Raw genomic sequence first — 64,755 nt, 5'->3', positions numbered from 1 at the left:
GAATCCCCCAGTCCTTGTGGGATGTCTGGAGTGCTTGGACATATATCCTGCATCTTACCTTATTGTACTGACCTGGGGACATGAGACTAACTGGAGGAGCGTCGAGAAAGTGCTCCTCGATCTTGAGATGGCTCTGGACCTACTGTTCCCACTTCTATTGGGCATTGATATCAGGATCTGGGTTTCTGCTTATCTAAAAGGGTGATAATCCCAGCTGTGAATGAGTGCTTACCCACAATGCACAACACCCTGGATTTGATTCCCAGCATTAAGCAAACCCAGTGTGGTAGTGCATGCCTGTAATAGCAGCTTGAGATATGGAGGCAGGAGGATCAGAAGTTCAAGGTCATCTTCAGCTACATAGTGGACTTGAGGACAGCCTGGGCTATACATGACCCTGTTTCAAAGAAAAAAAAATGATAATCTCTTCCCTCTAAGGGTAGTTCAATCTTTTTTGCATTTATCCACTTACACAGTAACTGTTTTAAGTCAATGTTCTATTGCTGTGGAGGGACACCATGATAGACAACTGCAACATTTAATCGAGGCTGGCTTAGTTTTCACCTTTTAGTCCATTGTCATGGTGGGAAGCATGGAGATACAGAGACAGATGTGGTGCTGGAGAAATAGTTGGGAATTCTACATCCAGATCCACAAGCAGCAGGGAGAGAGAGAGAGAGACACTGGGCCTGGCTTGAGCATTTGAAACCTCAAAGTCCACCCCCTAGTGACACACTTCCTCCTAATAGTGGCACTCCCTGGTGACCAAGCATTCAAATCTATGAGCCTGTGGGAGCCATTCTCATTCACAGCAGCCTTGGGATGTTGAATAATGATGGAAAGGGTTATTTGTAGGGAGCAGGTAATATTTCGAATGTTCTGAATCTCCTCTACTTCCCAAGTGCTGAGATTAAGGCCATCCTCAGGAGATGGTGTTAGGGATGAAGCCAGGACCTCATGCATGCTGAGTGAGCTCTCTCCCAACTCAACTACATCCTCACCTTGGGGTTGGCAATGCTTTGGTTTTTGTTTTTGTTTTTTCTCCCTCTCTGGCCTTCATGAGCACTGGGCACTCACATGGTGCTCATATATGCATACAAGCAAACAAAAAAGGTATGACATCAATCACCTACGATGTGGTTCCATTTGCATGTGTTGCGGCCCGCCCACAGTCCACAACACGAACGGTTCAACTGAGAATGGCAGTTCGAGCTGAAAAGAGAGGAATCTAGACGGTGCGGAAGAAAGAATGGGGCCAAGACGATTCCATGTTCAAGGCCCGCCTTTTTAATTCCAACATTCAGTTATAAAGGAAGGGGGAGGGAACCCAATTTCCCGCCAAGTAACTCGGGGTCCAGTAGCAGGACGAACACGTGTGTGCCTCCAAGCAGCAAAGCCGACAGGGTCCAGCAGTGGGCGTGGCAGCACGAATGAGCAGGAAACTCCACCCTTGAGCAAGCAGGTTCCATGGTGGGGGAAGGGAGACCACAGCATGAAATGTCCAGAACAGGCACAGAGACAGAAAATGACTATCTAGGACTCTGGGCATTGGGAGAATATGGGTCATGAAGGAAACGGAGTGAAATATTGTGGGTGTTTCCCAGAGAAGATTCCTCAGACATGGTTGTAAGCCAATGGAAAGACTTTATTAGCTGACCAGTGACTACACTGAGTGTCTGGGATTTCAGCGTAGCCCTGAGCCTTTCTCAGGGTAAGCTTTTAAGCACAAAAACCATGTACTGGGCTGACACACGTCAGTTAACAAGAACAGTTAGCCAGAAGCAGAGCTTCAGACGCCAAAAGCAAAGTCAGTGCATGTAGAGACATTCCCAGATCTATAGGGTTTGTTTTCACTTGTGGCAGAGGATGCTATGTCTACGTGCTGAGTGTCACCATTCTGGAATGGTACTTCCATCATGGAGTCAGTTGTGCTAAAGTCTGAGGGCCTACTAAATCTGGGGCCCTGATAATCCTATAAGCACAGAATGTATTTTTAGGGTGAAGGAAATATTATGAGCTGATTGTGGTTTCAGTTATGCAGTTCCACCCACATTAGTGGGACCCAATGAACTGTGCAGCTTAAATTGATGAATTGTATGGTGTGGGATATTAGATACATCTTAATAAAGTTTGTATGTAGGATCAGCAAGATGTCTCAGTAGATAAGGCCAATCTGACCTGAATTTGATCTCCAGGCTCAATGTGGTAGAAGAGGAGAACTGACTTCCCCGAGTGGTCCTCCACATGTACACTGCAGTGCTCCCACCAAAATAAATAAGTAAATGCAGCTTGTTTGTTTGTTTTTTGAGACAGGGTTTCTCTGTGTAGCCCTGGCTGTCCTGGAACTCACTTTGTAGACCAGGCTGGCCTTGAACTCAGAAATCCGCCTGTCTCTGCCTCCTAAGTGCTGGGATTAAAGGCGTGTGCCACCATGCCTGGCTTGTGAATAACAGTTTCAGCAATCTGTATGTACACCACCAGATGAACTACAGCGATATATAAGGTAGGAAGAAGAGAGACGGAGAACTGGGTCTGGGGAACTTTCAAGTAGGACAATGTTAGGGCTCACTGAGATGTTTTCTGAACAAAGACTCTGAAGGAGTGGAGTCAGGTGGACATCTCAGGGAAGAGCTTGTTGGTGAGCCTGGGTTTGTACCTGGGCTTCATCGTCTGTGTACACGACTTTGAAAGAGTTATATAACTGAAGGCCTCGTTCTACATTTTCTTTATTTGTAAAATAAGAAAAACGATTACTACCTATTTCAAAAGGCTAATGTGTAGATCAAATGACTTTTAAATTTTTTTTGAGACAGTCTTTTGACATACCTCTGGCTGTCCTGGAACTCACTACGTAGACCAGGCTGTCCTCAAACGCACAGAAACATGCCTTCCTCTACCTCCCCAGAGACAGGATTAAAGTTTTGTACCACCTTGCCCAGATCCCAGATGTTATACTTTTTTTAAAAATTTATTTATTCCGGGTGGTGGTGGTGCATGCCTTTAATCCCAGCACTTGAGAGGGAGAGGCAGGCAGATTTCTGAGTTCGAGGCCAGCCTGGTCTACAGAGTGAGTTCCAGGACAGCCAGGGCTATACAGAAAAACCCTGTCTCAAAAAAAAAAAAAAAAAAAAAACCAACAACAACAAAAAGAGATTTATTGTATGTATGTATGTATGTGAGTACACTGTTGATATCTTCAGACACACCAGAAGAGGACATCTGATCCCATTACAGATGGTTGTGAGCCACCATGTGGTTGCTGGGAATTGAACTCAGGACCTCTGGGAGAACAGTCAGTGTTCTTAACTCTTGAGCCATCTCTCCAGCCCTGCCCCCAGGTGATATTTTAAAATGTATTTTTATTACATTTCCTCATTTATTTGGGAATGTGTGTGTGTGCCCTCATGAGTGCTAGCATGGGCCACCATGTGCATCTGGAAGTCTGGAACTTTTGGGAGTCAGTTCTCTTCTTCTCTCTATGGTCCCAGGGATCAAACTCAGACTGGCAGACTTGGCACTAAGTGTCTTTATGTGCTAACTTATCCACCTAGATCAAATAATTTTTAAAAGTAAGGGTTGGAGAGATGGCTTAGTGGTTAAGAGCACTGGCTATTCTTCCAGAAGACGTTGGTGTCTAGCACCCACATGGCACCTGACAACTATCAGTTCCATGGGATTCGATGCCTTCTTCTGACTTCCAAAAGCACATGCTGCACATACATACACACAGGAAAAACACTCATACATATGAAAGAAAATGTCGAAAAACCTACTTTCATAATTAAAAGGAAAAAAATCAGCACAGTATATCAAGGAAAATTGTTGGTTTTCTTGAGACAGTGTCTCACTCTCTAGCCCTTGCTGTCCTGAATCTCCTTCTAGAATCCAGGATCATTCTTGAACTCACAGACGATCCTCCTGCTTCAGTCTGCTGAATCCTGGGATTGCATGTACGAGCCATCGTGCCCAGCTAAAGTTCTTTATAGTTGTGTTGCTTGGTTCCTATCTGCAAGCACACAAGCCTTGCCTGCTGAGATGAAATCATATCTGGGATGTTGAATGAAATGGGGAGGCCATCTGGGGCTGACTTGGATAAACCCAGAGGGAGAACAGAGAGGCAGAGGGATGGTTGTGGCTTTTTCTGAGAGGTGGAAAATAGAAAGAGTTTAGGGCAGGAAAAAGATCCACTCCATGTTTTAACACCATTCCCATAGGTCCTGTGCTGAAAATACAGTCCTTTCTCCACACGTATGGGAGACTGGATCCAGTGTCCTCCCCAGCCCAAGTCTGTACCTGCTGAGTCTCTCCCCTTGTAGGCTGAGCTTTTACAAAACCTACTTTAATAAGGGTTCTTAAATGCTTTAACCTCCCTTCCAGCCCACCATCCACCAGAGGTAGTGGAAAGGAAAGGATAACAGGACAAAGGGGGATGTGGACCTGTTTAGAAGTAGTTCTTTGGGGGGTAATTCTAATCTTCATTGTGAGGATATTAGCAGTTCAGTTCACATGAATCAGCAGCAGTAGCTTAACCCATTTCCAAACACCATTCATGAATCAGCAACAGCAGTTTGAGCCAGAAGAAAATGGCGAGGAGGCTATGCCTGAGTTTGCAAAAGCCACAAGATGCCACCAGAATATCACCAGAAGTTCTTTAGTGAGTTTCTCTCTATGAAGTCACGACAAGCAATGATCAGTGAAGAAGGCGAGGCAAACCAATGCCAGAATGTCTTCAGTGAAGACCGGCATCATCAAAGACCAACGAAGACCAGCAAAGAGTAGCAAGGCAAATCAATACCAGAGCATCATCCACTGTCTGTTGGGTTATACATATACCCTTTCCAAACATCACGTGTCTGCTCCAGCAAAATATCACATGTCAGCCTGGTAGTGGTGGCACATGCCTTTAATCCCAGCACTTGGGAGGCAGAGGCAGGCGAATTTCTGAGTTTGAGGCCAGCCTGGTCGACAGAGTGAGTTCCAGGACAGCCAGGGCTACACAGAGAAACCCTGTCTTGAAAAGTCAAAAAAAAATCACATGTCCTTTCACCAGGCAGCTTCCAGAAAAACACCACATGTCTGCTTCAGCAAAACATCCTCTCATGTGTCTGCTTCAGCAAAACATCCTCCCAGAAGACAGCTTCCAAAAACCATTGCATGACACAGCTGAGTCTCTAAAGAAACCAGAAATTTCCTTTTCATCCCTTGCTCCACTTTTTCTCCTGCTTCTCTTCCTCTTTGTTTTTTAAACCATTATTATTATTTCATATGTATAAGGGTTTTGTCTGCATGTGTATCATGGAATGCCTGGTGCCCAAGGAAGCCAGAAGAGAGCATTGGATCCCTTAGAACTGGAGTTACAGTGTGAGTCACCATGTGGGAATGAGGATTGAAGCAAGGAACTCTGGGAGAGCAGTCCATGCTATTACCCACTGTATTGTCTCTCCAGACCCTCATTACTTTTGTTTTGTTTTGGTTTGTTTTTGTTTTTGTTTTTGTTTTTGTTTTTGTTTGAGACAGATCTTACTGTGCAGCTCTGACCTGGGACTCACTATACATACACACCTAGGCTTGAAGTCACAGGTATCTATCTACCTGTCTCTGCCTCTCCCAAGTTCTGGGTTTACCACACCTGGATCTCAGGTTGTCTCAGACATAGCATGGAGCTGAGGATGACCTTGAATTTCCGATTCTCCTGCCTCTGCCCATTTGTGCCAACTTTGTGTGGTGGTGCTTAGAATGGAACCCAGGGATTTGGGCTAACTAGACAAGGACTCAACCAAGGCACAGCTGTTGCCCCTCGAGGATGTTGTTATGGAAACCGACTCTGAGTATAGTAAGGCATGGGAGAGTGTACCACAGTGGTAAGAATCAAGCTCTGGTTTTACTCTAAGGCAGATTTTTTTTTTTTTTTTTTTTTTTTTTTTTTTTTTTTTTTTGGAGACAGGGTTTCTCTGTGTAGCCCTGGCTGTCCTGGAACTCACTCTGTAGACCAGGCTGGCCTCGAACTCAGAAATCTGCCTGCCTCTGCCTCCCAAGTGCTGGGATTAAAGGCGTGGGCCACCACTGCTGGGCTAAGGCAGATTCTTAAATGGGCTGTGTTGAAGGATTGGGATTGGGGTGGAAGAGAGACACTGGGGTTTGAGCAGAGCAATTGTTAGAATTCTGTTTCTATTTGAAGAGAGGAGGAAGCCAAGATGGAGCCTTTCTGTGTATATGTGACAGGGATAGTGTGGAGGAAGGGAGGCCAAGAGGACTGGGGAACAGGACTTAAACTTTGACAGAATAAACTTAAAATATCGGTTATGCATCCTAGTGGACTGATGCTCAGGGGAGAGGTTGGGTGGAAGGAGGGTGGATCATTGGTTCTTCTGGGCCAGGTTCTGCACTAGGCTGTGGTGAGCCAGGTGAGACTCTGGGCTTACTCCACAGTAGCTCTGGTTTTGCTGGTGGTACAGGAAATAAACTCACAAGCGCAGTCATTCTGGGAGTCCTGCTCCCCATGCTTCTGGACCTGATGTATGATGGCCATTTTTCTTTTATGTTAACTTTTGTATAGTATTAATAATTTGATTTTTTACACAACTAAAAACCTTTACATCAGTAGAAGGTATTTGAAAGTAAAGCAATATACTCAAAACGGATTCATTTCAGTCTCTCAGCAAACACTCAAATACTATTTCAGAGAAGTAACACAAAGAGGAAAAACCATCTAAAGTGTCTAGCCTCAAGAGGCTCGTGATGGCCTATATAGCTCTGTGTAGTATAGTATGATGTAATGTAACATACATTCAAATGCAGGATCTTACAAGGTAAAATAGGCATAACTGGGAACATGAATTTTGTAGCATTTTTTGCAACCTACTTTTTTTTAAAAAAAAGATTTATTATTATATCTAAGTACACTGTAGCTGTCTTCAGATGCACCAGAAGAGGGTGTCAGATCTCATTACGGATGGTTGTGAGCCACCATGTGGTTGCTGGGATTTGAACTCAGGACCTTCGGAAGAGCAGTCAGTGCTCTTAACCACTGAGCCATCTCTCTCCGCAACCTACTTTTAAGAAGGGTTCAACCTCTCCTCTAGTCCACCACCCAGCAGAGGTAGTGGAAGAGACAAGTTATTAGGATGGGGGAAGTGGACCTGTTCAACCATAGTTCTTTGGGGTGAGCTTGATCTTCTTGGTCAGCAGATCAGTCCTGTAGCAAACACCAAATACAACTCAGCAGCTGCAGACCAGTCTAGGCAGGCAGACACCAACCATGAACCAACAACTACATTCCAGTCCTCTTGGCAGGCAGACACCAATCACGAACCAGCAACTGTAGTTCAATCCTGGAGAAGTTGCCAGGCTTGTCACCCGGCCTGAGGAGAGAGGCCTTAGAAGCAGCAAGCTACCATAGGAACCTTATGAGCAGTTCTTTGTTGAGTTTCTCTCAGTATCAGAGTTGAGTTCAATGTAAGGCGAACCAATACATGAGTGTTGTTATAGAAGAATATTGAGGTGGAGCGAATCAAACCAGTGCTCTGTACTCGTCTCCCACTGTCAGCGGGGTCATATTTCTACTCCTTCATCACAGGTCCTTTCACGAGTTTGCTCTATGCAAACACCCTTTCACCTGTGTCTGCTTCAGGAAAACAGTCTTTCACGTGTCTGCTTTAGCGAGACATCCTTTCACCTTTGTGCCCCAGCAAAACATTGTTTGTCATAACTTTCCAAGGAAACCAGAACTTTCCACTTCAAGACTCATTTAGAATAGAGACATCTTAAAAAACAACAAAAAGCAAACAAACAAACAAACAAACAAAAAAACACTTTAGTGGCCAGCAAGATTGCTCAGGGGGTAGATGTGCTTGCCACTAAGTCTGACTCAGCTCCATCAGTGAGGTCACACAGGGAAAGAAGAAGAGACCAACTCCTGAAAGGTGTTCTCTGACCTCCACACATATGAGCTGTGGCATATGCGTATTGGACCATACACTTACATAAATAAGTATAAAACCGTAATGAAAGGATAGGGGGTTGTCATTTATTAGCAACAGCTGTGCAATGGTGGTCTACATGACCATAAGAAATGGGTATTTTACCTTCTCCTACTCAGCATCTTTGAGAAGTAATACAAAACATTTTTCTAGTATTCAAGACCAACTGTGTGATGTATTGAAGAGGAAGTTTTGAAAGAAGACTTTTTTTTTTTTTTTTTTGAGACAGGGTTTCTCTGTGTAGCCCTGGCTGTCCTGGAACTCACTCTGTAGACCATGCTGGCCTCGAACTCAGAAATCTGCCTGCCTCTGCCTCCCAAGTGCTGGGATTAAAGGCGTGCGCCACCACTGCCCGGCAAAAGAAGACTTTTTTACAATTAAGTATATGTGTGTCTCTATGAGTGGGTATATGCATGTGAGTACAGTTCCCACAGAGACCAAAAGAGGGCATGGGATTCCCCTATGGCTGCAGTTGTGAATGCCTGACCTGGGTGCTGGGACCCTAACTCCAGCCCTTTGCAAGATCAGTATGCACTCTTAACTGCTGAGCCAGTTCTTCAGACCCAAGATGAACATTTTGAATGTTAACACAGAACACACTTTATAATTACTTGCAACTTAAACTCTCCTATTACTTCCGGGTGTGATGAAGATGCCTTTAATGCCAGCACTCGTGAGTCAAAATATCTCTGTGAGTTCAAGGTCAGCCTGGATTATCCAGTGAGACCCCCCCACAAGACAAACCAAAAACAAAACAAACTCCCATAACTGAGAAACCCTAAGCAGTTCTGTTGAGCAAATGGCTATTTAGACGGACCTTCTCCTTTGAGTTAGGTCTCAAACTCCCAACAAATGGTTGAGGTGCCTTTTTCACAGATTAAAGCAGACCTGGCTGCCCTGTTCCCCCAGCATCCCTCAGTCCCTCCCTGTTACAGGGTTGGCTGGCATAATCCACCCCCTGAACCTTCCAGCCCAGGTGCTGAGCTGCCCTTCTGGGGTCCTTCCTTATATAATCCATCCATTTTGACTCTGCTGGTCATTTTCACTTTTTTTCCCCCCTTTACCTTCCTGGCCTGTTGGTTTTCTTGGTCTCCTCTCTCTCCTCATATGGCTGGCTCAGGGTCCTGTTCATTCAAACTGTTGGTGCAGGCAGATTGTAGAGATAAACAGAACCCTGATATTCCTCATAAAATAAGGAGTCATCAGAACCTGGTACGCTATTGTCCACTGTTGTTTTTAATATTTGGGACACTGCCAGCGCCGGAAGCTCCTGGGAGTCTGAGCGGGTCAGATGTCTTGGTGGCCTCAACATGAAACAGCTTTACAGAGCAGAGCAATGGCAGCACCCCGCAGGCGTTGCCCCAGTCTAGCGTCCATGGAGATGGACGCGGAAAGCCCTTGCGCATGCGTACTTCAAGAGCCCAGGACACCCGAGATTGGGCGGGGCGAGCTCAGAGTGCGCCTGCGCACTGCCCTCTGTCGCTGTGTGAGCCGCAGTCTCTGGATCGCTAAGGTGTTGCGGTAGTCTGTGGCCAGCCTCGCCCCCAAACCCGGTGTTGTTGGGCTGCATCCGGAGCAGGGACGTTGGCGGAGCACCGGACGCGGCCACCATGCCGGTGAGGAAAGACAGTCGGCCACGGGGGCTTCGGCTCATCGCGTCGGCCCTGCTCGGGGGCGCGGCCGTTGCCATAGAAGCGCGCGGCGGGCGGGGCAGGGTGGCCGGCCGTAAGGCCTCGGAGGAAAAGGGCGGTGGGGCGGCGGGGCTGGGGTCCGAGCGCATCGGGGGCCGCCCGGGACCCGCCCAGTCGCCCCGGAACGCGTTGCATCTCGCCAGGCCTGCGCTGCCAGACAGAAAAGCACCGCGCGGACAGTGGAGGCTTGGTGGCTGCGCGTGGCCACCATGGTCTTGCGGATGCTCGGAACCCCAGGGTCTACGCTCTGGCCCCCTACTTCCCTGGGTATAAGCTGTCATTCCGAGCGGGCACCTTAGCTTATGGTGCAGAATGTAACCTGTAGGTGTCTTTGTGCGAGTATGCGGTGGCGATTTGGTTCCCTACTAGGATTTCACGGATTGTTATCGTGCCATAATAAGGGGGTGGTTGTAAGTCCCATTGGAGAAGACTTGAGCCATGGTAGATTATATATTGGTTATGGGGCCTTCGATGGTTATTTACAGTGTCTGGGCCCTTAGTTCCTACACATTTAAACTTTCCTTCTTGGGGTTTTTATCAAGGCAAAATAAATTAATGCACAGGACACTTGAAGGACAGGGCTTGCCATTTAGCACAAAATGCTCAGTGTTTGTTTATATTTATTGCTTTCAGGGTATCCATTCAATATAGATTGCGCACTAGCCGTATATATGTTAACTATGCTGGCGGTAAGGTTGTGCTAGGTGTTTTTAATTCAATTTTTATTTTATGTGTATGAGTGTTTGCATGTATGTATGTATGTGTACCACGTGCCAGGGGAAGGTAGAAGAGGGCATGGAACTATTTGGAACTGGAGTTAAAAGCAGTAGTAAGCTGCCATGTGGGTGCTGGAAACTCAGCCCAGGTCCTCTTTAAGGTCCTCTGTAAGCGCTCTTAACCACTGACCCATCTCTCCAGCCTCACGTACCAACGTTTTGACTTTGGAGAAGAGGTGAAAACCATATACATTAACAGAGAAAAGACAGCCTTAATAAATGAAGTGGGTAATCTGCATATGGCAGAAATTGGATCTGATGAATTGGAAAAGGTTTCCATAAAGGAATGCTGGCCTACAGATAACAGATCTACTTTTGTTTTCAAAAGACTTAAATTGCTATATTTGTGAAGTTTCTCAGTTTTAGCAGCTGACTAAAATACTTAAGAATGCTTTGAGCCAGCTGGCCAACACTTTGAAAGGTTGAGGGAGGAGGATTTAGAGTTTAAGGTTGGTCGAGCAGTGGTGGCACCTTTAAACCCAGCACTTGGGAGGCAGAGGCTGACGGATGTCTGTGAGTTCAAGGCTAGCCTGGTCTATGGAGTAAGTTCCAGGAGAGCCAAGGCTACACATAGAAATCCTGTCTCAAGTTCAAAGCTATCCTTGGCTTCATAAAGAATTCTAGGCTGCCCTGTGCTTCATGGAACCCAGTATCAGAGCAAAACAAAAATACTTTGAGGCAAATAAAAGGATTCTATGGGTTGAATTCAGACCCTTGATTCCTTGTTTGGATCTCAGATGAATATACCATGACAGACATCAGTCAAGGAGCAGCCCAGAGTCAAAATGTATTCTTTAAAAGCTCTCTCTCAGAGTCTAAATAAAAAAATAGCATCTGACCTAGTCAGAGAAGCGTTCCCATGGGAAGTGGCTGCTGAGCTGAAAACTGAAGGATAGATAGATGTCACCTAAGTGAAGAAGGGCATGAGGAATGTTGTAGGCAGAAGGACTCGAGGGAAGTCCGCAGGGAAGACAAGATGACGAAACTCGATGAGAGGAGGAAGAGTATTTGGTAAGGCCTAGAGGCTTTTCTGTACCTCCTAAACATGTTTGGCTTGTCATCTGGGGAAATTTTTACATTGGGGAATAATGTGATTTGATTTGTGTTTATACCATCATGTAAGAGGGCAGACGGAAGGGCGGTTTCATTAGATTCAGGAGCGAACGGAGGTAGGCGACGAACGCAGGCCCAGGTGATGTTACCTAGCCTAGGGTGATGAAGGCCAAACTGGAGAGAAACATATTGATGACAATCCTAGGTTCTTTGTCATGTAAAATTTTGACAATCAAAACTTTATATAAACGTTCATAAGACATTTTTCTCTGTATGTCATTGGCCTTCTCTGTCCTTAACTTGTCTTGGGTGGAGAGGAAAGCTGTATATGGAGGTATCACATGGTAAAAATCTTACAGATGCATTCTAGGAAATGAAATTAGATGTCATGGGAGAGCAAGAGACAAGGTGTCACTATATTATATAAGCTGGTCACAAACTCACAGAGATCCATCTGCCTCTGCCTCCAAGAGTTCAGGAGTTCTAGTATCAAAGGTATGTACCGCAGTACTGGGCTTCACCTCATAGATTTTTTTTAAAAAGATTTATTTATTTTATTTATATGAGTACACTGTAGCTATCTTCAGAGTGCATCCGATCCCATTACAGACAGTTGTAAACCACCATGTGGTTGCTGGGAATTGAATTCAGGACCTCTGGAAGAACAGCCAGTGCTCTTAACCACTGAGCCATCGCTCCAGTCCGACCTCATAAATTCTTAGTAAAGCTTGTCAAGCACTTCACGTGTGGGTTTTTTTTTTGTTTGTGTGTGTGTTTGTTTGTTTGTTTTTCCAGGCAGGAGCTTCAGGTGTTGTGGATGTTGAGCTAATGCCTTGTATACTCGCTCATTTTCTCCACTTAAAGCATTTGCTTCCGATGTAAATTAGTTTTGTCTTCCCTCTTTTGTACTGCAAAAGAAACAGTCTCCGTCTGTATACCTATAAACCCTTCCTGCATATGTAGAGACCTTGAATCGCATCTATCCGAGGCTTGTCAAGTCTTAGCACATCCAGGATGCTGGGGTGGAGAAGTAGACTTTTCTTACTATATTTAGAGCAAAAGGAATGTTCTTTTCACTCTTTGTAAACACTGTCTCCACCAGATCAATAAGTCGGAGAAGCCGGAAAGCTGCGATAACGTGAAGGTGGTGGTTAGGTGCCGGCCTCTCAATGAAAGAGAGAAGTCAATGTGCTATAGACAGGCCGTCAGCGTGGATGAAATGAGGGGAACTATCACCGTCCATAAGACCGATTCCTCCAACGAACCTCCAAAGACGTTTACTTTCGATACTGTTTTTGGACCAGAAAGTAAACAACTTGATGTGTATAACTTAACTGCAAGACCAATTATTGATTCTGTTCTGGAAGGCTACAATGGTGAGTGACTGTGCAGCTTGCTTTTATTGTTGCATAAGTAATGCCCGGTAAAATCGGTAATTTCCATATCGCAACTACAGCTTGATGAGCTATGGTAACATAGATGGTTGTGAGGCCTCACCCAGGTCCTGTTCTAGAACACTGATGTCATCCTCCAGCGTTCCTTTCCACCCTCTTGCAGCCCCCACCTGCATCCATTGACCTGCCATCGCATCACTGTAGTTTTGTCCTTTTAAAAATGCATTTAAATGACATCACAAAATGCCATCTTATGTGTAGGAGTATATTGCCTTCATGTAGGTCTGTGCTTGTTCCACATGCTTACAGTGGAAGTCAGAGAGGGTGGGCAGTCCTGGGACTGGAGTTCCAGGGTTCTGAGCGACCATGTAGGGTTGGTGCTGAGAATCCAACCTGGGGCCTCAAGAGAGCAGCCACTGCTCTTAACTCCTGAGCCGCCTCTCCAGCCCATAAAATGCTACCTTTTAAAAAGCGGGTTTATTTCTCTTTGTGTAATGTTTTGAACTTACCTGACTTCATCAGTAACTTTGTGACTTGAGAAAAAAAAAGGTGTATTCTTATATATGTGTATGAGTGAGTGTTTGCCTGTAAGTAATGTGGACCATGTGCGTGCCTGGTGCCCTCCGAGGCCATAAGAAGGCTTTGGATTTGTGAGCCACCATGTGGGTTCTAGGAACTGTATCTAGGTCCTGTGGAAGAGTGTAAAGGCTTTTAATTGCCAAGCCATCTCTCCAGCCCCTATCTTATTTTATTTTATTTTGGATGGTTGGTTTTGTTTTGTTTTTTTTAAAGATGATTTCTCTCTGTAGCTCTGGCTGTCTTTTGTAAATCAGGCTGACCTCAAGAGGTCTCCCTATCTTCCTGCCTTTGCCTCCAGGTGCTGAGAGAGAGAGAGAGAGAGAGAGAGAGAGAGAGAGAGAGAGAGAGAGAGAGAGAGAGTGTGAGAGTGTGTGTGTGTGTGTTTTAACTGCTGAATTGTGTTGCTTGCCACTGCACCTAGTTTATTGTGTATGTATGTGTGTTTTAACTGCTAAATTGTGTTGCTTTATTGAGTCAGGGTCTCATATAATCCAGGTTAAATAACCTTAAATTTGTTAGTAGTTAAGGCTATCCTTAAACTCTTGAACTCCTTCCTGTTTCTCTAGCCTCCACTTCTGAACTGTATTCCATTGTATGTGTGTAACACGCTGCTCGTTTACCAGTGGATTGAAGTCTAGATTTTTGTTTGATAAATAATGCTGATGTATGCCTTTGTAAAGATGTAAAGTTTGTCTTGGATAGCTACCTAGAAACTGGATTGTCATATGGTAAATGCCTTTGTAAAGATGTAAATTTTGTCTTGGATACCTACCTAGAAACTGGATTGTCAAATGGTAAGAGTGTGTGTGTGTGTGTGTGTGTGTGTGTGTGTATGTGTGTGTGTGTATCTCCAGTTGTTCCAGCATTGTGCCTTTGATTTCAGCACTTGGGAGCAGAGGCAGGCAGATCTCTGAGTATAAAATAGTGTTTAAATCCTCGATTGACAGAGAGTATTGAGTCTTCCATTTCATTACCATGACTATGTCTTGCTCGCTTAAACTCTTTCACTTCTTTTAATAGTTTTACATTATTCTTATGAACTTAAGAAATTCCTTATGGGGGAACATGTGAGCCCCAGCATGGTATTCACGTAGCAATCAGAAGACACTTGTGGGAGTCATTCCTGCCTTCCTGAAATCAAACTCAATGTCTTACCTACTCAGCCATCTCTCTTGCCAACTTCTTGGCATTTTGTCATGAATAGAATTCTCTGCATAATTTTATATTGGAATTAAGTATTGTTATTAATACACAGAAATACATTTGATATTTAAATAATTTTTATTAAGTTAAAAATTTAAGTGACATCAATCCAGTCATTGTTTACAGTGTAGGATTAATATGTTCCAGTGGATCTCGGGGTACAGACTGCCACCACCTCCTGCTGTTAGACTGTTTCCAGCAACTCAAGAGGGAATCTAGGTTTCAGTCACTTCAGTCCACTCAACACCACTGCTCTGATGGAGTTTCCTGCTCTGGCATTTCATAAAAGTGGCTCACATTCTGCAGTCTTTTATCTGACTTCTTTCATTAAGCACAGTGTTTCCTGTGCTCATTCTTATGTAGAGTGTATCAGTATTCAATTCACTCACTCATTCATTCATTCATTCATTCATTTATTCATTCATGTCATCACCCAGTAGTATTCCCGTGTATAGATACTTTTTGTTTGTACATTCCTCTGTTGAACATTTGGGCTGTGGTTACTTTCTAGCTAACCATTAGGAGTAATGTTTAGCATATTCTTGTACAAGCTTTTAGCTTTTCTGAACATACACACCTAGGAGTAGAGTTGCTGAGTCATGGGGTTACTTTCTTTGACCTTTTGAAGAACTGCCAACGTGTATTTCACAGTGACATCACCATTTCACATTCCTACCAGCAATGTGAGCGGTCCAGTTTCTCCGTTCCCTTGCCAGCATCTGTTACCATCATTTTGGTATTAGCATCCCAAAGACACAAAGTGCTGTCTCATATCGACCTCATTTCTGCAACCTTGCTAAACTTAACAATTCTTGTCACATTTTAGTGTTTGCCCCGGGTTAGGGGGTGGAAATCAAAATCTAGACCTTTATGCTTTAAAAAAAAAAATTCTCCAGGATTTTCTACATGCATAATTACATTGTCTGCCAGTAAAGACAGTTTTTACTTTTCTTTGCAGTCTTTTGCCTTTAATCTACTTTTGTTGCCTGAAACCCTCGCCAGAAAATTCAATAAATGTAGAGCATAATTGGAGAGAGCAAGTGTCCTGCTCCTGCTTTGACTGTGAATCTCATGTTAGCTGTAGGTTCCCACACACATTCTCAGCCAGACTGAAGAAGCACCTCTCTTCTAGTTCAGTTTGCTCACAGGTGTTTGTTTTGCTTATCTGTCTGTCTGTCCTTTCTTGCAGGAATGTAATATTACATATTTTCAAATGCAGTTTTGTTCTTTTGAAGTTTGTCACTAGGTTTTTATACATGACGCCAGCTTTGTCACTTTATTGTTCTATCAAATATTGTTACGTTTGATTTGCCAAATTATTATTTAAAATTTTGTGTTCACGAGAGAGATAAAACAGAGTTTTCTGGAAATGTCTTTTTCTAGTTTACGTATCAGGATGATGCTAGCTTGTTTTCTTTCTTTCTCTTTTGGTTTTTTGAGACAGGGTTCCTCTGTGTCATTTCTCTTTGGCTTTGTCTCTGTTTTATTTTCTGCTTGTTTGTTTGAAACAGGGACTCTCCCTCCATTTCCTGGCTGTCCTGGAACTCACTCTGTAGACCAGGCTGTCGTGGGACTCACAGAGATTCACCTGCCTTGCCTCTGCATGCCGGAATTAAAGGCAACAGTTGTCATTTTAATCAAGAAGGGTTTCTCTGTTCTGGAAGCTCCAATAACCTTTCTCACCCCTTCGTGATGACCCGAGCCTTCCCTTCCCTGGCTGGGCTGACTAGAAGTTTATACTTTGGCTATTTTTCACTTTTCTTGTGTTGTCTCATATTTTCTGTCCTTTTTGTTGTTGTTGCTATGATTTTATTTGCTTCTTTTTTCTGACTTTGGATTTGCTCTTTCTGCTTTATTTTCTGTTTGTTTATTTGAAATGGACTTTATATAGCCCAGGCTGTCCTAGAACTTGCTATGTAGACCAACCTGGCCTAGAACTGAGACTCTTCTGCCTTCCAAGTACTGGGATTAAAGGCATGCCGCCCTGCTATGCCTCACCTCTGTTTTTTTAAGGTGGGAACTGGGGTCAGGGTTTGGAGACTTTTCACCCTTCCCATAGAGAAGTTTAGTGACATGCCCCGCCCCCACTGCTTCAGTGTCATCTAAAAGACTTCCATATACAGACCATGATTTCACTTACACCCATTTCAGAGTGCTTTCTGTTTTACTCTGTGTGTGTGTGTGTGTGTGTGTGTGTGTTCGTGCACATTTATGTATTTGCACCTTCATGTGTGTGTCCGTGTGCCTGGGACCCTCTGCCCACACCTGCCCAGTGCTTGATCCAAGCATTGCCATCACCTCTGGCTTTTTATGTTGCGATTGAATTCAGGTCCTGTGTGGCAAGCATTTTACCAGTTGACCGGTCCGTCCTCAGCGCCTTGGTGGCCTCTGACCCTCTCCCTGTGTGTGTTATTAGATGTCTTGAGGTTGTCCCAGAGGTTCTTCTTTAGATTCTTGCCAAATTTTCACTTTAGCAAACCTACTTCATGGGATTAGAGTCTTATGAGGTTTATGGAGACTTGTTTCTTTCCTGGAATGTAATTTATCATTAAATGCTTTATGTATATTTGAAAAGGTTGTGTGTTCTGCTGTTGGAGCAGAGGTGTTAACCTCTTTTAGTCAGTTGGTTTGCTGGTGTGTTCAGCTCTTCTATCAATTATTGAGAAATCTCTGAGTACATTTTCAGAATTTGCCTTTTTAAAAAACATTAAAAAAAAAAGTTTATGTATGTTTCAGACACACCAGAAGATGGTTGTGAGCCACCATGTGGTTGCTGGGAATTGAAGGACCTCTGGAAGAGCAGTCAGTGTTCCTAACCGCAGAGCCATCTCTCCAGCCCTACCCCCACCCCTTTCTTTTAGACAGGGTTTAACTCTGCACCCTGGTTGGCCTTGAACTCAGTGCTGGGGTTAGTAAACATGTGGACTACCTTGCTGTGCTTCCCATTTCTTCCTTACATTTTGGAGCTCTGTGAGAAGTAGAGATGGTTAGGATTTTTTGTTATCTTGGTGACTTTTTTATTGTGAAGTTATTCTTTCTGGTTTGGGATTATCTGCATTTGAGTAATGTAAGCATAATCTTTGCACAGTGCACATAAATTTCACTCCAACAACTCAGCTAGACAATTAAGGAGGCTCCGCCACCAAAGGACCATGCTCTCTCTGCAGCCCTCTCCTCAGACTCTGGTGTCGTTCTGGGGATCCCATAGGAAGTCAGCTGTTCTCTATCTGTGTCCCTCTCTGGTTCTATGACTTGGGTTTGTTCTTTGCCAAGCTCTGTGTTTGACCCCATGCAGGAGGCATTAGCCTGGCTGCTGTAGGCGGAGGAATCCGGGTGAGTGAGGCCCAGCCTCAGTCCTCAGGCGAGACTGAAGAGCCTGCAGAAGCCTCCCACTCGTACACCCACCAAGGCCCCGGCCAGTTCCTGGCTTTCAGCAGAAGAGAGTTTCCTCAGGGTGTCAGGAACATGGACACCTGAATTTCATTTGTTTTTTTGTTTTTCTCTCTACATAGCCCTAGCTATCCTAGAACTCACTGTGTAGACTAGGCTGGCCTTGAAAATCACGGAGAGCCACCTGCCTCTGCCTCCTGTCTGCTGGTGCTACAGGTGTATGCTACCACACCTGAATTAGATTGTTTTTTTAACTAATTGTTTTGAAAACTGTTGCTTTCAGGGGTTTTTTTTTTCTACTTTCAATTCTAACCAGGATGGCTAATACAGTCCTTGATAATCAATCTTGCTTGGAATCAAAAGTGTTCCTGCTGTAATTTTGAGTTAACAGAATAAATACTGTGAAGAATGGTATATTAGTCAGGGTTCTCTAGAGTCACAGAACTTATAGGTAGTCTTTATATAGTAAAGGAATTTATTGATGACTTACAGCCTGCAGTCCAACTCCCAACAATGGTCAGTAGCGGCTGTGAATGGAAGTCCAAGGATCTAGCAATTGCTCAGACCCACAGGGCAAGCAGGTGAAGAAGAGAGAGAAAGAGAGCATTCCTTCTTCCAATGTCCTTATGTAGTCTCCAGCAGAAGGTGTAGCTCAGATTAAAGGTGTGTACCACCACAACTTTAATCCCAGATGACCTTGAACTCGGAAATCTCCCTGTCTTAATCTTCTGGAATTTATAACCACTATGCCTCAAGATCTCCATGCCGAGATCCAGGTCAGAAACTTGTATCTCCCAGCCTCCAGATTAGGGTCACTGGGGAACCTTCCAAATCTGGATTGTAGTTCATTCCAAATATAGTCAAGTTGACAACCAGGAATAGCCACTACAAGTGGTGTTTGACTATTAGGAGTTTGTACCTATTTTCCATTGTCTTGTGCTGACTCTAGAAATTGTGGTAAGTGTAGGACAATTTGGAAGAGATAATACTTAGGAATGATGGAATACAGTGCAATTCATTCTCCAATACTAATGTAATCTTGGTGTAATGTTTAGGGTTTGCAAGGGTAGTTACTAATCTTTACCTGTTTTAAAATAGTGTTGGTTAGATTCAGTGATGCATGCCTATACCAGCTACTTGGAAGGCCAAGATAGGAAGATCCCCTAAGCCAGGAGTTCAAGATTGGCCTGGGAAACATAGCAAGACCCTACGTCAAGAAATAATAATAGACTGTATTTTTAGTTCAGTTTAGGTTCACAGCAAAATCAACAGCAAAGTATAGACCTCTCTGATGGAATCCAGTGTAGTGTGTGCAGAGCATTCTCAGTGCAGCTGTCCCCGTCAGAGCCCAATGCATTGAAACCGGGGTGCTGGGATGCCATACTGTCGTCTCTCAGAACCTGTCATCCATATTCAGGGCCACTCTGCAGAGTCCTGGCCAGCCACTCCAGCTCTGTAACTGGCCACGTCTCCACAGTGTCCTGGCACTTGGCGCCACAGTGATCTGGAGGCCGCAGCTCTGACAGGATGGTCACACTGGCTTCACCGTGAGCTAGTGTGATCAGGGTCCTTTGAGTCTCTGCTCTCTGTGGGTCCATCCTCAGTTTCCATCTCTTTCTCCCGTCCTGGGTCTTCAGTTCCTAGGAGTCTCCCTCCGTCCTCCTCGCCACCTTCTGGTTCTTGGACCTTTTGCATCTTAGTGTAAGCTCTCCTCTTGTGGAGAGAATTTCTTGACCTCTCTTCTTCCTTCTCTGCCACCCCCTGCCTGGTTTATGTTCGTACTTCTGTCTCGATTTGTTTCTCCACCATAAGACCAGGGTTTGTATTTTTGTCCTTGGTGCCTGGTCCCATGTCATGCTTAGGTATGTGTGGGGAGTACTTGTTAAATGGGTAGGTACATTTAAGAAATATGAGTCATAACCAGTTGCCTATAGTAATGATCACTTTTCTAGTTAATAGTATTTTACAACTGCTACTTTAGACAGTTTCTTTTAAAATAGTGAGTTATTTTAGGATTAAAAAGAAGAAAATACCATTTTATCAATATTCTCAACCAGCTATGTGTTGATTACTTGATGTTAGTAGCTTCGTTTGATTCTTACTGTTGATGTGTGGAACAAGTCATCTCTCTCTTGTGTTATCTCTGGGAAGTTAACCTAAGGTCAAATGGCTAAAGAGTTCCAGGTGTGATGGGCTCAGACCACTGCTCCTGCTCTGAGGTCTGCGCTGCAGTCTTTTGCAGAATTAATTACAACATGAATTTTCTTTTCTTTTCTTTTCTCTTCTGTTCTTTTCTTTTTCTTTCTCTTCTCTTCTGTCCTGTCCTGTCTTTTCTTTTCTATTTTTTTGAGACAGGATTTCACTGTGTAGCCCTGGCCAGCCTGTAACTCACTATGTAGACCAGTCTGGCCTCAAAATCTCAGAAACCCCTTTGCCTCTCACCATGCCCAGACATGTAAGCATTTGGCATTAGGGCTGAGGATGCTTTCTAAAGATTATCAGGAGTGTTTTGTTGGTCGTGCTGCTTTAACAGTACTTGGCTTATTTGCATAACACCTGTTGTACATGCTGAGACTATACTAGAATGTTTTTAATTTTTTAAAGATAGAGTCTTACTATGTAGCCCAGGCTGCCCTAGAATGTCCCATATAGCCCAGGCTACCCTCAAACTTGCAGTGACCTCCCACCTCTTCCTGTCTACTGCTGGGATTATAGATCTGTGCCATTGTGCCCGGGTGTGGAATGCAGTTTTAATTCAGGGAATATGTTACATAACAGTGTCAGAAGCCTAATCAGACTCCAGAAGTAACCAACGGTCTGCACCATTTTCAGGGACCATCTTTGCATATGGACAGACTGGGACAGGCAAGACTTTCACCATGGAAGGCGTTCGAGCAGTACCAGGGCTCAGAGGGGTCATCCCGAACTCATTTGCTCACATATTTGGTCACATCGCAAAAGCAGAGGGCGACACAAGGTAAGAGTGCTTCGTTTCCTAATAGTGAGAGGTTCCAACTGGAAAGACCTAGAGGCATGGAAATTATAACCACCTTTCAGACATTGAGTGTTCCACCATTGTCCTTACAGGTTTTTGGTTCGAGTGTCATACTTGGAGATATATAATGAAGAAGTTCGAGACCTTTTGGGTAAAGATCAGACCCAGAGGTTAGAGGTAAGGATGGAATTAGAGTTAAAATAAAAATCGGAATAGAATGTCTGCCAAATTAAGGTTCTTTTTCTACAAAAGGTGCTTTTAAAACCCACTGCATATGTCAGTGCAGTCCCGTTTGAGCATAAGTCACCAAAGCGTGGCTGCTGAGTCAGGTGAGAACTGTGATGGATACCCTGTTCCTTCCACCAGCTTGTCCCTGAATCCATTCCCAAGTGCTCAGCAGGTAAAGGGGCTAGCCGCTGGGGCTGGCCGCTGAGCCTTGCCGCTGAGCCTTGCTGCTGAGCCTGAGCACCTGAGTTTGATCCCTGAGACCACAGGGTAGAAGGAGAGAACCATGAATTCTTTTCTTGGACTGTCCTATATTTTCTTCATGGCCCCATTACAAATAATTTTGTGTGCGGGATTCCCTTGTATGTTCTTAGGCTTTATCACCTCTGTGAGTGGAGGTGTGGTTCATAACTATACCCTACCATATATCCCGTGTGTAACAGTGGATACTCTGAGTATCTGGAACGCTTACTGTTATAAAAGTCTTAGGCATGACTTTTGTATTTTAGGTTAAAGAAAGGCCTGATGTGGGAGTATATATCAAAGATTTATCAGCATATGTAGTCAACAACGCTGATGACATGGATAGAATCATGACTCTAGGCCACAAGAACCGTAAGTGTGCTGTGTTACCGTGATGGGACGCCTGTCTGAGTGCTGGTGAAGAAGCAGATAAAATGGCTTTTGCCCTATAGAGGTTGAAGTTTAGTCTTTTATTTTATTATTACTAGTTATTGGTTTTGTTTTGTTTTTTGGAGACAGTGTTTCTCTGGGTAGCCTTGTTTATCTTGGAACTTGCTCTGTAGACCAGACTGGTCTTGAACTCACCTAGATCCACCTACCTCTGCTTCCTGAGTGCTGGGATTAAAGGCATATGCCACCACTGCCTGGCAAATTTTTTTGTTTTAAGTCCACTCATTTTATTACTATCTGGGGAATATATCTGAATGAACAGTAGCACAGATTGTTTTTCATACTGATTAAGTTTCTTTTCATTAGTACCAATCTTTTAAAAATTTTTTTTTATTTTATGTGTATTTTTTAAAAGATTTATTTATTTATTTTTATGTATGTTAGTACACCGTAGCTGTACAGATGGTTGTAAACTTTCATGTTGTTGTTGGGAATTGAATTTTTAGGACTTCTGCTCATTCCGGTCAACTCCGATCAGCCCTACTTGCTCAGTCAACCCTGCTCACTCCAGTCAATTGGCTTGCTCAGTCCCTGTTTGCTCCGGCCCAAAGATTTATTTATTATTATACATAGTACACTGTAACTGTCTTCTGACACACCAGAAGAGGGCATCAGACCTCATTACGGGTGTTTGTGAGCCACCATGTGGTTGCTGAGATTTGAACTCAGGACCTTCAGAAGAGTAGTCAGTGCTCTTACAGGCTGAGCCATCTCGCCAGCCCTTCCTTTATGTGTATGAATGTTTTGCCTGCATGTATGTAAGTGCACCACATGTATGCAGTGCCCACAAAGGACAGAAGAGGGCATCAGATCTCCTGGAATTGGAGTTACAGACAGTTGTGATGAGTTATGTGGGTTCTGGGAACCAAACCCAAGTCTGCTGGAAGAACAGTCAACACTCTGTAACTGCAGAGGCATCTCTCCAGCCTGTTTGTTTGTTTGTGACAGGCTTTCTCTATCCTCTTGCCTTTACCTCCCAAATGCTGGTATTAAATACATGTACCACCAAGCTCTCCAGTCTCTAAGGGCCAGTCTTTGAAGTAGTTTTGCTAGTTAATTTTTTGTTTTGTTTTGTTTTGTTTTCAAGACAGGTATCTCTGTGTAGCCCTGGTTGCCCTAGAACTCACTGTGTAGACCAGGCTGGCCTCAAACTCAGAAATCTGCCTGCCTCTGCCTGTGAGTGCTGGGATTAAAGGCGTGTGCCACCATCACCACTACTGGGCAAGTTAAAAGTTTGGTAGCACTTTGACTGAACACTCAGGGAGTAGGAGGTGCTTTTGATGTGTGCTTTATGGGAATGATTGCTTATTGCTTAGTCTTCCCTGGAGTCCATGGTGATTTGGGAGAGTGAGACATAGTTTAAATGCCATCTCTAGCCGGACGTGGTGGTGCACGCCTTTAATCCCAGCACTCGGGAGGCAGAAGCAGGCGGATTTCTGAGTTCGAGGCCAGCCTGGTCTACAAAGTGAGTTCCAGGACAGACAGGGCTACACAGAGAAACCCTGTCTCGAAAAACCAAAAAAAAAAAAAAAAAAAAAAAAATGCCATCTTTAAGGTCATAGAATTGCCACGTGGTGATAGGATGAGGGAGTGAACCTAGGCTCTCAGTCTGAATTAGCCGGAATCTATACTGTTTCACTCCTGTTGAAAAGAAAAGCAAAATTAAATAACATTTTCACTTTCTAGTAATTGTTTTAGATTTTTCTTCTAGAAAAGAAACATTTTACCAGGTATAATGGCTTATACCTTTAATATAAGTATTTAGGAGGTAGAGGCAGGTGGACCTCTGAATTTGAAACCAATGTTGTCCACATAGGAGTTTTAGGCCAGACAGAGCTATCTTGCCCAGGATAGCCTCAAACTTGTAATCCTCCTGCCTCAGTCTCCTATATACTAGAATTACAAAAGTGAACCTCTATCCTGTTTTAGCATGTGTTAAAATGTTTGTTTTTGTTTTTAGACACAGTCTCACACATAGCTCTGGCTGGCCTAGAACTTGATAGTAGATGAAGCAGGTTCACAGAGATGCACCTGCTTCTGCCTCCTGAGCGCAGGGATTCAAGGCATGCATGTGCCATCAGGCCCAGATCTTAGTGTCGTGAAAAGTTCCTGTGGTGTTGGCCTCTTTTGATGTTAATGGATGTAGATCTGCCTCATGTCTTCAGTGGCTGCTTAGTAACTTAGCTCTCCCAGAGTAGAGTGACAGCCTTGTACCGGGTCTTCCTGCTTCTCACCCTTTTAAACGGTATTGCACTGATTTTCCCTGCAACACCTGATGCGTGTGTGCATGTCACTCTGTAGTTTGGAGTCCCAAACATAATTCTCTAAGGAGGGTTGAGTCATCAGCAGGGTGTTGTTGTTGTTGGTTTTTTTTTGTTTTTTTTTTTTGTATCTAAATACCTTTTTTTTCTTTTATTAGATAGTTTCTTTATTTACATTTCAAATGTTATCCCCTTTCCTAGTTTCCCCTCCAAAAATCCCCTATCCCCTCCCCTGCTCTCCAGTCCACCCACTCCTGCTTCCTGGCCCAGGCATTCCCCTACACTGGGGCATAGAACCTTCACAGGACCAAGGGCCTCTCCTCCCATTGCTGACCGAGTAGGCCATCCTCTGCTACATATGCAGCTAGAGTCATGAGTCCCACCATGTGTTTTCTTTGATTGGTGGTTTAGTCCCCGGGAGCTCTCGGGTACTGGTTAGGTCATATTGTTGTTCCTCCTATAGGGCTGCAAACCCCTTCAGCTCCTTGGGTCCTTTCTCTAGCTGGCTGTGAGCATCCACTTCTGTATTTGTCTGGCACTGGCAGAGCGTGGTTTTTTTGTTTTTTTGTGATGTAATCTTTTTTTTCCCCAATAGAGAAGGTCTTGCTATGTTGCTGAGGTGGCCTGGGTCACCTGAGTTGACATGCCCTCCTGCTTTAGGCTCTTAAGTAGACACTACTATGTTCAGTTTCATAGATAGTTACAATCTTTAAATTGTAGTATTTTGGAGTGAAGTACAGAATTTTATGCTGTGATTATGTTATAATGTTAGTACTTTACAGATTCTTTGGTTATGGTGTGAATTATAAAAGAAGTATACAATGGCCAAACACAACCTGTGGTTAATAGATATAATCAGTGGCCTTGACTGTGATGAAACGACGCATTTTAAATGTTCTGGGTATTTAATTAGTTAAGCTACTCTCTGGGCTGAGGATAGCTCAGGTGGTACCGTGCTGACTTAGCACGCATAAAGCCCTTGCTCAGCTCCCAGCACTGCATAAGATAGGCATGGTGGTAGTCAACAGGTAGAGGTAGGAGACCAAAGTTTAAGGGTTGCCTGAGCTATAGCACACCCTGTCCTAACAAACAAAGTAACATAAAGGCATTGCATTAACATTGTTAAGGTTTCTTTTCTTTGTTAAAGGTTCTGTTGGTGCGACGAATATGAACGAGCACAGCTCCCGATCCCACGCCATCTTTACAATCACTATAGAGTGCAGCGAGAAAGGCGTGGACGGGAACATGCACGTCAGGATGGGCAAGCTCCACCTTGTGGATCTGGCTGTAAGTACCAGATGCTACTTAAGTTCTTCTCTGGGGTCCATTTGCCTGTTAATAAAAATTAACTCAGAGGTATGGTTACATGAAATTTCAAAGTGCTTATTATTATGGGATATCTAAAAGTATCATTATGTCACACACCATCAACATCTGTCAATCCCTCGCCAGGCTTTTTTTGTCTATTCTTACTCACTTCTTCCCTCTTTATTTTGAAGTGAATTTCAGATGTCATATGAGATATTTTAAATTACTTTAAAAAAAAAACAGAGCCATGCGGTGGTGGCACACACCTTTAATCCCAGCACTTGGGAGGCAGAGGCAGGTGGATTTCTGAGTTCCAGGCCAGCCTGGTCTTCAAAGTGAGTTCCAGGACAGCCAGGGCTATACAGAGAAACCCTGTCTCGACAAAAACAAAAAACAAAAAAACAGACTAGAAAAAGCACAATTATAAAAAAATAATTTAAAAAAATTAGGCCCTTTTTTTGGTCTGTTTATTGTTAGGGGTCAGAAAGACAAGCAAAAACTGGAGCCACAGGACAGCGCCTCAAGGAAGCTACCAAAATCAACCTTTCATTGTCTACCCTGGGCAACGTTATTTCTGCCTTGGTGGATGGAAAAAGCACTCACGTGCCATATCGGAACTCCAAACTGACACGTCTCCTGCAGGATTCCTTAGGAGGGAACTCAAAAACCATGATGGTAAGATGGCAGGGCGGTTAGTTCACAGAAGGCAGACTTAAGATCCTAACTAATGCCCATCATTGGCGTGAGTAGCACCTCACAGATCAGTCCCTCTTCCTGTGTCATACACTGTGTAAGTAATTGCCATGCTTGTATCATTTCCACACCTCTATGACTGATGCCAATTTCAAGAAGGCCAATTCATATGTGTGCTTCAAGTGTGTTTGGTAACGGCGGTGTTAGAACTGTAGAATGATTTACATTTCTAATTCAACAGTGTGCAAATATTGGGCCAGCAGATTATAATTATGATGAAACTATTAGCACCTTGCGGTATGCCAACCGTGCCAAGAACATTAAAAACAAAGCGAGAATCAATGAAGACCCAAAGGATGCTCTGCTCCGCCAGTTTCAGAAAGAAATAGAAGAGCTGAAGAAAAAGCTTGAGGAAGGTAACTTCTCACAAAGATTACTGTCAGCTGAGGCGGGCTGGGGACCACAGCATTTGCTTCCTGTCAAGCAATAGCCTCTGACATTGATATTTAAAGTATCGCTCTGTGTGTTGGACATGTGTGAGTGCAAGCACCCACAGGCCACAGTGCATTTGGGTCAGAGGATACCTGTGGGAGCCAGTTCTCTCTTGGCACTCTGATTCTAGGTCCCAAGTTGATGTCAGGCTTGCATGGCAAATATACTGCCTGCTGAGCCATTTGTTGGCCCCTAACATTGATATTTGAAAGTAATATTTCCGAGGAATATGTATTTTCTAAGAAAATGTTTTCCAGGTTGATGTCCCAAGTGAATGTGGTAAGGAACTTCCTGGTCACTTCCAGACACTCCCACACCATCCACAAGAGCTGTGGCTGGTATTAGCTCCCTGTGTGAAGGGCCTGTAGACCCAGCCTTTAGAGTCTTGGGGAAACCCAGAGAGGCCAACCTGCTGCCAATGTGTCTGGGGAAAAGCCAGATGCCGAGAAAAAGCAGAGAGAACTGCCTCGCAGATAATGGAACTGGCCATCTGTAAATGGCCACTAGGTGGCATTTATAGCCAGTTTGTTTCTGAGATACTTCACGCCCCAGTTAGTGCTGAGCACATGCCTTTATTTTGATGATTCACTTATTTTTCATATCTTTATAGATAAAATGTACATGATAAAAGTTGACATTTGACTCTGCTAGGCACCCCACATAAGGAAAAAAAATTGTGCATTGTTTGTGCTTCTGTGTTGGGCTTGTTCACAGTGTAAGGACTCAGGGCTCTTCTGTGCAGGGCCTTGTTAGAATTTCTCTCTAGCTTAGATCACTAGGATTCATCCTGCCTCCACACTCTTTTGTGTATCTATTCCTCTTTTCCGGTGTGAGTTGCTGCACCTCTTGGTTCGTGTGAATGGTGTGACTGCACATTGGATACACACATGGTCAAGTCCTTGTGCAGATGGGGCTGGGCATGTATGTGCCCAAAGGCAGTCATGCCGACCGGCAGTCATGTTGTTTGTGACAGACTTCACTTTATTGTGTCCTTCTGACCCTGTGCTCTTGATTTTATGATCTAGTTAATAGAATGATCATAAACAATAAAATGTAGGCAAAAGCATTAAAATAATAATTTTATAAATTATTTTAAAATTATTTGAGGCATGTCAAAATTTGTATAGTACAGAGGGTTTCCATCTGCCCATGTGTGGCATCACTCACATCAGAGTCTTGTTATTGAGCCCAGAAAATGCCGAGTCAGAACCACTCACCAACCTGCAGGCTACTCAGACTCTGCCTGTTTCCCTCCAGTGAGACCCTGTGTGAAATTACAGTTTATGACTGTTTGTTCTCTTTATCTTTTTGATATAGAGTCTCACTCAGTAGCTTCCAAAGACTTGTGACTTTTTAAAAACATAAATGTCAGGGCTAGAGCGATGGCTCAGTAGCTGCTTTCCTACAGGACCAGCTTTCATATTTTTAGTCCCTACACAGTGGCTTACAGCCATGTAAGCACCCATGTACATAAAATTCAAAACAAAGGTAGAAATCTTTGGCAGAAAACAGGAGAAAATGCTCCCCAAAATGATCAGAATTTTTTATAAAAGATTTATTTATTTATTTATTATATGTAAGTACACTGTAGCTGTCTTCAGACACCCCAGAAGAGATTCAGTTATCATTACAGATGGTTGTGAGCCACCATGTGGTTGCTGGGATTTGAACTCAGGGCCTTTGGAAGAGCAGTCGGTGCTCTTAACCACTGAGCCATCTCTCCAGCCCCCACAATTTTATTTTTTAAATTTTTAAAAAAGTTTTTTTTAAAGTGTATTTACTTATTTTATATGTATGTGATTACACAGTTGCTGTCTTCAGACAGAAGAGGGCATCAGATCTCATTACAGATGGTTGTGAGCCACCATGTGGTTGCAGGGAATTAAACTCAGGACCTCTGGAAGAGCAGCCAGTGCTCTTACCCACTGGGCCATCTCTCTAGCTCTTCAGATCACAATTGTAAAAAGCAAATGCTAGTTCATGATCCTTGTGTGTGCTTAAAGCTATGCTCACAGTGGATCAGATTTAACTTCTCTTTCAGTTCTGTAAAAATAAAATTTTTAGGTAGGCATGAAGGTGCGCACCTTTAATCCCAGCACTCAGGAGACAGATACAGGCAAAGTGCTGTGAGTCCCAGGCCAGACAGGACATAGTGAGATCCTGTCTCAAAATAAAATGTCTGTGTGCATAGTGTGTGTGGTTGCGTGTGCACAGGCTTAGAGACGAGAGGACAGTGCAGGTGGTGTTCCTTTTGGGACCAGGGGAAGACAGGATCTCTCACTGGCCTGGACTTCACCAAGTGAATTGCTAGCTTGTTAGCAAACTCCAGGAATCCTGCAGTCTCCACCTGCCCTTCCCTATCTCTAAGTTTAAACAGCAGATACACTATCCAGAACATTTAAATGGATTTTCAGTTTGCATTTGGTGCAACAAAAACTTAATGAAGAGAACAGATATAGGTGTTTTCTAAATAGCCAATAATGGCGTGGTAACAGACTAAAAGTCATTGTTAAATTTCTCTCCAAGGGGAAGAAGTGTCAGGCTCTGACATCAGTGGGTCAGAGGAGGATGACGAGGAGGGTGAACTTGGAGAAGATGGAGAAAAAAGGAAAAAGAGAAGGGGTAAGTTTTGCTCACGCTCTATCTAACCAGTTGGAACTGGCTAGAGCTGCCCCCTGATGATGCAGTGGCCACTTTTGATTTGCTGTTTTTAATGAAGGTAGTGGTTCCAGCAGGGAGTGCATGCTACATGCGGTTAACCTTGTAAACTTGTTGTTTATCTTGCCACTAGGATGCCATATCATCGCTTGTAAATTTTTAAGTTGTAAAACTCCGTGGTGGTAGATACAGCATTGGGTAGTTTTCCATCTTTGTTAGTTACCTATTTGCTTTTGAGATTAGGACAATGTGGGATTTCTTTTCAAGGGACGTGTTCGTTGTTAAAAGCCATATGCCCCAGAGCTAAATTTGAATGAGCATTACAGGTTTTCCTTGAATTCCTTTCTTTGTGAACTATGCATGGGTCATTCTTACCCTTTAAGCCTGTGGTGCTGAGGAGGCTGCAGTCAGGGCGTAGAAAAGGATGTCCCTGCCTCATTTCACACTCAGACCTCTCCTCAGCTACTGAGCCTGTGCACATTCATAGTTAACCAAATAGTTTCTTGTTGAAAACAGACCCCTTACTGCTTGATGGGGAACCCTAAGTCAAAACTGACGATTCTGTACAATCAGAACCTTCACGGAAAAAGCACCATTGTAGGGCAGGAGTTGGCAGACTGCAGCATGCTGGGCAGATACATGTGGAACCTGCATTTGTAAATAAAGTGTTTGAAAGCAGCCATGCTCATTTGTTTACTTGTGGTCTCTGGCTCTTTCACACTAAAGCATGTGGCCTGGCTGTTGGGCCTTTTGCAAAAACTGTCAGCTGTCTCTGACTTTCATAGCTAGTTAGTTTTCTGACCTGAAAGCAGATAATAGACTTATTAAAAGTGAGTTTTATGTAGAAAAAAAGTGCCACTGTTTAATACGTTAGGATATTTTAAAGTAGGGGCTGATGAGATGGCTCAGCAGTTAAGAGCTTAGCAACTCTTAGCAACCCACGCGGCAGCTCCCAACTGTCTGAATAAACTCCAGTTCCAGGGGGTTTGACCTCCTCAAACCAGTGCACATTAGATAGATAGATAGATAGATAGATAGATAGATAGATAGATAGATAGATAGATAAAAATTTTTTTAAAAAAAGCTATCTTGCTGAGTGTGGTAGCGCACACCTTTAGTCCCAGCACTTGGGAGGCAGAGGCAGGCGGATTTCTGAGTTTGAGGCCAGCCTGGTCTACAAAGTGAGTTCCAGGACAGCCAGGGCTACACAGAGAAACCCTGTCTCGAAAAACAAAAAAACAAACAAACAAACAAAAAGCTATCTTAAAGTACCATGTCCTGAGAAGCTTCACATTTTCCAGTGAGCCTCGTCAGTTATACTCCGAAGCTTTAAACCTCAGGAAGTAAAGCTGATGTCTTGAGGGGAGGTGGGGAATTGGAGACAATGTTGTCTATGATGAAGAACAGCTTATTTTTATAGTGTGAATTGTGTGACTCTGTGGTTTAAAGCAGTTTCTCCTTCTTAGCAGCTTAGATAGATTTGCCTGTCACCGAGTGACTTTCCTGTCATTTCAACCCTCTGAATAATTATGTTTTAGATGAGTAGTGGGGTTTGCCACTGCTGCAGATCTTTAAAGAAATGCATGGCTTTGTGGCGAGAGTTCAGTGGCGGAACTACCTAGTTTCAAGCTGGAGTGAGTCGCGCTTGAATGCAAAGCTTCAGTGTCCTCTGAGTTCCTCCTGCAGAACTCAGGTTTTCTCTGTGTACTTGTTCAACCTTGTTCCTCCCTCTGGTTGCCGTGGGCTCGTTTCTTTGTCTTCCAGGCAGTAGCAGCAGCAGTAGCTCAGACTCCACATGTTCTGTCATAGAGAAGCCCCTGGATGAGTTCTTGCCTCGTGAGTGGCGGCCCTCACCTTCTCTAACAGAGCTCTGGCTTCTCCATCACTCATGGGCTTCATTTGGGAGATGCTGCCCCACTCCCTGTCATGACTGGTCCATGTTGGGCTCCCAGTAGAACAAGCATGTGATCCCCACCCTGCCATGGCATCAGTGAACTGTGAAACATAGGCCAGAGCCTATGTTTGAGACAGTGGGAGAGAGAGTCATGCTTTTGCCACTTAGATAATGTAAGAGAGCTAGTAAGCTGTGTGAAAGAATAATTCACAGGATTCTTTCTTATGCCTCATACATTTTAAATTCTGGTCGGTGTAAGAAACACAAACAACAAATCTTGAATCTCTACAAGCACAAATTAAAGTTTGTTGGTGCAGCAGCACACACTGTAACAAGCCATACGTGCTCCAGATAAAGCAATGTGTGAAGCCCAAGGCAGAGAGAGAAGACTGAGTGGTGCTTCATCCCAACCAGATGCTTCCCCTGCTACGGTACCAGGTCTCCTTTTTAAGACTCTGTGAGATGTGATTAGAAACTCAGTCACTCAGAGTTCATAAACTCGGTCCAGACTTACTTCAGACTGAGATTTTATTATAAACCATTAAGTTGAAAAGCGCTATTTACCTTTGTCTATTTCTACTTTCAGAAGGAAATGGAAGCCATGCTTGCTTCCCCAGCTGGCTCGCAGCTTGCTGTCTCTTAAAGCATTATCTGTATCCTTACTGCTCCAGACATGGCAGAAACCGTTGCTTTCAGCTTTACTAGGGAATAGATCAAGAATCTGAAGACACTGTCTGTGACACTGTAGAAACAAGTCACCAGAACAGCTGACCTCCCCGATAACTCACAGAATGCACGGCATTGTTCAGACAGCACATAGAGGCACAGTTTTGTATCTAAACTGTGAAGTGAGAGAAAAGTATCTGAGCAGGAAGCATTGTTCTCCAATTTTCTGTTCTAAAACTTAGCATTCTTAGAGAGTAGCTACATGAAAGTGGGTTGTGAAATGAGCTGTACCTTATTCAATTCAAGACCTTTTCTTTCCAATTCAAGAAGCTTTCATTGCTGTTTGCATACTGAACACTTACTTTCTGTTGTTGTAACATGGATGTGTTGGGGAGTGGAGAGATGATTGTCCCAGCATGTGGGTGCTGTGTTAACTGTGTGTGCGTCCCCTCCCATTAAAAAATGCAAATGGCCGCTCAATGTCCCTTGCTTGAATCATCAGTTGTCATTTTCTTCTCTAGTCATTATTTAAGTACCCAGAACAATCTACCATAGGCAGAATGGGAGGTTGCTACTATACAGGTGCACTTCATTTTACGTAACTAGAGCTGCTTACAAATCAAGTTGGAAAATAAAATATTATGAACTGAATGCCTTTAAAATTCATTAATCCTTTTGTTAGTCACATGATCAGTATAAACTACTGTAAATTATTTTTTTGCTTCAGGTCTACCTGGTAGATTTTCTTTAAATGGGGGACACCTGTAATGGGTTTTTATATAGGAAAAAAAAACATTGAATTGGGAAATTTTGGAAATGGACAATGAGAGCTTTGCTACTTTTAATTTACTAATTTTAAAAATTGACTTCATTTGCCCTTCTAGCTATTTTCCAGGTCTTAGCAGGTTCCCAATTCCATGTCTGTTACCCATCAGCATAAGCACATGCTCTGAGTGGTACCACCTGCAGGGGGCGCTGTGGGCACCTGAGATTGCGCGGGAACCACAGGGTGAACTGAGTCTAGCATTGGTGCTTGCCTTACCGAACATGCTTTCTTTTTTCTGTCGGCTCTGTTTCAGTTTTGATTATTTGATTCATGTCTGTGCTCGTGCTAAATGAGTGCTGTTACACGTTTTCTCTGTTTTACAAAGGAAATAATGTTTTCCTCTCTTCCCTCCCCATCTCTGTGCACGCGCTTCCTGTCTGCGGCTCGCTTACCTTACCGCTGCTTTGCAAGACCAAGCAGGTTGGTGTGATTGGCTGGCACTTCACCTGGTGCGCTCACTCATTTTCTCAAGACCTTTTATTTAAGTACTTGACTTTTTTTATTTTAATAATTTTTACAAGGTAAGTATCTGTCTTTTTAAAACAATTCCATTTTAGCTATTTTAAAAGCCTTCTCCCCTAAATCCTTAAAGATCTATTAAGTCAATTTTTGAAAATGCGCTTGTACCTGATTTGACAACCAGGCATTTTCCTCCTCTTTTGAAGGCCAAGAGTCAGTTTTTATTGCCTACACCATGGGTGCTTGTGACACATGTGACATTAGTCGAGTTGTCACTTCCTGCAGCTCTACCCATGCCCACCCCATCAGGTCACCTTCACTTTGGTGGCCCCTGGCAGACAGGGCACTGGAAGGTTCACTACTTTTCTTTGACTTAGCTAAATACTTTTTATACTCACTCACAACGTGCCTTTTTAGATTTATTTACTTAAACTTTTTGTGCTAGATTTTATTAGTGAAAACTAGAAAAGTTTCTGAGGTTGGGTTTTTCCAAACCCTCTGGAGGTTTTGTGGTTGCTGTTTTGTTTTGTTTCTTTATTAATTTGGTTGGTGAAACTGTGCGTGTGGTCCCGGGAAAGAGCCCAGGGCTTTGCACATGGTGACCAAGCACTGAGCTACGCCCCCATCTCCTTTTAAAAAAAAAATCTCTTCAGAAGCATATGTAGACTCTTATGCCATTGGAGGGGTCAAAGAACCCATTGAGGGCACAGAAGGCAGACCACTTCAGGGTCCTCACAGCATCCCCCAGTGAAGAGCAGGCTATTGGAAGCTAAGGCTTATATCTAGGGGAGCACAGGATACAAATTTATTCCTTAAAGATCTATGTAAAAGTTACTCTTGGTCACCAAATTTTTACACAGTCACATTTAGCTTAAAGTATTACTTGAAAAAAATAATGTGACTTGTCACAGTGATTCTGGCTAGAGCCACATGGGACTTGAATGTGTGGACCTTTGAACTGATCCTAGCTGTGTGCTCAGTGTCTTCATGAAACCCTCTTGAGCACGGTGAGACGCTTGCATCTAAAGCATGGGTTTGGAGGGATCACTGTGTAAGACAATCACCTCAGCAACAGACAGCATTTATACATCTTCCTATGCAACCCTGTTTTGTATTACTGCCTCCTAATGGGTTTTTTGGAGCTGTTTATAACTATTAGCAAAACAAAACACTATGAGTCCAAAATTACATTTCCATATTGACCTGCACACCTCATCTCTGCTCTTAGTACCCAGGCCTTCCACACACACTGTTTTTGTTTTAACGCATTTACCATTTTTCTCTAAATGTTTGTAACCCTGAGATGGAAGTTACATGTTCTAAGGTGTATGTACTTCCTGTAAACCCGAGCTTAGACTTTTCTTCTCAAAGTTTTAATAAATTATTGCTGATAGGAAGTCTTTTCACGGAGTTCATTGGGAGTAAGAATTCAATTGTTTGTGAAAACTATTCTGTACAGCATAATTCTGAAGGTTCAAAGTAGATGGCTGTGCCATTAGGCCCAGGCCACCTCGGGCCCAGAGTGCAGTGAATCACACCACGCCAGCCGCCTGGGTCCCAGCTCTGAGCTCCTCTTTGGTTTTGTGCTTAGATTTTGCTTTAGTCTTTGGTTCTGAAGAAGGAACGATGCCGCTCAACTCTTGAATTCCTAATGTGATTTTGTTGTAAGAGTTGAAAAAGCCTATGCATGATCCCGCCTTTCACGACTCCTGCAAGAGTCTGCTTAGATCTGTAGTCTCCTCGCCATTGGTTTTGGGTTCCTTTTCCTTCTCAGCAGGAGGGGCTGGATTTGGGGTAGAGGTATTAGTTTATAATCCTCTGTCCTTGTCCCTTGGGAAGGAAGTAGAGAATGACAAGCTTTCAGGAGAGCCTCAGGCCTGACAGTTCTCTGAAATGCTTGTTGTTCTGAAGGAACACAATTCTAAGAACTTGCATCAACCACAGATGAATTGTCATTTGCTCAGTTTCAGAACCACTGAGGTAGCGCTTGTTTTCTCTTTGTTATTTTTTTTTTTCATATAACTTCATGACTTTGAGGTTCACTGGTGAACTTCGTGTGAGCAAGCTGCATCTGTCTGCACACATTAGGCCGTTGCTGTCAGTTGGAAGCTGCTTTTTAGCCTTATTAGCTCGTAGCACTTCTGCTGACGTTATACTTGGCATGGTTAATATGAGTTAGGGACTTTGAGGATCTAGTTTGACATAGTAAGTTACTTTGGTGGCCCATTTATGAGTTATCAGGGCAGCTTTCCAGTGTGACACGTCTGCCTTAAATAAGTAGCTTACAGATCGAGCGTGACAGTGACTGAAGAGTCATTTCCCTGTTTAGCTTCTGTGTGCTATTTGGGGGCTCACAGGCTTTGCTTTTTATTTGGCTTTCCTGTTAATTTTCTTTCCCTGTTTTCTGCTCATCTGTTTTGTACCTCTTTGTTTTCTCCTTTACATATCACTACACAGTTGGGTAACAGTTTGGGTTTATTAGTGAATTAAAAATCCTAGGAACTACTAAGTAGAAGTGGAAGTTTAACATTCTCTGTTGATGACTGGGCGTAGGCATGGCTATACTAAGCTGAGTCTTATGTCTGAAGCACCGACTGCTTTTAGTGACTGCTGCAATTACATGACTCAAATAGGTAAAAAGAAAGTTTCCCCAGATAAGATGGTGGAAATGCAAGCGAAAATTGATGAGGAGAGAAAAGCACTGGAAACCAAACTTGACATGGAAGAAGAAGAAAGAAACAAGGCTAGAGCTGAACTAGAGAGACGGGAGAAGGACCTTCTGAAAGCCCAGTGAGTGTGGTGGCGGGGGGTTGGGGGGGTGGCCTCATGACTGCGGGCTCAAGTGTTCTTCATAGGATTGTGTATCAGGAAGATCGACCAATTAAAAAGCAACCAAGAGCTTGATTTTCATCTCCAGCATAGCTATTTTGGGGTGGATGGGTCCACTGAGTATGATCTATTTCTAAGACTTGGATCTTTCTGATCATTTATTCTCTGTGTAGGAGAAAATATTGGCCAATGAGAATCATGCCTTAGGCGATGAGTTAATGCCATGTAGTGGCATGGTTTGGAGAGAGATTCTATGACTGAGTTTCTCTACACATGCACCTTCAGTCCCACTTAAGTTGGGGCAGTGAGATTAGAACAGCAGATGACAAGACTTTGGGATGCTCTTTTCCTTACAGACAAGAGCATCAGTCTTTGCTGGAAAAGCTGTCTGCTTTGGAAAAGAAGGTCATTGTCGGCGGCGTGGACCTGCTGGCCAAAGCCGAGGAGCAAGAGAAGCTTCTGGAGGAGTCCAACATGGAGCTGGAGGAGCGGAGGAGACGAGCTGAGCAGCTTCGGAAAGAGCTGGAGGAAAAGGAGGTAGCCATGTCCAGTGTGGTGTGTGCAGCATGCTCTCCTTGCCCAAAATCCCAAACGAAGCGGAAAGCAGACTACGGATCATTTCGAAGTCAATAGTTGCCAAATGTCTAGATCGCTTGTTACATTGAGTTTGTGACTTAAGGAAATTATTCTGAAGTTAGCCTGTTTTTATCATAGCAAGAACGCTTGGACATCGAGGAAAAATATACCAGTCTGCAAGAGGAGGCACAAGGAAAGACCAAGAAATTAAAGAAAGTCTGGACCATGCTGATGGCTGCAAAGTCAGAGGTTGATGTCTTAAAAATTGCTCATAATGCAGTTTAGAGTCTTAATGTGTGCCTGCAGTTTTGTATGGGTTTTGTTGTTTTTCTGTGTAGCTTTGGCTGTTCTGGAACTCATTTTGTAGACTAAGCTGGCCTTGAACTCAGAGTTCCATCTGCCTCTGTTGGGACTAAAGGCATGTGCCACCCCACCCTGGCTTTGTGTGCTTACAGTTTTAAAGCACTAAAAACACTTCTTCCTGTGTATTTTAAATTTTACTTATTAAGCTTCCCTACATCCCCCCTCCCCCAGATAAGTGACCTGAAATAGCCAGTGATGGTGTCAATGATGGTGTCAGTCTGTCTGAACTGGGCCAGTTTTTATTGGGCGTCATAGACTAGTGTCCTGGGCTAGGTGCGTTGTGCTTCAAGTCTGTTTACTTTACACTGTCGTGGGTTCTCTGCTAGATGGCTGATCTCCAGCAGGAGCATCAAAGGGAGATCGAAGGCCTCCTGGAGAACATTCGGCAGCTCAGCCGGGAGCTCCGTCTTCAGATGCTCATCATTGATAACTTCATACCTCAGGATTACCAGGTGAGGGACGACTCTGATCCAGACATGAGGTCACTGGTGAAGGCTAGAGAGAAAGCCATTGTCACTAAGATGTTAAGTGTTTACATTCCAACTCTCCTCTGTACAGTTTGCCTGAACTAATGCCGCCGCCATATAAAAGTGTCTTGTTAGGGTTACTGTTGCTATGATCGAACACCACGACCAAAGCAACTCGGGGAGAAAAGCATTGATTAGGCTTACTCTTCCATATTACTGTTTATCATTAAAGGGAGTCGGGGCAGGAACTCAAGCAAGGCAGGAACCTGGACACAGGACCTGATGCAGAGGTCATGGAGGGGTGCTGCTTACTAGCTTGCTCCTCATGCCTTGATCAGCCTGATTTCTTACAGAACCCAGGACCCCCTGTCCAGGTAGGGCACTGCCCACATGGGCCGAACCCTCCCCCATCAATCACTAATTAAGAAAATGCCCTGCAGCTGGTTCTTATGGAGGCATTTTTTTCAACTGAGATTCCTTTCTTACAGATAACTCTAGTGTGTGTCAAGTTGGTAAAACTAGCCAACATAAAAGATGTTAATTTTCTGTGGAATGTAATTCTCTTTTTGAGTATCTAAGAATGTGTCAGCCTATTGGAAAGACCTTGGTTCATGTACTGCATGCTTAAGGAGGTGACAGACCTACCAGTTCTTTAATGCTTTATCAGAAAGTAGAGAGGAAGCTTGAGAGGTGGGTGGGCCAGTGGTTGCTCTTCCAGAGGACCCAGGTTTAATTCCCAGCTCCTCATAACCAACCATCTATAATTCCAGTCCCAGGATATCCAGCACCCTCCTCTGTCCTCCACAGGCATCAGGCAGGCATGGAGTTCACAGACACAATCAAATACACAGAATCCATGCATAAATAACTTTCACATAAAAAAAAGTAACCGGAATGTGCTGTTGTCGGCTCCTTGATGGGTGTGCTCCGCCCACCGCCTCTCTCCTCTCCCCTCTCCCCTCTCCTCCCCTCTCCTCTCCCCCTCCCCTCTCCTCTCCCCTTCCCTCTCCTCTCCCCTCTCTCCTCTCTCTCCTCTTCCTCTCTCTACTCTCTCTCCTCTCCTTTCTCTACTCTCTCCTCTCTCTCTCCATTCTCTTCTGTCTCTCCTCTCTTCTCTCTTTCTCTGTGTAAATAGACAGAACGTGAAATTGCCCATTCTAGTCATCTGTATGTATGCAGTTAAATAACACTAAATTTATTACTTCCCTGAACAACCAGACATCATCAAAAATCATTTTCAAACATGTAGTAATTGTTATCATCAACATAACTTTAAAATTCTTATTTTTTCCTTAGCAAAAATTGTATTTTGTTTTTAGTTTGTGTTTATTTGAGAATGTGGGTTTGTGTGTAGAGTCTAGGAAAGAGTATTGGGTCCCTTAAAACTGGAGTTCCAGGAGGTTGTGAGCTGCTGGATGTGGGTGCTAGGAGCACCAGCTGTCTGCAAGAGCAGTGGGCACTCTTAGCCCCAGAGCCATCTCTCCAGCCCACCTTCTAGCATATCTCAATACACTTTAATGTGTGGTTTGTTTTGTTTTTGTTTTTAGTGTTGTGAATCTCAGTGTAGCTATGAGAAATTTGTCTGGAATTTTCCCCTTTGACTCTGAGTGTCCAGAATGAGTCCTGGGTTTCTGGGACACTTGAGGATGCCCTAGTTCCATTAACTCATTACCCAAAATCAGAGCTGAAATCTAGACTGTAACCTGCTCTTAGCCAGATGGCTTCCCAGACTTTCTGTTTCTTTGTCTCTTCCAGCCCCTCCTTTCTGTCCTTCTGACTCCTGGGATCCCAACTTTAACTTTTTGTTTTTATGTAGTGGAATAGTATGTGCATGTGTTCCTAAGAAGTGCGTGTGTGTATGTGTGTGTACTTAAATTTATTTTTATTTTATGTATATGGATGTTTCCCTATATGTGTACTGTGTTCATGACTAGTGACAGTGCCCACAGAGATGAGGTGTCAGCTGCTCCTGGAATTAGAGTTGTGAGCCACCATGTAGGTGCTGGGAACTGAATCTCTGCAAGAACAATTGCTCTTAATCAGTAAGCCAGCTCTCCAGCCCAAGGAGTATATATTTTTTAAATGCTTGATGCGGGCTGGGCAGCGATAGTACACACCTTTAATGCCAGCACTCAGGAGGCAGGTGTAGGTGGATCTCTGAGTTCCAGGCCATCCTGGTCTCCAGGATGAATACCAGGATAGCTTGGGCTCTTACTCAGAGAAACCCTCGGTCTCAAAACCAAACCAAAAATGCAGTACAGAATGTTTACAAACAACTTTTTTTCACTTAACACTGAAAGTGTGGGTCTAATGGGCCAGTGAGATGGTTCAGCAGGTAGAAGCTCATTATATAAACTTGGTGGCCTGTGTTCAAGGCCCGAAACTCTGTTAAAGGTATAAAAAGAGAGCACTGACTCCACAGAGGAGTTCTCTGATGTCCACCTAAGCACCATGACATGTCCCTACCCATCATGTCCATTATGCAGTAGTGATAAACGCAAGTCCTTTAAAGGCATGAGGAAGTAAAGGGATTTTTATGAGCAAGATGCAGTCATAGGTATAGGAAGATGTCACACATAGCCATGTGGTTTTTATACACATGGGTCTATCAATATTTTTCAGTACCTTAACTGTTAACTAAAAGTAGGATTGTACTCTTTCTGAAGGAAATGATTGAAAACTACGTCCACTGGAATGAAGACATAGGAGAATGGCAGCTAGTGAGTATTCCTTCTCACGTGGTGACTTTACATCGTGGAGAGGGTGCTGGCTGCTGTGGGAGGAGGCGGGTGCAGGACAGAGCAGATGGAGCTCAGTGCACTGGATAGAATATCTTTCTGATTCACAGCAATGTGGAGAGCGTTTGTGGAAGGAGGTTAGGCCTGGGGCTTCTTGGGGCTCCAGGGTAAGCATCATAATTACTATTGAGCCATCAGGGTGTCTCATATCACCCTTCCCAGGTCACAGGATTAATTCAGATGTGTCTCTCTTGTTTTTTTAAGAAATGTGTGGCCTACACAGGAAATAACATGAGGAAACAAACTCCAGTCCCTGACAAGAAGGAGAGAGACGTAAGAGACTTAAACACCGCCTCTGCCTTTATAGGCTGGGGGCACTGCATGACTCTGGTTTGTGTGTAGAGGCTCTTGGGTGGGGCTGCTAGAACAGGCCTGCTCTCCAGCACTCCAAAGTCACCTTTCCTCTCCTTCCACGAGCATGGCCTGCTGACAACTCTGCTGCGCCCTCTTCACCACTTTTCACCTCTAATTCCTGAGCTTTGAGTACAGTTTACATACTGGCATAGAAGACACCTTTAAGGTTATTTGGTTTTGTCTTTAGCGGTTCTTCTGCCTAGTGTCCGACATGTTTAAATCTTCCCCCAATCTGGTTTAACTTGCCTTACATGTGTTTCTTGTAGCCGTTTGAAGTCGACCTTTCCCACGTGTACCTCGCCTATACAGAGGAGAGTCTGCGCCAGTCTCTGATGAAGTTAGAAAGGCCACGGACCTCCAAGGGGAAAGCAAGACCAAAGACTGGGCGAAGGTGAGCATAGCCAGTGTCCTGAGGTGACAGCGTTGAGATGGTAGATTTAGCTACACTCAAAGGCAGTCAAACTTTAGTTAAAGTGGCACATAGTTTGCAATTATGTTCTTTATGCAGTTACAATTTTTTTCTTTTTCCAACTTTTTATTAGGTATTTTCTTCACTTACATTTCAAATGCTATCCCGAAAGTCCCCTATACCCACCCCCCCTCCCCGCCCTGCTCCCCTACCCACCCATTCCCACATCTTGGCCTTAGTGTTCCCCTGTACTGGGGCATATAAAATTTGCAAGACCAATGGGCCTCTCTTCCCAGTGATGGCCGACTAGGCCATCTTCTGCTACATATGCAGCTGGAGACACGAGCTCTGGGGGTACTGGTTAGTTCATATTACTGTTCCACCTATCGGGCTGCAGTTACAATTTGATAAGCGAAATAAAGATAAAGAATTGTACTCTAGGACAGTTGTGGTGGCAGACACCTTTAACCCAGGACTTGGGAGACAGGCCTGAAGATCTGGGTTCCAGGCCAGCCTCATCTGCTTAGCACATTTCAAGACAGCCAGGCTTGCGTAGTAAGAGCCTGTCTCAAACCAAACCGAAAAAGGAATGGCACTCTACTGTGGGTTACCCTCCACCTACTCTCTTGTTCAAGGTCGTAATTTGAATGTTGATTCTCCTACTTAAATGCTAATTAATTTGCCTAGTTTGACTCTCAAAAGATTGTCTTTAGCTGGTCAGTGTTTCTGATGGTAGACATTGCCCAAGGACACTGATTTCCTAGATCTCACAAAACGTGTGTGTGACTCTAGCACCAGTTTTGATGTTGTGTAGTATGTGCTTCGTCACATAAGCACAGTGGGAAACCTGGCTTTGGGCTAATGCTCCTTGTGTTCCTATATTGAGCTAATTTGAGCCAGTTACAAGACTTTTGTTTTACAGGTAGGGTGGTTAATTGGTATTACGTAGACTTTAAATGTAATACTAAAAACCCCTGGAATCATTAAACGATGGCTTAAAGGAGTCAGCTGCATGTTAAATACACAGGATCTTTGCACTTTAGCACATGTGGATGATTAAAAATGTTTATATGCCAACTGAGTCTACACATGGAGTCCTTAAGAATATATAAATATTATTTTATCTATATACGCATGTTTTTCCTGCATGTTTATATGTATACCAGAAGTCAGATTCCGTGGAATGGTTGGTTGAGAGCCACCATGTGGGTGTTGGGATGTGAGCTCAGGTCTCTGGAAGAGTGGTAACAAACGCCCTTGAGCACCGCCCCATTCTGCTGTTAGATGCTTTTCTCTGAGCAAGTGAAACAGGGCAAATCAGAATGAGAAGAATGAGACAGTTGGCTGGCCTCCCAGAGAGACAGGCAGAGGAGGCCAGTGGAGCAAGCTGGGAGGGTGGTTCTGTCCCTTGTTAGTTTGGGGACAGAGGCCCCATTATTACAGGACTATTGTCTTTGAAAAGAGGATCCAGGGTACTCAGCTACATTTCTAAAACTGTATAGATCTTAAATAATTTGCCAAGCTGTTTTGATACACTTTTTGTAATGCACCGCTGTAAAATATATGCCTCTTGTTTAACTTAAGGTAAAGAAAATACTTGTGGGCCAACATACGATGCAGACTCAACTCTGTAACAGAATCGAGGCCTGGAGAAAAACAATGCTATAGTTTTCCTAAGAAATGAGAAAGATGCAGTGCTTCACGAGAGGCAGGCAGTTGATTGTGCTGGACAGCAACAAAGAAGGCCCATGAGATACTCCTGTAGGCTCTGCATCTGGGAAATGTGACTTTTTTTCCTGCTTCTCTGAGGCTGACTGTACCATTAGCATCCTTGGAGGAGATGACCAAGGGGCACCCTGATAAGTTTAGCTGCCTCCTGACTACTGCACCTTGTCTGCCCTGCTCAGCTCAGCTCCTCACCACTCTGGAACGCAGTGCATGTTCTTGTGCTTGCTCTCGGTGACCTACTCTGAAAAAATGGGTAGCAGTCAAACTTTGCCATGGTCAGTCATGGGCAGTGTTGGTCCATTCATGGACCCTAGCCACAGAAACTGTTGACAGTTCAGTCTCTTAGGAAGAATCACTCACCTTGCACTTTTTTCTTCTCTTAACAGAAAGCGTTCTGCAAAGCCTGAGACCGTAATTGATTCTTTACTTCAGTAAATGTTACAGAATTAAAGTTACAATAATAAAAAGAGTGCTGTCTCATGCCTGGAGAGAACTCCTTAATTAAGACACGAGGACAACTGTATGGTTCACTAATGGAAGCTGTAAAGCATGGAGAGAGACTGGAAATAGCAATTTTCCTAATACCTTTTAGACTCTTTAAGTTTCTGTAACATGTAAGTGCGCCGCAGCTCATGGTCGTTGGGCATGGCGCACTGTGTCTGTCACACTGCTCTGCAGGAAGTAAGGGCACCGTTGTTGTACGTGAATGTGCGTGTCTTAGCTATGTACTCAACTGCTGTGGCTCTGGACAAGCAGACTCTCAGACTAGAACCAAGTCTGTCTTGATTGCACACAGCATATAGCAGATCACCTTGTCCTGTGTCCTGTGCCAGTCTCGGCTGCCCAGCTAAGCAGTGGCTTGATTCTGTACCTGCCTGGCCTGTCTAAATGCAGTCCAACTTTACACTCATCCTGACTGCATCTAAGCGTGCAATGACTACCTTGATTGATCTCCTGTGGAAAACTGTAAAATCTGACAGCTCTGCAGGCTTCCATCCTGAAGATGCAGTCTGAATGTGTGCTCGCCTGTGCATCCTCCACTTCTGTAGCTCTGACTCCACATTCAGCCATTGTTGTTACAAAGTTGGCTACCCACTTCTCCTGAAGCCAGCATTAGCCACTTACCTTGCTCACACACACATGCTAAAACAGCCCCTGGACATACAACTTACAAACACTCCCTTGTCTGAATTTTAAGTTTGATGGAAATAACTATAAAAAATGAGACCAGTCTCATTTTTCAGAAAATGAAACAAAGTAAAAAAAAAAACTTTTAATTTTCTTTATTTTATATATAAATTTTATATATAAAAATACTCTTGTGGATTTCTTGTATTGAATAATCCAGTTAGATGGTATTCCTCTACACAAAAATGTTAATGCTCGTTGTATAGTAGGATAAGTTGTAATAAATAGGAAAGTTTTGGTTTTGTTGTTTACATATATAATTTTTTGAAGGTCATGTGCTTCCTAAACCCGAGTTTGAAATTATACAATCAACTCTGAGCTATTGATTGAAATTATAGTCAACTCTGAGCTATTGATTGCAAAAGTCTTGAGACTTCCCAAGTGAGGATAAATTAAATTGCTCTGATTTTAACAAGTTTGGATAAATACTGACTTACAGCTACATTGCTCTGTTTGGCTGCGGATGGCTGATTAGAGGGGCAGCCCTGGCGAGACGTAGAAAACATGGCAGGTCAGTTTTAGGCTCTCACGAATTAGAGCCCTGAGTATCCTGGATGTGCAGGGTGCTGGTGTTAGCATGGCCGTGCGGCAGCATCTTCAAGATTGTGAGTGTGGCCTGCTGTGACTCGATGAGCTCTGTGTGTGTTTGTGTGTGTGTGTGTGTGTGTGTGTGTGTGTGTCTCTTGCAAAGGCTCATGTGAGCTGAGCATCTTGGTGACGTCAAATTTTGCAATGATGTAAATTTACCTGTTAGTAATTAGAAGAATCTATATGCCTTCATTTTAAAAGTCCATGTTTCTATCATTTAACAGTTCAGTTGGCCTAGAAGGAATATCTGCTGTGAAGTAAGCTAAAACATGAACAATTTTAATAAAAATTAAATCTAGCTAAAGCCTATCACAGTAACACAAGTAACTCCGTAAAACTAACAATTTAGAAACTTCTCCGAGCATCTTGACTTAATAATTTTATTTGCTTGCTTGTTTTTTTGAGACAGGGTCTCTGTGTTAGCCCAGGCTGGCCTGGGACTCATCGTGATCCTTCTGCCTCAGCCTCCCAGGTGCTGAGAATGCAGGTGCATGGTATCATACCAAGCCATATGTTTATTAAAGCATTGATGTTAAAACTCTAATCAGGTGGACATTGTTCATTTTCTGAAAACCAAATTCGATTCTCGCCAGGTGGGGAGGTCTGTTGAAGAAGGTAGGAAGCCCACTTCTGCCACAGCCATGCTGTGGCTGCTTCTCCTGGACTCTGTCTTCATCTGCAAATGGAATCATTTTCAGTGTTAATCCCATGAATGGATAGAGATGTAGAACAAACTTGCTTAATGTTTAAAATAGATGTACAGATTTACTGAGTGGAACAGATCTATAAATAGGCTATTGATAACATATCCCTTTTTCTTTGATTTCAAAGGTAGTAGTTATTTATTTAAAAGTCATGTATAGTGTGTTATGGCTGGCTCTGCACTTACATACCCTGGCAGTCAGGCTCTCTCCACTCAGTGTCCACTGTGATCTTCACGCTTGGCTAAAAGGAAGGCTCTGCAGCTGCTGTTTGCCCCGGAATCCTCTGGTCTCATTTATATTCCGGGAAAGGTGATTTTCAAATTTATGGTTTTGGCAGCCAGAGCATCAGGGTTAGTTTGGAAGGAGAGGGGGAAGTGTTACTTCATCTGCAGCATGTTTTAAAGTGAATATTATAGTTTCAGCGATTTTATTTCCATTTTAAGTTTATGTGGCCCATCCCCCTTTTCTCTTTGAACTCTTAACACAAGGAACACCTTTTTTCCTTATAGAGCTGTGAATTAAGGAATGGGCAGAGTTTACATTTACACACACCTGAGTCTGCCCAGTTTCTCCCCTCTCCCATTTTGAAATAGAGTCCAATGTAGTCCAAGCTGGCCACAAAGCCTCTGTGTAGCCCAGGTTGGCCTTTGAGCTCCTTATCCTCCTACCTCCATCTAACAGTTGCTGGGATCACGCTTATGCACCAATCACCACACCGAGCTTCTCCACCCCTTCTTAACATATATAATCGTTTTCTGCCTTCCTTTTTCTTAAAACACTAGAACCCATAGTTCTTCTTAGTGCCTTGGAGCTGACCCTGCAGATTGACTAATTAGAATCAGTGAACCCCTGAGTAGTGTTACTGTAATGCTGTTACCGACCAGGAAACAAACTGTACAGAAAGTTGGCTGTGTTAATTGAAAATCCACACTTGAGCTGTATTTAATGTATAAATTGTACTTGTCCGAGCTGTATATATCAATGCTGTGTGTACATGCAGCCCAGTAAGATGAGAAATAAATGCCTCCCCATACCTAATGTCTTTTAAAACATCTTTATTTATATTTTGCCGTGTGTGAGTGTCTGCCTACACGTGTGTGCACCACACGTGTGCCGTGTGGCTGGACTGGGATGCTGGCTTTTGCCATGGCTGTGTAGATGGGACCATCTCCCTCCATCCTTCCCCACCAAAGACCCCGAGATGTACAGTTAGGGCAGAATTACATACAACTGTTTGGGGAGAATGGCTGGACACTCAGGTGAGACTCCAGACAGCCCCAGAGGCCTCTGGGAAGAGGATGTCTTCACGGTTTCCATTTCCTTTTTAAAGATTTTGGGTGGTTTTATGTGTCTGCATGTCCCCAAATCTGTGCTTCTGTATTTTGAGTGTGCCTGGTGCCTGCAGTGGTCAAGAGAGAACATCAGGTCCCTCAGAACTGGACTTAGGGACAGTTATGAACCGCCACGTGGGTCCTAGGAACCAAACTCTAGTCCTCCGCAAGAGCAGCCAGTGCACTTCTGAGGTGTCTCCACGGCCCTCAAGTTTTTCTTTGATTGATTGAACTGTAAGATCTAATGGTTGCCTCTTCTTGCCTGGTGGATTCTGAATCACCATTTCCTAGTCCCTCTCTTCTTTAAGACAAATGACAGTAGTTTGGGGGTGCACACATAACACGCTCACATGTGTGCAGGTGCAGCCTCTTAGGGCTCGCTGGTTAGGCTGGGCTAGCGGACCATCAGTCCCAGGGTGCTTCTTTCTCTGCTTCCCCAGGCTGGATACTGCCATGCTCAGCTTTGTACAAGAGCGCTGGGGCACACTCAGCACCTTACCTGCTCTCCAGCCATGCCCCTTCCCCACTTTGAAGACTTTTATATTTGTGTTGAATGGGGGTGAGTTGGGGTGTATGTACACATGAGTATAATTACCCATGGAAACCAGAAGGGGGTGTCAGATCCCCTCAAACTGGGGTTACAGACAGTAGTAAACTGCTCAGCATGGGAGCTGGGAACTGAATTGCAATCCTCTGGAAAAGCATCCCAGATACCCTTTTTTGAGACTGATTCATTTAGGCCAGGTTGGCCTCCAACTCTGTCTGTAGCCAAGGATAGCCTTCAGTTTCTGATCATCTTGATTCTTCCCCCCCCCACCCCCTCCTGAGTGCTGAGCTCACAGGTAGAGGCCACCAAGGCTAGTCACCTTACTGTTTCCTGTCCTCCTCTTTTCCAGTGAATCACTCAAAGTCATTTGTAAAACTAGGTAGTATCTGAATGAATGGTGATCACAGTCCAAGTCCAGGAAGAACAGGTCTAGAGACTGAGGCCCCGGCCTGAGCTTCAGGCTCAGGGGTGGCCTGAGCTTCAGGCCGAGGGGCAGAGCCTCCAGACAATTTGGTGAGTGGATTAGCAAAATTTCTCCTCCTTCAACTCTTTGATTTGCAAAGCAAATGAGGTATCCTTGAGAAGCCGAGTGCTCCCTCCCTCCCGCGTGTGGGAAAATGATTGTGAGGAGGGCTACTTCAAAAACAGCCTGTTTCCTCTCAGCATTTATCTTGGGCTTCCTGCGACCCAACCTTCAAGTTACTTTTATCAGTGTTATCAGAACATCACATCATCTTACCCAAACACGGTTATGGCTCTCGCTGAAGCACAGGACAGATCAGACGCTCTCCCACACTGCTCCCCTCCCCCAGCCCCTTGGGAGGGCTGGGGAAATTTGAGTTTAGTCAAAGGCTGTATCTCTCTGATTGTAGCTAAGAACTCAACTGGGACTTTACAGCCGAATACAATTTTCTCAGAGTCCGATATCAATCTTAACAAAGAGGATATTGCCTAACTCAACCTAAAAGTTGGTGCTGGAGATGCTGCAGAAATCCTATACTAGCCTCCACTTCTAATCTCCAGCAAGGCTTGGCCCTCACTGGCTGGACTGCCTCCTTTTTGCTGTTAATTCTTCAGGTTGGCATACAAAATGGTCTCACTGTGGCATCCTGATATACATATACTGTTGTGTTTTATAAAAAGAAAGAGGTAAGGATATGTTTGATAGAGCTGAGGTATGGTGAGGTGGAAGGTGGTGCCTCTGTGGGCCCATGCTGAGGTAGCCCTTCCCCCTTAAGTACCAGTGTACCAGCCTTAAGACAGGTTTAGTATAGATTAGGGTTTATTTAGGGCTTGGGAAAGAGAGTTGGGAAGGGAGGGGAGAAGGAGAGGGAGGGAGGGAGGGAGAGGGAGGGAGGGAGGGAGAGAGAGAGAGGGAGGGAGGGAGGGAGAGAGAGAGAGAGAGAGAGAGAGAGAGAGAGAGAGAGAGAGAGAGAGAGAGAGAGAGAGAGAGAGAGAGAGAGAAGGGGAGACCAGCCAGAAACACATGGTGAGGGAGAGGTGGAAGGGGAAGGAGGGAGAAAGGAGTCAGAGAGAGAAGAAAGTCAGAGTAAGAGAGGAGGGGCAAACAGCCCCTTTTATAGTAGGCCAGACATCCCTCCCTTCCGGGGGCCTAGAAGGACCGCTAACATATACCATTATAGTAATGTCTTTAATTAGCTTCCCTCTCCCACTCTCCTTGTTCAGCCCACCCCATCCTAATGACCTCTCCCTCTTCCTCCTCCTCTTCCTCTTCCTCTCCCTCCTCCTCCTCTTCCTCCTCCTCCTCTTCCCCCTCCTTCTCCTCTTCCTTTTCTCTCTCTCTCTCTCTCTCTCTCTCTCTCTCTCTCTCTCTCTCTCTCTCTCTCTCAGTTTTCTTTTTATGTGCACTGGTGTTTTGCCTGCATGTCTGTATGAGGGTGTCAGATCCCCTGGAACTGGAGTTACAGACCTTTGTGAGCTGCCATGTGGGCCCTGGGAACCGAACTTGGGTCCTCTGGAAGACCAGCCACTGCTCTTAACCATTGAGCCATCTCTCCAGCCCCTCTCCTGCCTCTCTTAATTCCCTCTCACTTTACCCATGCACACATCCTCTAAATATACAGATTTAAATCCAGATTCTGCATAGAATGGAAAAAATTGTTTTTTTTTCTCAATCTGGCTTTATTTAACATAATCTCCAACTACATCTATTTTCTGTAAACATGACTTCATTCTTCACGCCTAAGCACAATTCCATTGTGTCTATGCACAACATATTCTTTATCTAGTTAATCTGTTGATGCCTTGGTTCCATATCTTCATGACTGTGCAGTGCCACAATGATTGTGAATGTACAAGCATCTGTTGGGTTCTTGGTCCATCTATATTTAATTCTTCAGAAACTTCCATACAGTTCCCTCAGTAGCTGCCCCAGTTCACTTTGCCACTAGCAATGTTTAAGTGCCCTGGTGCCCTCTTGAATATATCTTGGGGTTGGGGAAATGGCTCAGTGGGGCAAAAACACTTACTAAGGTGGCATCAGGACCTGAATTCACATCTCCAGCACTCATTTAAAGGCTGAGCATGGTCAAGGGTGCCTGTGACCCCAGCACTGCTGGGGCAGACACAGTCAAGTTTCAGTGGAAGATCCTGTCTTAAAGACATAAGGCAGCCGGGGAGTCAGAGGCAGGCGGATTTCTGAGTTCGAGGCCAGCCTACAAAGTGAGTTCCAGGACAGCCAGGGCTATACAGAGAAACCCTGTCTCAAAAAACCAAAAAAAAAAAAAAAAAGACATAAGGCAGAATGATAGCGCAGGACACCCAATGTCATTCTCTGGACTGTGTACGTGGGCCCACACAGGCAAATGCACACATTTGCACACACATGCACACACAAAAATCATAAAAATTAAAATGTGAGCCGGGCGTAGTGGCTCACGCCTTTAATCCCAGCACTCCAGAGGCAGAGGCAGGCAGATTTCTGAGTTCAAGGCCAGCCTGGTCTACAAAGTGAGTTCCAGGACAGCCAGGGCTATACAGAGAAACCCTGTCTTGAAAAAAAAAAAAAATTAAAATGTGCCTCTCCTGTGCTGCAGCAGGACTCTACTGACCACCTTCCCCCTTGTGGTGTATATTGTGCCCCTGAGAACAGACACGCCAGTCATGGGCTGGAGAGACAATAGGTAGAAATGCCAGCTTCCACTCTTAGACCAAAGGGACAAACATGTCTTTCAAACATAGTGCCAAATGGACACTGGGCATGCACTGGGCCCACAACATAAAAGAGAATTTTTGTCTGCTTTAACACTGGCCAATACAGAACAAGGTTTAACCTCAGGCTTTTCCACTGACGCCCTAGTTCCCCAAACAATGACTCTGAGACTTACTGTTTATGAATAAACACCTAGACCACAAGCTTTGGCTCACCCCTTGACTACCCAGTACCTTAATTAACCATTTATTCTATTCTGTGAGTGCTACACGGCTAGTTACCTTGCCTCAGTTTCTTGTGTCTCAGAATCCCGGGAGAATGTCTTCCTAAGCCTGCCTATCCCAGAGTTCCTCTCTCCCTACTGGAACTTCCGCCCCATTTCCTGCCTCAGCTAATAGACCGACCATCAGCATTTATTGACGGGTGATGGATGCTTCCTCACAGTACACAAAAGATTCTTTCCAAGAAGGAACAGGTTCCTTCTGCAGGTTGCACTGGGAAGAAACTGGCAGGAAGAGCTAATCAGAAGGGAGGGGACCGCATGCTGCGGAGATGGCTCAGCTGGTAAAAGGCACTTGCTGCACAACCTCAAGGCCTGAGTTCCATCTCAGAGACTCACGTACTTCAACATGCACGCCATGCCACACAGGTGCACACATTATGTGCACACATGCACACACACATTTATTTTTTAAAAAAAGTAAGATGGTGATTAAGAAAGACCCAGAAAGTGTTGTCTGGGCTTCACATGGTAGTGTCAAGGCACATGTACATACGAGCTTGTGCGCACACACAAAGGCAGTCTAGAGAGCTAAGGTGAAAACATCATAGCTTTAGGATGGGAGACCAAGAGGGCTAGAGGTATACCTTATAGTAAAATGCTTCCCTGCTGTGCACAAGTCCATGGGTTCAAGCCCTAGTACAGCAGGAGGGGGAAATCTACTTTAAACTTGCTTTTGGTTTTTCGAGACAGGGTTTCTCTGTATAGCCCTGGATGTTCTAGAACTCACTCTGTACACCAGGCTGGCCTCAAACTTACAGAGATCCACTTGCCTCTATTTTATGTGTATGAGTGCACAGTAGCTGTTTTCAGACACACCAGACCCCATTACAGAAGGTTGTGAGTCATGTGGTTGCTGGGAATTGAACTCAGGACCTCTGGAAGAGCAATCAGTGCTCTTAACCACTGAGCCATCTCTTCAGCCCAGGCCAGCATTTCTTCACGGCTTCCCAAGAATGCAAGACACAGCTACATATGGTTTTGTTAGGCATTTATCCATGAGAAACTTATTATCCATTGCCAGATGCCAGTTAGAGATAAGCCATCCACTGGCTGAGGGCAAAAGCAGGGCCCATGTGCATCATGGGAGAGAGGGTTAACAGTTCCACCTTCACCATCCGTGTGGAGCACACTCCACTGAGCACTGACTGTGGCTGGTGGCCTCAGTAACTGCTCCAATCACAAGCCTCACGATTTATTTAATCCTCAAGTTTCCTTAATCCACGCATGTTTCATGGCTGGCCTTACCTGTGTCCTCTTCTTCCCTTGATTGAATCAGAGGCTGAGGATTGGATGTTTAAATCCAGAGTTCAGGGCTCCCTATCTGAAGGCAAACAAAAGAGTTAGTGTGTTCTGACCATCCAAGAGTAGGTGTGACTGACTGACCTAGAGCCTGCCTGTGTCCTGTAGTCTATTTTAGGTCTTTCTTTTTGACAGCCGTTCCTTTATCATCTCAGCCTCATATACCAAGTGCAAACCCACAACTCATATCCTGTGGCAGACAGGGCTCACATTAGCCAGGACATGCAAATGAGTTTCAATCAAAAGAGAGGAAATTAAAATTTTCACTGCATACCTTCCCTGATTGGCCTTAGAAGCCGCTATTGCCCTTGGCATGCTGGTATTTCATGTGGGCAGGGTGAAACTGCCTGTGGTCAGGGTGAGATTTTAAGCTTTTGATTTTTTTCCCCTTATTTTGAAGGGGTTAAAAAGTTGGTATGTATTTTTGGGGTGATGTCAGTGTTGGTGTTAATTTTTGTCACATGCGTGTGATTGAGGGTCAAAAGAGTGCCAAGTCACTGTTACTAGATCCCTCTAGTAGAAGAGACTGCACAGAGCATCTTCTGACGGGCAAGCTTGACAGTGTGGATCTCGGTTGGGTTTTCTCCTCTTGATTCCTTCCCTTTTAATGACAGCGTTAAGATTGAGATTTGTTCAAGTTGCTTTTGTGTGTGTGTGAGGGCATTGACTGCATGCATGTCTGTGTTCTGCACGAAGTACTCACAGAGGTCAGGAAATGGTGTCAGATGCCCAAGAACTGGAGTTACAGATGGTTGTGATCTACCATGTGGTTGCTGGAACTTGAACCAGGGTCCTCTGGAAGAGCAGTTGGTGCTCATAACCACTGAGCTGTCTCTCCAGCCCAATTTGTGACTATCCTTAGCTATTTTTTTAATTATCAACTTTACATATATATATGTAATTTTTTTCTGTAAGTTATGTGTAGATGTGTGTGTCTGCACGTGGATATGTGCATGTGAGTTCAGTGCCCACAGAAGCCAGAGGTGTCAAATCCCCTGGAGCTACAAATAATTGTGAGCCAGTATGTGGTTGCTTGGAAACAACCTGGAGCAGCAGGTGGTCTTAGCCACTGAGCCATCATTCCCACCCAGCAACTCACACTGCCCCCCCCCCCCCAAACAGGTTCTCATTATGTAGCTCTGGCTGACCTGGAGCTCAATATACCAACCAGGCTGGCCTCAGACTCACAGAGCTACCCCTGCCTGTGTTTCCCAAGTGCTGGGATTAAAAGTTTACTCCACCACACCTAACCAATTACTCCTGTTCTTTAAACAGTCTTCCTGCCCTGTCTTAGTTACTGCTCTTAATGGACAAGACACCATGACCAAAGCAACTTATAAAAGGAAGTGTTTAATTTGGGACTTTAGGTTTCTGGGTTTAGAGTTCATGATGGCAGAACAGAGGCAGTGTCAGGGTCAGCTGAGAGCTCATGTCTTGATCTGAAAGCTGGGGGCAGAGAGAACACACTGGGAATAGCCTGGGCTTTTGAAACTTCAAAGCCTGCCCCAGTGACACTCCTTCTCCAATGGGGCCACACCTCCTAATCCTTCCCAAACAGTTCCACCAACGGTGGACCAAGTATTCAAGCATATGGGTATGGCGGCCATTTTCGTTCAATCCACCACAGTCCCCCGCAGGTCTCAGGCCACATCCACATGTCTGGCTTCCCTACGACATGTTTTGTAGTCAAGTTTTGTAGTTCTACTGTGTTAGCAGTTTTAAACACTTAAATCTCTTGATTTTCTCTAATATATTTATGATGATTGTGTATCTGTATGATGCATACGTGGAAGTCAGAGCACATCTTTGTAGAGTTGATTTTCTTCTTCCTCTTTTATATGGATCTGGGGACGCACACTGGCCTGCTTCAAACTGGATTGTAGGTAAGTGCTACCAATTCCTTGTCCTTTCAAAAAATTATTTTTTGATTTCTGGTTCTTGTTTCACAAGCCACAGGCTCTGTTGTCTCAGTAATCCCTCCCCATGGAAGGTAGGGTGTAGTGCCATGCCTCTGTTCTTCTCTGTTTTATTTACTTAGTGTGTGTGTGTGTGTGTGTGTGTGTGTGCATACTCCTCATTTGTGTGTGTGTGTGTGTATGTATATCACTCCCCATTTGTGTGTATGTATGTGTATACATGTGTATATATGCATACCCCTCATTTGTGTATGTGTGTGTGTGTGTGTGTGTGTGTGTGAGGGGGGGTATGCGTGTTAGGGGTTTTGGGAGGGGTGTCAGAGGACAATTCCAGGGAGTAAGTTTTCTTCTACCTCTGGATTCATCTCCCTGGCCTTTCTGTCCTTATTTTATTTTGTTTTTATGTGTGTGGGTGTCTTGCCTACAGGCATGTGGTCTGTGTACCTCCACAGGAGGCCAGAGGAGAACATCAGCTCCCCCAGAACTTGAGTTACTGTTTTAAGCTGCTATGTGAGTGCTGGGAATTGAACCTGGGTCCTCTGGAAGAGCAACAGGTACTCCTAACTGCTGAACCGTCTCCCCAGCCTGCATCTGTCCCTTAATGATCTTGTGCCTTATGCTCTTGAGAAGGGTGGGAACTCCCGGAAGGGAAGCCAGCTCTCTCTTGTATCTGCAGCACTGAAGCCACGGTAGGCTAAATGCTTTCTCTAACAGTAGACACCTTATTGCCAAATGAAGTGTCATTAGTTATCATTTCTGTTACATTATACAAATATTTTATTTTATGAGTTATAAATATATAAATATTAAAAATAAAACCATTAAAAATTTATAAGTTAAAGCATGGCGGCTCAGGACTGCGAGTAATCCATTTGCATGATGCTCTTTAGTCTTTCCAGGAAGTCTTTCAGTGATGTGGACTTGGACTCATTCATGGTGCAGCTTATCTATAAAAGAAATGTTTCATTGTGTGAATACAGATTTGGGTCTCACTGTCGGGCCTGGGTTAAGCTGACTACGGTAGTCTCCAAAACGTGTTCAACCCAGGGCTTCCAGACTGTCTAGACTTCGAGCTTTGGCTGTCGTGAGGCCAGCAATTTTTGACCTGCTAGGGTCACTCCTGGTCGGCCATCACGGTGCCACAGTCTCTGAGGGGTGTGCCATGGACAGAGACGGCTGGAGCGAGTAACATAATGTGCAGGCTCAGACCTGGCTCTGCTGCCACTCGACCTGTCTGCCAGGGAAGCAGGTGCATTTCAGAGTGGTGACATCGTACATAACGAGTAACCTAGGAGACACCGTCCACGCCGGTGCTGCAGTTTGGGTCTCAGCTACTCCAGTCATTCATTGACTAGATTAGACCAGTCACCTCACTTAACAAAACCTTCAGTCTTCAGTCCCATCTCTTGGGGACAACTGGGAGGTGGTACAGAGGGTTGACATTATCCATCAGTGACTATCCAAGTCTGGGTTAGCCTCTGCCTTTACTCTCCTGGCCATATTAGGATGGCTGTCCACCAGGCCATCTTGTTCTCTACTTATCTGCCCACACCCACCTCTACCCAGGGGCCAGTGTGAACAAATATCATTGGTGAACACCATGGGCTCCACCCTGTAGGTAACTAGGTGTTTCCCTCCATCCCTGGGACAGCATCCAAAGGCTCCAGTGAGCTCAGCTGCTAAACCTGCTTGCTTGCTTTCTTTCTTTCTTTCTTTCTTTCTTTCTTTTCTTTTCTTTCTTTTTTTTTTTTTTTCTGGTGTTTTGAGACAGGGTTTCTCTGTGTAGCCCTGGCTGTCCTGGAACTCACTCTGTAGAGCAGGCTGGCCTCACACTCAGAAATCCACCTGCCTCTGCCTCCCAAGTGCTAGGACTAAAGGCATGTGCCACCAATGCCCGGCTAAACCTACTTTCTTGACTCTGGTCCAGTCACACTGGAGTGCATGCATTCCCCTCCAGGCCCTTGTCTGGTAGTCAGCCATCTCGCCTGCCTCCTCACTTAATCCAAATATCTGCTCCACCATTCACTCTCTTATTCCCATGAGCACACCTGGGCACTGTACTGCTGTTCATCTCCTCTAACTACTCCCCTAGAACGTTCCATGAGAGTGAGCAGGCACTCTCATCTACTGGTCTTCAATGCTGCTCTCATTGTGCCAGGTCACTTGCAAGCTGTTGCCCTACTCCGCTTACCGATGAATCCAGGCATCCCAAGGCCCGAAAGAGTCTCTGCAGCTCGGTGAGAACTCTAGAGTTCTTCTTCAAGCACGGAGTTTTCCCATGTTTTAAATAAAATATGCGAAGCACCTTGGAAGCCCTACAGATGAGCTCACTCTCTGTGGTGTTCTGCAAAGAGAAAGGATACAGGAGGCTGTTGGCTGCTTCGTTTTGAACTTGCCTGAGAGGGTTTTTTCTGCCCCAATGTCGATCTGCTCAACTTGGAATCTGTAGGAAAGTATTTCTGAAGATCCTCTCTTCGATATTTTATTGAAGGTTTTTATTGAAAACCTTGAGGTCAGTAAGGCCACACACCCCTAGGTAAATGGCAGAGTGGGGACACCTGTCTGCATCCCCAGTCTTCATCTTTCTACCCGGTGGGCTTTTCTTTTAGCTCAAAGTGCCCACAGGCACATATCTCTTAGCCAGATATGGCACTAGAACCTCTTTATGTCCACTGATGCTACCTGTGGCTCTACCCAAGGGAGAAGGCAACACTCATAGTCCAATGGAGGACTAAGGCATGTCCCTAGGAAAGCCAGAGATAGGAGTCCAGTGTAGACAAAGTGTCCAGGAGCCTGGTCTAGGCAGTCAGAGAAGGCTTCTGGGAGAGGGTGCCCTTGACCTGGGCCTTAGTAAGCCTTTGCCCATCATCAGGAGAGGTAAGAGCTCCTGGCTCTTCCTGTGAACTCAGATCTCAGAAGACAGAATGCACCAGTGGAGGACCACAGACAGATCATGGAGACTGTCTGAGTGTGAGCCAGTCTGTATTCCACTGAAGGAAACTGCTTTTAGCCTATGCACGACCTTGGCTACTCAGTTGCCTGCAGACCAGGGACTTCTTAGCTACTCTGATGGCTCCACCCTGGGCCCACTGAGCCAGCATGTGTGGTGATGAAACCTGGGGAGCCTTCGGCCCAAGCAGTTTCTAAACTGTTTCACTTTTCACAATTGCCCTTTTTTCTTTTTTTGGTTTTTCGAGACAGGGTTTCTCTGTGTAGCCCTGGCTGTCCTGGAACTCACTTTGTAGACCAGGCTGGCCTCGAACTCAGAAATCCACCTGCCTCTGCCTCCCGAGTGCTGGGATTAAACAATTGCCTCCCCCCCCCAACTATTAGGGTTTATTTAACAAAAATGAATTCACTAATCCCACCGCCAGAGAGAACTCTTACACTGCTAAGACTTGGGTAAATATCAGAACTGGGGGTGATCTCAGTGGTAGAGCACTTGCCTAGCATGTGTGAGAGTCTGGGATCAATACAGCAACAAACAAACTAACAAACAAAACAAAACCACCCTCTCTACCATCGTGTCGCCACCAGCCTCGTTGGGGCCCATGAAAACTTAGTCCTATCCCTACTACAGTTCTTTATCTGTAATTGGGCCCCAATCTAGTCAGTCAGTGCTCTAGATGAGGCACTGTGTCATAAATAACCAAGTGGGGCCGGAGGAGACGGCTCGGGGGCCAGAGTGCTTGCCTTGCAACCATGAAGACCTGAGTTCAATTCTTAGAACCTGCTTATTTTTTGTTTTTTGTTTTCTTAAAAAACAGCTGGATGTGATTGTGTACCTTACAGGAGAGGTGGAGAGACAGGAGGCTTCCTGGGCAGCCAGCTTGGCCTATTGCCAAGTTCCAGGCCAATTAGGGCCTGTGTTTGAAAGAGAGAGAGAGAGAGAGAGAGAGAGAGAGAGAGAGAGAGAGAGAGAGAGAGAGAGAAAGAGAGAGAGAAAGAAGGAAGGAGACAGCAATATAGAAGGTGCTACTATGTGCACAAACACACGTGTATTCACGTATTCATGCATGTGCATGCATGTGAACAAGCACAGATGCATGAACACACACACACATGCACGCACACACACACACACACCACACACAGTGTATCTCAAGGACTTCAGTCTTAAACACTCTTTTTTAAAATTGGAACTAAGCCAGCCAATGGAACCCTCAGAATCTCTTCCCAGAACAGCCAGCTTGGTGCCTGCCACTTGCTTATCCTCGAATGGCCATCAGCAATCCAGCTGGTATTGCCTGTGACACCCGAGATTCACCTCATCACACTCCTCCTTAAGCCAACAGGGTTACCCAACTTGGAGATGCTGGGACTTTTGATCCCCAAAAGAGTTAAAGTAAAGGTACTAGATTTTGGCAAGGTAGTCTTTTGGGAACCCTAAAGAAGTAGTCCCCTTCATATCACTTTTGAGGAGTGTGAATAAGCCACACTGTGAAGGTAAGCAAAATGTTTGGGAGACAGACAGAATGGGAGGAGGGGAAAACCAATTACCCAGGAGGCACTGAAGCAGCTCGGGGAAGGGCCACAAAACAGGCGAGTGTGAAGGAAGCCCCGAAGGCTCTTTTTCAAGCTCATGTAAATGTTGGGGCAGAATGGGTAAGAGGAAAGCCAGCATGAGAGTTAAGGGGTTTTGGGGAGTGGGTACATGCAGTCTTCCAGAACAGCCTCCCAGGAGAGGACCCAGACTTGGAGCCCTGTAGGCTTGCCTGGCTGATGGCCCTTCCTCAGACTCATTGCATCTCGGAAGCCAGGCTGTGCCTTAGGTCTGAGTCCTAGAGCCGTCCACAGACACTTTCAGTTAAATTCTTACAGCTGCCCTCATATGACCTCAGAATTAACCTTTGTTTCTCCAAATGTAAACACCGGACCTCCCACGTTTGTGAAGACCTACCAAGGGCCATTCTGTTAGTGGACGGCAGAATTGCAGCCAAAAGCAAAGGCTCTCACACCCAGACCCCACAATTCCTCTGGTCCCAGTCCTCAAGAGCTGGTCCCTGCCCTGGCATTTGCTAGGACAGGACAGTAGACTCAGTTTCTGGTAGGACTCAGAATTGGGAAATACTTAAGGTTGCATCTATAGAAAACAGTGAGATAGATAGATACTGATAGATAGAGAAAGAGATAGACATTTATGTAGACACATATATGCATATGAATGTACACATATATACATACATGTACATCTGTCCTTCAGAAACTCATCCTGCATCAGACTCCTGGAGTAACCTTGAGTAAAATGAGATCATCCAGATCGAGCCGGGAGGACAGATCTCTGGTGAAGCAGGATGAATCCTATCCATGGCTTGGGTGCAGGACTGTCACCCCAGCCACCCCACAGGTCTTTGTTCCTGACCTCATGTGAAAAGCAGGCAGTCTGGAGACCACTGGTAAGTCAAGACTTTGGGGCCTTTCATTCTCAGTGGTGTGTTTCCATGAAAACAGGAACTGAAGTGCACAAAGCTATTGATACAGCATAGCCAAGTCATATGTTTGTCAGAGAAAATGCACTATCAGCCTGTCACATCTGTCCCCTCCCACTACAAATGGAGGGGCGGGGGCGGGGCAGAGCAGCAGGCAGAAGGGGAAGAGAGATGTCCAAGCAGAAGCAGGGATGGTCAGACTCCAGCCAGAGGACAGCTCCCAGCTAGGGGATAGCTAGGGGAGTGGGGTGGAACAGTGAGCTGAGGAGGCCCTGCAGTGGGTCACCATCAGATGACTGTTAGGTGACCAGAAAGAGACCTGTAGGGACCATAGGAAGTCTCATAGACAAAGCAAAAGCCTTCTCAACCTGTAATCTTCATATCTGTATTTGAGAGAGTATTTTTTTTTCAGAAATGCATGGCCAGAGAGAGAGAGAGAGAGAGAGAGAGAGAGAATTTTCTCACTCAACAGCACAAATTGTGTATCTCCTATGATCTAGATCTAGATACCGTATCAAGCAAGGCCAGGTAGGAATCTAGATATCTGTACTCTTATCTGAGTTACAAGGAATAAATCCTGGTTTTCTCTGACTTGTCTTCTGAGTCTAGTGAAATCTGAAACTGAGGAGAGTAACTCAGCCTCCACAAAGGATAAAGGCACCTCCTTTGGGCCTCCTGGGTTTCTATCACAGACATTTCTCATTCAGATACATACGTGTGTGTGTGTGTGTGTGTGTGTGTGTGTGTGTGTGTGTGTGTGTGTGTGACCTTCCTCTCCCACCTCCAGAATATGCCAAAGCAGACCCCACAGGTCCACTTACCTTCGTTGCTGTAAGGACATCTGGCACAAGCATCTTGGTGCATGGCGTCTTGATACAGACAGGGGTAAGAGCAAAAGATAAAAGTTAATCCAAGCAGGACAGAGAAAGCATTGCTACACCTCCCATCCCCCACCTGGGAGACCCCCCTCTGCCTCCAAGGTGGAAGTAGCAGGGTCTCTTGAGCTTTGTCCCTAGTCCTGCCCCAACCACCTGCTGTCCGTCCACCTCTCTAGCAACTCAGCTCTCTAAGCCTAGAATCGCCCCGGCAGTATCACCTGGGTATCTGGAGAGATGGTGCCAGATAGGTACTTACCCCTTCTCCTGTGACCTCATTCAAAATGCCGATGATTTCTATCAAGTGATTGTCGTCGCATCCGTGGATATGGCTCCCGGTACATTCAAGAAAGAAGAGCAGGATGACAGCTAGCTGGGGGCTGAGACCCATCAATAGCTCTGTGCCGTCAGTGACGAGAGACAATTAAGTTTATCAAGAGATGCTAACAATGCAATGCTGGCAGAGATCTCTCTATATATAGAGTTAAAGTTGCTGAAACCAAGGGAAAATGAGTTTACATTGGAAAATTTTATTACACCAGATTGTCAGTTACTCTGGGCCAATCAGCACCTCTCTTCCAGGAGAAAAAAGAGAAACAGGTAAATTTTCCTGTGAAATCAGACCAATTGGAAAATGAAACACCCCCTTTTTTTTTTTAAATCTACAAAGTTTCAGCATAGGAAATTACACCATAGTCGGCCTTTCAGACTAATCTTATCAGCGTAGGGTTGCCACTGGCTCTCCTCCTGCAGAGAAGGAAGAGGTCACAGGTGTCCGAGGGTGCTGGTGTCGCCCTGGGGAAAGACAGAGTAATATCAAGAAAGTCTGCCTTACGCACACCTGGGCCTAGCTGCTTCCTGCTATGGGGGCCCCTTGGAAACTCTGATATCTTGGGAAAGCTGACTCTGGGGTCTTACCTCATAGAAGGATGATGGAGGCAGACCTTCTCGAATCCTAGCCCAGCTGATCTTACAAGGTTGTGGTCTTTGGAGACAGAGAGGTGACATGGAGTGGGGCAGGCAGGACCGTGGAATGAGGCTTTACCTATGTGGAGGTTCTGGGCAAGGTTGAAGATTGTTCCTACCTTAGACAGAAGCCTGAGAAATGGCTGATTTAAAAAAAAAAATTTTTTTTTAATTACTTCATGTGAGCGTGTGTGTATCTATGTGCACTACAGCATCAGTGTGGAGGTCAGGGGACCAGGTCTCTCTTTGCACCGTCTGGATCCTAGGGCTTGAACTCAGACTCACAAGCTTGGCGGCAAGCACCTTTTCCCCCTGAGCCATCTCACTGGCCCAAGAATGACTGGCTGCCTTTTCAATGAACTTAAAACACATCCTTCGGGCGGTGGTGGCGCATGCCTTTAATCCCAGCTCTCGGGAGGCAGAGGCAGGCGGATTTCTGAGTTCGAGGCCAGCCGGGTCTACAAAGTGAGTTCCAGGACAGCCAGGGCTATACAGAGAAACCCTGTCTCGAAAAAAACAAAAAAACAAAACAAACAAAAAAAAACCACATCCTTCACTAACCAGGAAACAGCCCTCTCTCACCCTCTCAGTCAGCACCCTGCCCCCAGCCCACTGCCTTAATCTAAGGAATGCAGGCCCTGGCGAGGTACTCATTGCCCCCCACCAGCAGTGAGCACCACACCCCTGCCATCTGCTTGGAAGCAAAGGTCTTTTTTACAGAGTAGAAAGGGTCTACATATCCCCCAAGTCCCTGCCTCCAATTCTGACTTCTCATTTCTGGAAGATCATTTAGAAAAATTTGTTGCTAAGGTTGTCATTGTATGTTAAATTGTTTTTCCATTACTGTTATTTAATTAATAAAAACTGAAGATGTTTATAATACATAAGCCTTCCTTCCCTTCTTCTTTCCTTCCTTCCTTCCTCCTTCCTTCCTTCCTTCCTTTCTTTCTTTCTTTCTTTCTTTCTTTCTTTCTTTCTTTCTTTCTTTCTAATTTTTAAAATAAAAAAAATGTGAAGGGTCTCACTCTGACGTCCAAGCTACCTAGGAACTTATGTAGGTAAGGCTGGCCCTCAGATTCATGGTCACTCTCCTGCCTCCACCTCTCAAGTGTTGAAGTTACAGATATAAGCCACCATACCCCACTTACAAATATATATATATATATATATATATATATATATATATATATATTAACTGTGACTGTTGTAAAGTTGGACACAGTCATGTTCTGTGGGCCTAGGGACACAGTCAGTACTTGGGAAACTGTTACCTTCCAGGCACTGATGATCGATAAGCAACAAGGCAAATTCCAAGTCTGTTCCCCTGGGCGAAGAGCCAGGATGAAGGCCTGAGCTCTCTTTGGGTGAAAGGGGGTTCATTACAAGAAAAAAAAAAAAGATTAAGCTGAGCAGTGGTGGCCCATACCTTTAATCCCAGCACTGGAAGGCTGAAGCAGGGGGATCTCTTGAGTTCAGAGCAGCCTGGTCTACAGAGTGAGTTTCAGGACAGCCAGGGCTACACAGAGTACAGAGAAACCCTGTCTAGACAACCTAAAATAAATTAGTAGATAAATGAGTTATTTACTTATGGCATGGGCTTGGTTTCCCTCTTCCACTTCTGTGATGTCCTACAGATCCTCTCAGCCACATGGTGAGCAAGCGTCTCCCCGATGAGCGTCTCTCTGGCTCTGAAGTTGATCCTTCACAGTACAGGTGGAGGAGTATTGTTTGTTTCAATTTGGCTTTTTTTTTTTAGAATTATTAATTTTATGCATCTGATTATTTTGCTTTCATGTGTGTATCAAACATATACCCGATGCCTCTGGGGTCCGGAAGAGAGTGTTGAGACCCCTGACACTGAAGTTACAGATGGTTGTGAGCCTTCTTGTAGGTGCTGAGAACTGAATGAGCATCCTCTGGAAGAGCAACCAGTGCTCTTAACTGAGGGTGGGCTTCTCTAGACGCGCATTTGAAAGGGCACCTCTAGGATAAGCAGCTATCCTGCCTCAGTTGAGCTTGGCTGGGGTTGAGCTTGCGCGAGAGCCAGGGTGGGGCATCGAGAGACTGATATCCAGCAGGAACTTGTCACCCATAGCTGGAAGAATCCTGCTAAGAAGGGACCCAGAAGGACACCTAGGGAAGGGGAAGGCTGGATCCCACAGTGTCCCTGGGGAAAAGAATAGACCAGTCAGGTTTTCCTCTCAGCACCTTAACTGCTGGGCTCTGTGGGAAGATGATAGTCAGAAAGGGATAGAGCGAGTCAACTCCGCTCAGAAGCAAAGTTCCATTTGTCTTGCTTGTTTCAGTGGTTGGATGGAGTCAGAGAAAAGAGTCTGAATAGTCCCAGACTCCAAGTCTTCCCAAAGAATAGAAAGGACGTCCAACGCCACCCCAAGTGACAGATTCACATTATCTGTGAATGGAGCAGATAAGACAGAGGCTGGAAAAGAGAGTGACAGCCAGCCAGTGGTGGTTAGTGGAGGGACAGGGCAGGCAGGTGACTGTCACAGACCCTCTCCAGCCCTTTGTGAGCAGAGAGCCACTGAGCAGTTTTGGGTACCAGAGTATGGAGTCCAGAAGGTTGGGGCTTGTGGCCTGGTTTCCACACAGTGAGGAGAAAGCTGTGCACCCCCTCCCCTGGGGCTCCTGTGAGCCACAAGGCTGAGATCCATGGAGAAAGCACTTAGCCCGAGTCACCTGATATACCATTGCAACATGACTAAGGAAAAAGACTCTAGCCCCCTCCCCCCACACACACACCCGCTGCTTGTCAGACCTAGCTGTTCTGTGTCCTCGCATGTGACTTTGGGCATACACTCAGCCTCAGTCCCCAAACTAAGGAGTGACAGTTGTACTTGCCTTGTGAGGTTGTTCTAAGTACTAAGTTCAGGTACTTAGTTAAGCACCCTGCACACAGTGGGTACTTCATTACTCATCACATTTTGGTTGGCTGAATGACTATAGTACTCAAGTCCAGACATTCGCGCTTTGGTCCTCACACTTGTTTCTGAGGAGTTTCAGTGTTGGGTTTCAGTCCTTAGATTTATGAACCCGGAAGCTGACTATGACGCACCATGAGCACTTTATTCAGGAAAGGGAGGTGGATGCAGGTAGAGTGTTGAGAGGGCTGTAGGAGTGGGTGTGCGCACACTGCGCCTAGGACTCTGAGAAGGGCCTGGAGCTTGGGTGACGCGATGCTGAGATGCAGCTGTGATGACCTTTCAACCTGCCGAGTCATTCCAGGAGGAAACTTGGTGTCCTCATAGCCCACTGGGCGAGGAAGACAGCATCACCTTCCTCAGCCGTGCCTAGCTCTCTGGAGAAACCGTCTCCACCCAGAGACACTTCAGCAGATGCTCAGACTTGCCACTAGGAAATGTCGAACCATAGTGTCACATGCACCGTTTTAAGGAGAAAGGAATGGAACCAAGCAACCCCGCTGTGTCCTTAGGCCTGGCTGGCTGTCCCTACAGCCTGCTTGCCCCAGCCCAGACTTGCCTTCCCTTCTCTCCCTGCAGCTGAGGAAGGCGCCCCTTTCAGCTCCTCAGAGGTTAGAAGCTGGGACTGGCACTGTGGGGCTGAATGCCAGAACCAGGCAAGAAGCCTGTGGAAGGCCCAGTGTGGTGTTGAGGAAGCCCTAGAGGAAGTGAAGGGAATCAGAAAGGGAGAACAGATGGATGGGGGCAGTTAGAATCTGC

General features: G+C 44.8%; 2 protein-coding genes across 6 annotated transcripts; one reads left to right on the top strand and one right to left on the bottom strand.

Moving 5' to 3' along the window:
• Positions 1-9,445: 9,445 nt before the first annotated feature.
• On the top strand, positions 9,446-46,265 carry Kif3a (kinesin family member 3A). 5 transcript variants are annotated; one of them, XM_029483857.2, is made up of 18 exons: positions 9,517-9,595; positions 12,602-12,875; positions 20,898-21,042; positions 21,153-21,237; positions 21,795-21,900; positions 25,387-25,526; positions 26,025-26,222; positions 26,482-26,656; positions 29,259-29,354; positions 31,155-31,226; positions 35,869-36,025; positions 36,421-36,601; positions 36,779-36,889; positions 37,330-37,455; positions 40,137-40,190; positions 40,473-40,541; positions 40,889-41,013; positions 43,146-46,265. In XM_029483857.2, exons 1-18 carry the CDS (start codon positions 9,590-9,592, stop codon positions 43,192-43,194), a joined length of 2,169 nt encoding a protein of 722 aa, XP_029339717.1. In that variant the 5' UTR covers positions 9,517-9,589; the 3' UTR covers positions 43,195-46,265. The 5 variants fall into 5 exon arrangements, with proteins under 5 accessions (XP_085686145.1, XP_021032775.1, XP_085686146.1 ...); XM_085830019.1 differs by lacking the exon at positions 31,155-31,226 and having other exon boundaries at positions 9,446-9,595; positions 35,890-36,025; XM_021177116.3 differs by lacking the exon at positions 31,155-31,226 and having other exon boundaries at positions 9,447-9,595.
• Positions 46,266-54,638: 8,373 nt separating this feature from the next.
• Positions 54,639-60,482, bottom strand: Il4 (interleukin 4). The gene is made up of 4 exons (XM_021178194.2): positions 60,351-60,482; positions 60,038-60,085; positions 55,979-56,131; positions 54,639-54,734 (listed from the first exon to the last, which is right to left on the bottom strand). The coding sequence occupies exons 1-4, from the start codon at positions 60,480-60,482 to the stop codon at positions 54,639-54,641; spliced, it is 429 nt and encodes a 142-aa protein (XP_021033853.1).
• Between the last annotated feature and the right edge of the window lie 4,273 nt (positions 60,483-64,755).

This window comes from Mus caroli, unplaced genomic scaffold (genome assembly GCF_978045245.1).
Source record: "Mus caroli unplaced genomic scaffold, Mus_caroli_1 scaffold_13, whole genome shotgun sequence".
Lineage (NCBI taxonomy): Eukaryota > Metazoa > Chordata > Mammalia > Rodentia > Muridae > Mus > Mus caroli.
Note: the sequence above shows the minus strand (reverse complement) of the source record. Positions and strands in the feature narration are given on the sequence as shown.

Bases quoted from the DNA above. Each gene is read 5' to 3' on its own strand.
- Kif3a (XM_029483857.2), top strand. The intron at 12,876-20,897 runs GTGAGTGACTGT...CACCATTTTCAG, and splicing joins TGTTCTGGAAGGCTACAATG to GGACCATCTTTGCATATGGA. The intron at 21,238-21,794 runs GTAAGGATGGAA...TTTGTATTTTAG, and splicing joins ATCAGACCCAGAGGTTAGAG to GTTAAAGAAAGGCCTGATGT.
- Il4 (XM_021178194.2), bottom strand. From the start codon at position 60,482: ATGGGTCTCAGCCCCCAGCTAGCTGTCATCCTGCTCTTCTTTCTTGAA. The intron at 56,132-60,037 runs GTAAGTGGACCT...TTCTCTTTGCAG, and splicing joins ATGTCCTTACAGCAACGAAG to AACACCACAGAGAGTGAGCT. The intron at 54,735-55,978 runs GTAAGCGGAGTA...TTTCTTTTATAG, and splicing joins TGGGATGCCTGGATTCATCG to ATAAGCTGCACCATGAATGA.